Genomic DNA, 67,904 nt, shown 5'->3' with positions numbered 1-67,904 from the left:
AAACCTCGACACCCAATTTAATGGCACGCATGACTTTGGGCACGTACGAGTTCACTTCTGCCATGCTTCTGCCGGCGAAGATTGCGGTGTTGTAGTCGTTGCCTCCGAACTCTCCAACTATAAAAAGAGACCTGCTGAGGTAGGCCTTGCAGGCTGCAAGCAGTTTGATGGAGTCTTTTAGTTCTCACCGCGGATGTAGCTTGAATCAGAAACACGTTGACGCACCTTGGGTGGAGCTGCAAAGTGAAGGCATCATCTTCTCAAACGACCTGACTTGGCTGCTCAAGGAGGAATTGACCCAGAGTTTGCTACCGAGTCCCCGGCGGTTGAAGAAGCCGAAGTCCAGCGCAGTGGCGGCTGTGTAGGCGAAGTTCGCGCCTCGCCGGAAGTTTTTGCCCTTTGCTGCCGACGGCGGAAGCAATGGCAGCCCCACCTCCTCAGCTACCGAATCACGAATACACAAGTCGTTGTAGATAACTCTTGCATCATGGCGTGCAAATTCAGAGAGAGAGAGAGAGAGAGAGAGAGAGAGAGAGAGAGACCATCACGTACCAATGAAGTCGATGACCAGCCGGCCATTGGAGCAGCGGCCAGTGGGGCGGCGGAAGAAGGTCATGCCGTAGGGCAGGCCAGCGACGCGGACATTTCCGGTGTCGGAGAGCGAGTCGCCGAAGCTAAAGATGGCGTCGTAGTGCAGAGAACGGGAGGGACAGAAAGAGGATGAGAGAATGAGGAGGAACAAAGTTAAGAGCCCCATGGATGGAGGTGCGGAAGGCGAAGCCATGTGATGTTCTTCGAGCTTGTGCCGTGTCGCACTGCCTTTTATGACTCCACTTTGTTCTTTACTTGTGGGCTCTTCCTCCCTAGTGTTGCAGCAGTTGCATGTGAAAGGCTTGACGATCGAGTCGACCATGTCTGTGTGACCTTTAGGTGGTTGTCCAGTGAACATTAATAAGGAGGTTCACATGCTTTTACTGTGACACGAGGAGCAGAGAAGACTGCTACTATCAGCGACTGATTCGCTGTCATTTATATATCTTCTTTTGATGGCTATAGAACAGTGGATGAGACACTGTAGATTTGTAGGATTTTGCACAAGTGGACGAGACATTTATCTTCTACTTTGGCACTAACTTAATTCATGCTGCAAGTACATCTTTTTTCGTATATCATCTCCCACAAACATCTATTGTGACTATAATTTCAAGCATGGGGTGCCTCTCTTCCAGCATCGATGAACGTTTCTTCTCCAATCTGTTCGACGAAATGGCAGTCTTAATGAGGGTTGATGAAGCTCAAAATGGGTGGATTAACGTAGGGGCCATGCAGCCAACCGTGGGCGATGATGCGGTGCGCGGCTTCCGTCATATGGATCCCGTCCCAACTCACATGCGTGGTTGGGTCTGGACACACGCTCGACCCATTCTGATCGCACTTGGCGCGCAGATTGAAGTTGTACCTGCCCATTCCCGCAGCTCCACAACAGGTTCTCAAGGCTCCATCTTTGAATCCTGCGAAGTTACAGGGTTTGAAATCACCTTATCTGGTGCGGATCGTATTTTGATTGAAAACTACTTTCAAACGCAGCCATAATCTTGTCCGTCAAATCTATATCTTAAGTTTCGGATAGATGTATGGTCGAGATCCTTAAGGGAAGTAAGTACGACATGGCTGGTTGAGAAGAGGAGACTCACCATATTTGAGAGGATTCAAAGCGAAGTCGAAGACCTGGGCGTAGTAGTCGGCGTAGCGGATCGACACGGCCGGGTACTTGTGGCGGAGCCTGTTGAGCTGCCGGAGGAGAAGCGCGTTGTGGTACCAGGACAAGGCGTTGAACTTCCTCGCGCACCCTGACCTGGGGCCGTAATCTTCCGGATTGGAGGAGCTGTAAAGCGTGAGGTACAGCGGGAAGCAGCCCACCGGCAGCACCGACGGCACGATGAGATCCACCGCGCCGAGGCCGATTAATCTCTGTACATATCGACACAGGGATTCTTAGACCCACCGATTCAAGATACAGAACACTTCTTTCCCAACTCACCTCAACACCCTCCGCAATTGCCTGGGTGATTCGGGGCACGAAGGTGCTTCTCACTTCCGATACCGGCAGGCCGCCGAAGATCCCGGTGTTGTAGTCGTTCCCGCCAAACTCGCCGAAGACTACAAGAGATTTGCTCAAGAAAGCCTTGCAATCTGCATCCCAAACAATTTCATGGTGGGTTGATGAACACATGTATGATGATGACGATGAAATCGGGACACGACATCGCGTCACATGAGACCTTGCGGCGTGCCGCAGACGGAAGGAAGCAGCTTCTCGAACCGATCCACCTGTTGGTGGACGGAGGCGTTCACCCAGAGGCCCTTGCTGAGGCGTCGCTCGTGGTAGAACTCAAACGGAAGCGCCGGCGCCGCGATGAAGGCGAAGTTTACCCCCCGGTGGAAGCTCACGTTCCTGGCGGTGTTCGGCGGCAGGTGCGGCAGTCCGATCCCCTCAGCTACGACAAGCAGAGTGCAAGATTAGGAACAAGCAATTCGTACGTAGAAATAGCGGAAAAGGGTGGAGAGACAGACGAATACCGATGAAGTCGATGACAAGGCGGCCATCGGAGGCGCGGCCGGTGGCGCGGCCGAAATAGGTCATGCCGTAGGGCAGGCTGGAGATGACGACGTTGCCGGTGTCGGATAGCGAGTCGCCGAAGTTGAACAGGGCATTGTAGCGTTGGGAGAAGGAGATGTCGAAATATGAGGTGAGGACGAAGAAGAGTACTAGGAGCTCCATCGTTCGAGGGAGGCAGACGAAGGCAAGCGTTGACAGTTCTTTTTGCTTGTCCCACTTTGTAAGTTGAGACTGCCATCATATATTGGCTGCTTAACGTGACATTTACGCTTCAACAGTTGACATTTGCATTCCTTGCGTCACTCCCTTAATAAGACTCGTTTGACTACGTCTTCCGTTTTGTTTTATCGCCACTACAAGGTGTGATGCAAGTAACAATTTCTACGGTGGACGACGCTTGCAGATAGAGAGATACATCAGAGGATAGGCAACAATTCGGTACTAATAATGTCTAATTCACTCTGTCGTTGTTGCTGTCGTGGTGTACTGTACGATCAATTTATCGCGTCCATCAGGGCTCCGACTCTCGTGATGAGAGCTTTCTACGGACCTGATCGCGTAGCAACGGTGTTGCATCCAGACCGTATTCCGACTGCCCCACGTGTCGTGTCGTGCTTCTACTTCTCCCATGATGAGATTGGACGGCTCCCGCAGCTTCCCCATAAAACGAACCGACGGTAGTGATCATCCAATAATATGGTGGGGCCATCCCCATTGTACGGACGCCTCCAACCTTAAAGATCTACCTCCAATCAATATGACTGACTGGGTCAAGAAGGAACATGACAAAAGGGTGGGTGTCACTGAAGTCGCGAGGGATAGCGTCTTTGACGTTCTTGCTCTTCTGCTTCAGCCGAGCGGATCAGGGAGTACAGAGGGAGAGAGATGCGTCCGAAGCTGGTGCTCTTCGGCGACTCCATCACCGAGGAGTCCTTTGGGGAGGGCGGGTGGGGAGCCGCTCTCGCCCACCGCTTCTCCCGCAAGGTAAGCACAATCGCGACAACCTCGCTTTACTGGTCGATCGCCTCTGGTTTTGTTTTGGTCCATGGTTTCTGCGTGTGATCCGATGGCCGATCCATCGATCGGATGGGACGCAGGCGGACGTGGTGCTGCGCGGGTACAGTGGCTACAACACGCGGTGGGCGCTCAAAGTGGTGGGACGAGCCATGGAGGGGGTCTGCCCCGATGGCGTCGCCCCGCCGGCGGCGGCGACCGTCTTCTTCGGGGCCAACGACGCGACGCTCCCCGACCGCTGCAGCGGCTTCCAGCACGTGCCGTTACCCGAGTACCAGACCAACCTCCGCGCCATCTGCGCCTATCTCAGGGTATGTGCGTTGTCTCATCACGGCAAATACTAATGTTGGGCAGACACGGGGTTATCCTCTTCCCTTTGCTTGCCTTTGAGTTCGAGCGATCAAACAGCTGCATCCTCCTCCTCTTCCCGAGAACAGTAATGAAACTCCAATTGCTTGTTTTATTATTTGTATTAGTTTAGATTCCCATGCACACTTCAACCACTTACTCTGTGGGCATCATTCATTTTTAATAGGCTTTGTAGTATGTGTAATTTCAGATGTTTTGGGTTGATATGGCCATACAAAATGATCTACCATGCATCAGTTTGGCTCAAGCATTAAGAGAAGAAGAAAAGGCAAAGAAGTGGAATCCAGTCGTCAGAGCCCTGGAATTATTATTTTTATTTGTTTTGCTGACTCTTGTTTACATAAATTTTCCTACATCTGACAATCACTACCTGCAAGACTCAATCGACTCACAATTCCAAATGAATCAAACCTTTAAGAATCACCAAAGTAGCCATTTTTTTCTAGCCTTCTGTTTGGGTGTCACAAAATGCAATCATGATCGCTGTTTACCAAAAAGCCTAATAGAATCGAAGATACACAATGTCTAATGTTCTTACAAATTTCATAATCTCCTGGCTTTGGTAGGCTTGTTGATATTTCAATGAATCCACTTTTTCTAATTGTTTGGTCCTTTGGTCTGTGTTTGATACAGGAAAGGTGGTCATCAACTGTTATAATCCTCATTACGCCACCTCCAATTGATGAAGATGGGCGTCTCCAGTAAGTGGATTATTTCCTCCAAAGTGTTACCAGAAATTATCTTGTCAGCTATTGTTGCAATTTCTATTAGATGTGCTCCATTGGTCTCTTTGTTAAACTTGTCCCTGTGATATCCAGTGATAGAAAGGGAATGATCAACAAGGCGTGTCTGTGATTTCACATAATTAGCTATATCTAAGTTTTCAAGTGAAGATAGAACTGTGGTACCGTCTACTTGACTTAGTTTTGTGCCATTTAGGGATACTAGTGGAGACAACAGCTCAGGTCTGCCTGAGAGGACCAATGAGTCTGCTGGTGCTTATGCAAAGGCATGTGTAGCCGTTGCTAATGAATTGGGGCTCCCAGTGATAGATATCTGGTCAAAAATGCTGCAATTTCCAGACTGGAAGAAATCCTTTCTAAGGTAAACATGTTTCAAACTACAAGTTCATCTAAAGACATGCTCTCCTGTACAATTTGACCAATAATTTCCCTCTATTTTCCATTGATATTCTGCTTATGACATTCTCTCATGTTTCCACTTGTCCAGCATGTAATGTAGATTTGAGTTCCAATTTAGTTAGGGTTTATTTGCAGCGCAAGTGAAGTTTTGTGCAGCTTTTTTGGATGATGCTCTTGATCCTTAATAACTAGATCTGGTCAAAATCACAATATCCACTTGTTTGGATCTGCCTAAAAACATCATAGGCTGCTTCTCTGCTGGTCTGATTTTAAAAGTGATAAATCTAGAGAATCGGTGTCATGCCACAGCTATATATGATAGCTTCTTGTGATATCAGGGATGGCTTGCACTTCACTGCTAGTGGTAACAGTGTTTTGTTTGAGGAGGTGGTGAAGAAGCTTGGTGATGAAGGTCTGAGCCTGGAGGCCGTGCCTGTTGATCTGCCAGACCTTCTTGACATGGATCCCAATGATCCTTTGAAGTCATTTTGTGACTGAGGCTTGCTGTTGCTGCCGCCACCCATTTAAGCCTCTTTATCCATGCAACACAGTGAGTTGTGCCTGAGAATGAAGGATTTCACATGTATTATTAGCCAAGGGAAGCAACAATTGATATGATAATGTATCTTTTAATTGCTCTTGTGGATTATGAGATTAAGATGAAATTTGAATTGAGACTCTTTTATGATTTCTGGATGTATTTATTTTTTTGCCCATGCAAAACATGCATACACTTCCATGCTGTTGTTACAAATGCAGTCTTAGGTTGATTATTGCGAAATGTAGTGACTTTGGTCGAAACGTCATCTTCTCCGATAATTCATCAGGATTAATTATATATTATCTTATAATTAATTATCTTTAGTATCATAATTTTTATATTTAAAAGATTATATTAGGATCTTTATATTTATAAAAGTAAAATATTTAATCTCGTTTTTTTTCGTATATCGTCAATTTTTTTATGAAAAAATCATAACTCTTCTATTTATCACTGATTAAATATTTTATTTTATTAAGTATAAAGCCCGTTTCGCCACTTCACTTACCATCGTTGTTGGCTCTCCAGTATCCACTTGGACAGCTTCAAGCCCCAACGCATCCACCCAACTCCGCCAAACCTTCGCTTTTGAGCTTCGCTCCCGAGGCTAAACACGGGCGAACTCCACGAGAAAGAGGAGAGTATGGTGGAAGTTCAGATCTTGGCCACCACCCTCGTCTACCCTTCCTCGCCCTTCCCTTCCTGCCACCAACCCCTCCCCCTCTCCCACCTCGACACGGACCGCATCCTCCACCTTCCGTTCCGCACCCTCCGCCTCTACGCCCCTTCTCCCTCTCCCTCCGCCGCAGACCCTGCCGACATCGTCGCCGCCGCACTCTCCGCCGCCCTCCCTCTCTTCTTTCCCCTTGCTGCCTCCCTCTTCCGCCGCCCCTCCGACAACCGCCACGAGGTCAGGCCTCCCGCGACGGGCATCCCTTTCACCCGCGCCGCCTCGCCGCTCACCCTCGCCGAGCTAAGCGCCCGGCCCGGATCGCCCCTCCTCGACCGGTTCGCGCCCGATCCAGCCCCCGGCGAGGCGCTAGCCCACCCGCTCGCGATACAGGTCACTCGGCTCGCGTGCGGTGGGTTCGCCCTCGGCGCGTGCGTCCACCTCGCCCTCTGCGACGGCGCCGGGTTCACGCAGTTCCTAAGCGCGGTGGCGGGCTTCGCGCGCGGGGCTGAGCGGCCGGCCGTGGAGCCTGTTTGGGAGCGGGCCGAGCTGCTGGGGCCGAGGAGTCCGGCTCGGGTGGAGGTGCCTCTGTTCCGCCACGTCCTGGGGTTCGACGGCGACGTGGCCCGCTCCGGACCGTACGCCGTGGTGGAAGCGAGCATCGAGGGTCCGCTGGTGAGGGAGTGCTTCCATGTGAGCGAGGCGTGCATGGAGCGACTCAGGAACCGGCTCGCGGAGGATGCCGGTTCTAGCTGCACCACGTTCGAAGCTTTGAGTGCTTACATATGGCGCGCCAGGTACGTCCGCTTCTTCTTCTTCTTCTTCTTCTTCTTCAGAGGTTTCACTCTGTTGGAATGGTGCAAATGGGAACCTTCTGCTATGAGAATCCTGTTAATACAGGATCAAAGCTTCAGGAACTCCCCAGGACGAGGTCGTGAAATTGGTGTACTCCATGAACATAAGGAGGCTACTTAAACCGGCACCGGCACTTCCCGCGGGGTATTGGGGCAATGTCTGCGTCCCGGTGTACGTCCATCTGAGCGTCAGAGAACTAATGGAGCAACCACTGTGGGAGACGGCAAGGTCGATCAAGACGAGCAAGCAGAGTGTGATGGATGAGTACGTGAGGTCCTACATCGACTTCCAACAACTCCATTACGCCGAGGGGATCACAGCCGGGAAGCGGGTGAGCGCCTTCACGGATTGGAGGCATTTGGGCCACTCCGACATCGATTTCGGGTGGGGTGGTCCGGTGAGCGTGATGCCGCTCTCCTGGAGGTTGCTTGGCAGCTTAGAGCCTTGTTTTCTCTTGCCTAATGGCGCAGATGAGGTGGAGAAGAAGAATGGATTCAAGGTGCTGATTTCTTTGCCCGAGAAGGTGATGCAAAGCTTCAGAGCGGACATGAAGATATTTGCGAGCTAATTCCATTGGAGATATCATGCTGAGTGTAGTACTGTTATGATTTGATGTACTGACTATTTGATCATCCTGATTCAGCTCCTGTAGTCCCATTAAGTTCACTAGCACATTGAAGCTGGAAGAATCCAATTCAGTCATTCATGAATGCCATGGTAGATTCAAATCTAAATACTATATACTTAATCGACAAAGTAACAGTTCACGTCAACCACATATCATTTTATTATGTTTCATCTCAACATGTCAGGGTTGCTAGTAAGTTAGTGAGAAAAGCATACATGCAATTGTATCTGATTGCCAATACTCATTCTTACATCTGACAGGAAGATAAAAATAAAATTAGCCTGCTTATTTATTGATTAGCTTCCCAGCTTTAAGAATTTTAAGACAAGGAACAACTTCACTGGCCACATTATTGACAACTTCCATAAATTTTCCCTTGAATGAGAACATAAGAATACTGCAGACAGATTCAGAAAGCCATTGAGATATTTACAATTAATACTACAGTTCTATTTACTGCTTTGTCATCATAATGGAATTTGAGTAGCTGGAACCAAAGAATTCCCATTGGTAAAACCTGGGATCTATAGTTTAGAAATTTGCTCGATGAAAGAAGGCGGCCTCCGATAAACAACTGATGCAACACGAATTAGAATTCCAGCAGTCAGACCCCATATCACAAATTTCTTATTTCCTGCTATGTAATCAAAGTAATGAACCAGATAGTTGACTCCCATCCAGTCTCTTTCCTCTGACCTCCGGTTCTCATCCTGCAAATACAACGAGTAGGACCCTTAAAAACAAATATTTAAATCAAGAATGGTGTATTGACAACTACGACAAAATAATAAAATAAAATAAAGATACCTTCAAGAACATCTCCAGAGGCACATCGAATATTTCATCCACCTCAGAGGTGTTTGCGGCCGGTCTGAATGCCTGCTTGTTTGGAAGTATGCTGATTACAGGGGCGACTCTCAGAAGATGCTGTGATGTCCAAAGCAATTAAAAGGAGTTGGGTCACTAGTATGGCGAATACAGGGACGAGTCTCAAAAGATGCTGCAATGTCTAAGGCAATTAAAGGGAGTTTGGTTGCTGCAAGAAGCTGAAGTTACAGACACTTCTTCATGTTTAATAGATGAACCCAGGATAAAGTAACAAGCATGGACAACTTATTACTCCCTAAGATCCAAGCCACAACCTCTAGGCAATTGATTGCTTAGCGGGAGCACAAACTTGCATTTAGTTGATCTGATCTTATTCAAACACAAAAGTGCTAATACTTTGGCACATCTTTATATTTTTGTGGTACTTGCAGTCGAGATGTATATCATGTATCCTGTACATGATCCACTTGAAAAATGCACATCAAATAATTATCATTAATGGTATGTGTATTATGCTTGTTGATGGTACAAAGTGTATCAGAGAATAAAGCTTTGGAAAACCTCACTAGCAAAATAAGGATCCTATTCCAATCAGAAACATCAGCAATAGAATCTATTGCTTGAGGTAGCCACTTCTTTTTTTCCTCCAAAGCTCCTGAACTACATAGTGAATGATTGAATTTATGTAACATCGGGTGAGGAGATCATTCAAATGAGGAATAATGTTTATGTGTAGCTTTTGTCTCTTATATTATTGGACCCATGTATCATCCAATTGATTTGCCATCAACCAGTCAATTTAAGTAGATAAAGAAATAGATTATGTGCAGTATATAGTTCCCCTGCAACATCCTTCCCCCAACAACAGATTACTGAAGTAAGAACAACCCAGAAAGCTCAGCAACAAATGCAACTTATAAGTATTCAATTACTAAAGATTTAGGAGCTTACTATTTAGAGCCGCTTTCTTACTATTCACAACCTTATTACTATTCATAATCCCTTTAAAAATTAATAAAATAATATATCATTATTTACAACCGCTTTAATTTTGTTTTTGCCCTCATCTTTTTCTTTTCTTCCTTCTCCACAGCTCCTGCCTGCGCACCCTAAAGTATCATTTGCAAAGGCCCCGAACATAACATCTTCAAGGTTATTGCAACTGACTTAGAAAATTATTTCTTCTTAGTTATTACAGAATGTACGTAACCCTAGAAATATTAAATCATTATAACAAATGTTAAAAAGTATTTCTCACTTCCTCCTCTTCGATCTTCAATTTGTCTCATTTCATCATCCGTCTTTTTCTCATCATTTTATGACACCCTTGGCGAATAAGAGGATGAGGAGAAGAATAAGGAAAAAAAAAGAGATTATAGGCGAGGAGTGAAAAGATTTTATTATAATTAAGTTATAAATTAAGGAGATATATATGTCTATTGATGAACGGATACCTTAGGAATATTCAAATTTCTTAACGTAGGGTTGTAAATAACAAAAAAAAAGGGATTGTAAATAGTAATATTCACGATTTAAAGTATGCAGTCATAATAATTTTCAAGTGCTCCTACCCCCTGTTGCCTGCTCAATTTCAGCATCAGATCTGATAAGGGTAAAAATGGCTCGGCTGTCCTGCCCTACCAGGTGAACGCACTGCCCAAGGAAGCAAGCTTTAATGCCGACCTGATGGGAGCACGTCAACCGAGGCTCGCCCATACCCTGCGGCAGCTCGGTCCTCCACGCAGCCCTAGTGGCCATGTCAGACGCCACGCGGGGCACTGTCCTGCCCCTGCAAGCAGCCACATCAGGTAACATCAAACTCATCTATAAATACCCCCAAGTTCTAAATGAGAGGGGGCGCCTGGACTGGAGAGGAACTCACTCAGACACAAAACACTCAGAGGCTCTTCTTCTGCCTCATCCACAATCCCCTCCGCGTCCTTCTCTAATTTGATCGTCGGAGGGGTCGGGCCGAGCTCCCGGCCCGACCTGTGTGCAGGTGCGAGACGGTGTCGCCTCTTCCCGAAGCTGCGGCGGAGCTGCCTCCCGACCCGAACCGCCGACCCGACCTGCCGAACCGACCTCCCGACCCGAGCCACCGTGAGCGGTTGCCGGGAGACCAAAGGGGGCGTCGCCAGAGATCCCCGACATCCGGACCCCTAAACCAGCCGCGTCGGCCCCAAGGCCACGGCTAAAAAAGTTACTTTCCGTAACAGATTGGCGCTAGAAGGAGGGCCCGAATGTCGAGGGATCCTCAGATTGATCTCGACGCACTCCCTGCCAACACGGATCTGCTTTCGCCCGAGGGCGCTCCGAGCGTCCCCCCGCCGGTGTCATCCGAGGCCTTTTACGACCTCGCTCGTCAAGTCCGAGCTCTGATGGATATGGTGCAAACCATCATCCCGCTCGTCTCCCAACCGAGACCTCCACTTATGGCTCAACCGCTACGGCAACAAGAGCCGCCCGCTCGGGCCCACATGACTCAGCCCGAGGTATCATCTCCGGAATCAGCGAACTCCCTGCGAGCTCAGCTATGCTTTCTCAATCAGCGGCTCGACGAACTAGAGAAGGAGTTTCGTAACTCAAAAGGAGAGCTTGGGACGAACACACGCCGAGGATCTCCGTTCGCGCTAGAGATACAAGATCACGCGGTTCCCCCGAACTTCCAGCTCCCTTCTCTGGATGCATACGACGGCGCCACTGACCCAGCGGACCACGTCGCCGCTTTCTGTGCCCAACTGGCACTGTATGAACGTCTGACGCTTTAATGTGCAGGGCGTTTCCCACGACCTAAGGGGCCCAGCCCGCACATGGTATAGCGGCCTGAAGACCGAAACGATCAATTCCTTCGGGCAACTCGCCAAGGACTTCGCAGCCCACGCCCGGCCAAAGCCCTCTGCGGCACTGCTCCTCGGACTCAAACAAAGGGAGGACGAGCCCCTCTCACATTTCGTGGATCGCTTTGCCACGCAAATTCGGAGCTTACCGGACACTCACCCCTCTCTGTTTATATTTTGGCGTATATCACTTTATAACTATTGCATAAATGCATATATATTTTGATGTCCTTGGATTTGTGCAATGGGAATCGGATCGTGATGAGATCACGATAATGAGATCGATTCACTTTTAAACACATATCCTAAATAATCCCGGTCATAGGTTACTCGAGAGGGACATCGTGATAACCGGATAGACTGGTGTGCTGTATACCCGTCCATATGATGGATGCAGCTGGTCTCATAGTTGCTCGTGTAGGGACACTAGGGATACAGTACAGGTGCTCATTGGAGAATGAGTTCACTGATTGATCCGCTTACGGAATGCTGGATGGTTGATGATGCCTTATTGTCAGACAGCGATTCCGTAGTCCTAGTGGTGTATCTGGTCCTTAGACTTGAGACACCAAGGATGTCCTGTATGAGTGCTCCACTCTTTGATACCAGACTTATAGGTTTGGCTGTCCCAGATCTAGTACAACTGGTCATTGGGAGTGGTAGTCGACCTTACGAGGGCTATTGAGTGTCGATAGAGGATCATCCGCTCTCGGCGTCATGAGAGGAATATCCCATGTGTTCTTGCTCAGACAAATCCCTGGCCAGGGTCATTCGGGTTGAGAGAGAAAGAGTTCTCCGGGAGAATCCGATTAGAGCGAGACTCGAGTAGAAACCGTATGGGTCTGACAGCACCATGCTCGATATACGGTCTCTAGGATATTAGATGGATGAGGGACTATAGGTACATGGTAACTGAGGACAGACAGGTCCAATGGATTGGATTCCCCTGTATCGTCTGGGGACTATGGCGTAGTGGCCTAGTACGTCCGTAGTCGATAAGTCGAGTGAATTATTACAGAGATAATAATTCACTGAGTTAGAAGGAGTTCTGACAGGTATGACTCACGGCCAGCTCGATATTGGGCCTAGAGGGTCACACACATATGGTAGGCATTACGATGAGTAGAGGTTCGGATATGAGATATCCGACGGAGCCCTTGTCTTATTGGATGCAGATCCAATACCCACTAGGGAAGGGCCCATTAGGGTTTGACACGGGATCTCTATAAATAGGAGGGATTCACAGCCTCATAGGCTAGAGTCTTTGCTTGCCCTTCCTATTCTCCTCTCCCTCTCCACCTCAAAGTAGGCCTGGAGTTTTGAGGAGCGTCGTCGCAACCCTGCTGTGTGGATCACCACTAGAGAGGAGGACGCTTGACCTCCTTCACCCTCTCCTAAGGATCTGCAAGGAAACAGGGATATACGATCTCCCTAGGTAACACAATCTCTATACGCAGTTTTGTGTTTTGCGGATTTTTTGCGCACCAATCTTCGCACGACGACGAATATCTTTTTGGGAATCGGGGATTTTTGTTTTCTTGTTCTTCCGCTGCGCATATGATGTCGTCCCCCATGATTTCCCAACAGTGGTATCAGAGCCAGGTTGTTCGTGCGAACGATTGGTTTTGAACTGCGTGTGTTGCGTTTTGAAAAGCGAGGAAGGGCAGCAACAGTTGCTGCCCTCGATCTGCATGCCTGCAGCCACCTGCAGCGGCAACCGCAGCCGCAGCCAGGCAGCACAGCACCGGCCGGCGGTCTGCTTGCAGCAGGCTTGCTACCGACGGGGCTGGCAACCCACGGGCAGAGGCGCCGCAGGGCAGCGACGCGCGACGCTTGCCGTCGCTGCTCTCGCGGGCGAAACCCCCCCACAGGGGCGGCCGCCCGGCGGTACAGCACCGCCTGCGGAGGCAGCGGCGCCCGAAGGGGGCACCCACCCGCAGCGGCATCGCCGCCAGCGGGCGTGCCGCCTACAGGCGAGGGCAGTGCCCTCGCCCCGCCGCACAGGCCGCCGCCGGCAGGGTGGCGGCGACGGCAACAGCGAAAAGGGGAAAGGGTATTAGGGTTTTCTGGGCAAAAGACAGTTTTGCCCCTCGGAATTTGAGAAATTCCAGTTTCTGTCTTTTGTCCAAATTACAAAAATACCCTTAGGAATTGAGAAATTCCCTACATGTCCCTGATTTCAGAAAAATATTAATTAATTAAAAGGTTTAGTTGATTATTATTTTTATTATTATCTAGTAGTCCTACATGATGATGATTATTTATACATGTGATGTATGATGTGTGGACGGATGATCATGGACCGTGTGATGTGTGTACTTGTGATTATTATTATTGAGGTCTGCGAACCTCCATTATATTTCTCGTTTATTGTCGGGCCTGCGTGTCTATGATTAAGTTGTAATCATATGAGAAGGTGCAGCGGGAGCGTGGATGCGATAACGGGACCCACGAGACGGACAATCGTGATGCATGGAGATGCATCAAGATGTCAACGAAATCGACGAGGACGAGATGGACGATCACAGGGCATGGAGATGCACCGTTGCACACATAGATCTTGATGTGAGTGATTAGGCCTACTGGCTCGGGCCTAATCATATTAGGTTGTGGTCCATGATCATCTGGTGTGATTGCTTATACACATACTAGATATGTATATATATTTGCATGCGATGTAGATATATATTAAATATATATATGTGTGACATGTCATATTAGGAGACCAAATTATAGAAACATCTCTCGATAATATTAAGTCGGTAAACGTGAGGCAATTAGATTGACCCACGTGGCCTTCCATCGTTATGAGTAGGAACCGATTCCCGGTGTAGGTTGAGTTGGTCGAGTCCCTCGAGACTCACCTATATCGCGATTCGCTATCTTGCTTACGACATAGAGATGTCACCGGTGACCTGAGGGCATGGTATGCTTGGTCGAGTCCCTCGAGGGTATATCATCAAATCAGACTCATCTTGTAACGAAGGTGTTGACTTAACCGAGCATCATGGTTGGTCGAGTCCCTCGAGGCCATGGTGATTCGGAGGCCGAACAGGACGGGAATCACAAGGAGTTGTGATCGGCAAGAGTTGCCTACCTTTTAGGCTTAGTGTAATTGGTCGAGTCCCTCGAGGTTACACTAAGACGCTGATTGGATCCTGATCCCCACTAGAAGTCTGCCGGAGACTTCCGTTTCACGTGCTGAGGGTGTCGCGTGACTCGTTAGTAAAATAGTGGGAGCATATTAAGATAGAAGTCCATATCTTGATAGTTTATTTCTTGCAAAATCTGCATGTTATTCATTTCTGCTACATCTTTATTTTCAGAAAATGTCGCTTTCAAATCCCTTATGTGGCATACTTGATGTCAACCGCCTCACTGGTCCAAATTATACGGATTGGCTCCTTAACTTGAGAATTGTTCTCACAGCGGAGAAAATCGTGTACGTCCTTGATACAGTGATGCCTACGCCCGAAGAAGGGGCAAGCGAGGATGAGATCGCTCGCTACGTGAAGTACATTGATGACTCCACTCTTGCTCAGTGCTATATGTTGGGCTCTATGACTCCAGAGTTACAGAGACAATATAAAAAGATGGATGCCAGATCCATTCTCCTACATGTCCACAAATTGTTTGAGGAACAGGGAAGGACTCAACGATATGAGATATCCAAGAGCCTTTTCCGCGCTAGGATGACTGAGGGGACACCGGTTCAGAACCATATCCTAAAGATGATTGAGTGGATAGAGAAACTCACAGGTCTAGGAATGATCCTAGAGGATAACTTGTGTGTGGAAATTGTGCTTCAGTCCCTACCAGATTCCTTTTCACAGTTCATAATGAATTTTAATATGAACAAGCTTGAGGTGACTCTCCCAGAGCTCCTCAATATGTTGAGGGAGGCAGAGAGTACTATTAAGAAAGAGAAGCCAATTCTCTACACTGGTGAGACCAGAAAGAAAAGGAAAGTAGAAAGGTCCCTTAAGAAGGGAAAGGGCAAGGGCAAACAAGGTAAAGCAAACGTTGCTAAGAAAGACCCAACAAAGGACAAAGGCCAGTGCTTCCACTGTGGTAAAGATGGGCACTGGAAGAGAAACTGCAAAGAGTACCTTGCAGAAAGGGCGAAACAAAAGCTTGATGCAACCTGAGGGATTCGTGTCCAAGAACTGCCCAGATAAAGTGTGTAGGTTGCTTAAATCCATTTATGGACTAAAGCAAGCTTCCCGAAGTTGGAACATAAGATTTGATGAGTCAATCAGATCTTATGACTTCGTTAAGAACGAAGATGAGCCTTGTGTGTACAGGAAGGTAAGTGGGAGCGCTATCACCTTTTTTGTGTTATATGTGGATGACATCCTCATCATTGGGAATGACGTAGGAATGCTATCCACAGTAAAGACTTGGTTATCTAGACACTTCTCCATAAAGGACTTAGGGGAAGCATCCTATATCTTGGGGATTAGAATCTATAGAGATAGATCCAAGAGGATGCTTGGCTTGTCCCAGTCCAGGTACATAGAAACCATTGTCAAAAGGTTTGGCATGGAAAATTCCAAAGGGCAAACATGAATATGATACCTTATGCCTCAGCAATAGGGTCTATCATGTATGCCATGCTATGTACTAGGCCTGATATAGCACATGCTCTGAGTGTCACGAGCAGGTATCAGGCGGATCCAGGCTTGGAGCACTGGAAAGCAATAAAGTGTATCCTTAAGTACTTGAGAAGGACTAAGGATCTTTTACTAGTATATGGAGGTAATAGCCTTAAGGTTGAAGGCTTCACTGACTTAAGTTTTCAGTCTGATGTCGATGATAGCAAGTCGAATTCAGGGTATGTGTACACCTTGAATGGAGGAGCAGTGTGCTGGAAGAGTTCCAAGCAAGATACCACTACTAACTTGACCACAGAGGCGGAGTACATTGTTGCATCGGATGCAGCAAAGGAGGAAGTCTGGATGAAGAAGTTCATCACAGATTTGGGAGTCGATACAGATAGCGACAAGTCGACTTCCTTATATTGCGACAACTATGGGGTGATTACTCAAATAAGGGGACCCGGGTCTCATCAGAAGTGTTCTGAGGAGGTTCCAGCTTATAAGAGAGATCGTAACCCGAGGAGATATAGCAGTGGAAAGAGTTCCATCCGAAGATAACATTGCAGATCCACTGACAAAGCCGTTGTTTCAAATTGTCTTTGAGCGTCACAGGGGTCTGATGGGGATCAGACACATAGGTGATTGGCTTTAGGTCAAGTGGGAGATTACTAGTCATAGGTGCCCAGCAAGCCAATCACGTGAGTGATGGCACATGTGACTTGATACAGAATCTTTTTGCTTATTATATTTTGGCGTATATCACTTTATAACTATTGCATAAATGCATATATATTGTGATGTCCTTGAATTTGTGCAATGGGAATCGGATCGTGATGAGATCACGATAATGAGATCGATTCACCTTTAAACACATATCCTAAATAATCCCGGTCATAGGTTACTCGAGAGGGACATCGTGATAATCGGATAGACTGGTGTGTTGTATGCCCGTCCATATGATGGATGCAGCTGGTCTCATAGCTGCTCGTGTAGGGACACTAGGGATACAGTACAGGTGCTCATTGGAGAATGAGTTCACTGATTGATCCGCTTACGGAATGCTAGATGGTTGATGATGTCTTATTGTCAAACAGCGATTCCGTAGTCCTAGTGGTGTATCTGGTCCTTAGACTTGAGACACCAAGGATGTCCTGTATGAGTGCTCCACTCTTTGATACCAGACTTATAGGTTTGGCTGTCCCAGATCTAGTACAGTTGGTCATTGGGAGTGGTAGTCGACCTTACGAGGGCTATTGAGTGTCGATAGAGGATCATCCACTCTCGGCGTCATGAGAGGAATATCTCATGTGTTCTTGCTCAAACAAATCCCTGGCTAGGGTCATTCGGGTTGAGAGAGAAAGAGTTCTCCGGGAGAATCCGATTAGAGCGAGACTCGAGTAGAAACCATATGGGTCTGACAGCACCATGCTCGATATACGGTCTCTAGGATATTAGATGGATGAGGGACTATAGGTACATGGTAACTGAGGACAGACAGGTCCAATGGATTGGATTCCCCTGTATCGTCTGGGGACTACAGCGTAGTGGCCTAGTACGTCCGTAGTCGATGATGTTGGGAAATGATGGGGGGCGACATCATATGCGCAGCGGAAGAACAAGAAAACAAAAATCCTCGATTCCCAAAAAGATGTTCGTCGTCATGCGAAGATTTGTGCGCAAAAATCCGCAAAACACAAAACTGCGTATAGAGATTGTGTTACCTAGGGAGATCGTATATCCCTGTTTCCTTGCAGATCCTTAGGAGAGGGTGAAGGAGGTCAAGCGTCCTCCTCTCTAGCGGTGATCCACACAGCAGGGTTGCGACGACGCTCCTCAAAACTCCAGGCCTACTCTGAGGTGGAGAGGGAGAGGAGAATAGGAAGGGCAAGCAAAGACTCTAGCTTATGAGGCTGTGAATCCCTCCTATTTATAGAGATCCCGTGTCAAACCCTAATGGGTCCTTCCCTAGTGGGTATTGGATCTGCATCCAATAAGATAAGGGCTCCGTCGGATATCTCATATCCGAACCTCTACTCATCGCAATGCCTACCATATGTGTGTGACCCTCTAGGCCTAATATCGAGCTGGCCGTGAGTCATACCTGTTAGAACTCCTTCTAACTCAGTGAATTATTATCTCTGTAATAATTCACTCGACTCATCGACTACGGACGTACTAGGCCACTACGCCGTAGTCCCCAGACGATATAGGGGAATCCAATCCATTGGACCTGTCTGTCCTCAGTTACCATGTACCTATAGTCCCTCATCCATCTAATATCCCAGAGACCGTATATCGAGCATGGTGCTGTCAGACCCATACAGTTTCTACTCAAGTCTCACTCTAATCGGATTCTCCCGGAGAACTCTTTCTCTCTCAACCCGAATGACCCTGGCCAGGGATTTGTCTGAGCAAGAACACATGGGATATTCCTCTCATGACGCCGAGAGTGGATGATCCTCTGTCGACACTCAATAGCCCTCGTAAGGTCGACTACCACTCCCAATGACCAGCTGTACTAGATCTGGGACAGCCAAACCTATAAGTCTGGTATCAAAGAGTGGAGCACTCATACAGGACATCCTTGGTGTCTCAAGTCTAAGGACCAGATACACCACTAGGACTACGGAATCGCTGTCTGACAATAAGGCATCATCAACCATCCAGCATTCCGTAAGCGGATCAATCAGTGAACTCATTCTCCAATGAGCACCTGTACTGTATCCCTAGTGTCCCTACACGAGCAGCTATGAGACCAGCTGCATCCATCATATGGACGGGTATACAGCACACTAGTCTATCCGGTTATCATGATGTCCCTCTCGAGTAACCTATGACCGGAATTATTTAGGATATGTGTTTAAAGGTGAATCGATCTCATTATCGTGATCTCATCACGATCCGATTCCCATTGCACAAATCCAAGGACATCACAATATATATATGCATTTATGCAATAGTTATAAAGTGATATACGCTAAAATATAATAAGCAAAAAGATTCTGTATCAAGTCACACGTGCCATCACTCACGTGATTGGCTTGCTGGGCACCTATGACTAGCAATCTCCCACTTGACCTAAAGCCAATCACCTATGTGTCTGATCCCCATCAGACTCTTGTGACGCTCAAAGACAATCTGAGACAACGACTTTGTTAGTGGATCTGCAATGTTATCTTCGGATGGAACTCTTTCCACTGCTACATCTCCTCGGGTTACGATCTCTCTGATAAGTTGGAACCTCCTCATAACACTTCTGATGAAACTCGGGTTCCCTTATTTGAGTAATCGCCCCATAGTTGTCGCAATATAAGGAAGTCGACTTCTCGCTATTCGGAACGACTCCCAAATCTGTGATGAACATCTTCACCCAGACTCCCTCCTTTGCTGCATCTGATGCAGCAATGTACTCCGCTTCTGTGGTCGAGTCAGCAGTGGTATCTTGCTTGGAACTCTTCCAGCACACTGCTCCTCCATTCAAGGTGTACACATACCCTAAATTCGACTTGCTATCATCGACATCAGACTGAAAACTTGAGTCAGTGTAGCCTTTAACTTTAAGGCTATTACCTCCATATACTAGTAAAAGATCCTTAGTCCTTCTCAAGTACTTAAGAATACACTTTACTGCTTTCCAGTGCTCCAAGCCTGGATTCGCCTGATACCTGCTCGTGACACTCAGAGCATGCGCTATATCAGGCCTAGTACATAGCATGGCATACATGATAGACCCTATTGCTGAGGCATAAGGTATCATATTCATGTTTGCCCTTTGGAATTTTCCATGCCAAACCTTTTGACAATGGTTTCTATGTACCTGGACTGGGACAAGCCAAGCATCCTCTTGGATCTATCTCTATAGATTCTAATCCCCAAGATATAAGATGCTTCCCCTAAGTCCTTCATGGAGAAGTGTCTAGATAACCAAGTCTTTACTGTGGATAGCATTCCTATGTCATTCCCAATGATGAGGATGTCATCCACATATAACACCAAAAAGGTGATAGCGCTCCCACTTACCTTTCTGTATACACAAGGCTCATCTTCGTTCTTAACGAAGTCATAAGATCTGATTGCCTCATCAAATCTTATGTTCCAACTTCGGGAAGCTTGCTTTAGTCCATAAATGGATCTAAGCAACCTACACACCTTATCTGGGCAGTTCTTGGACACGAATCCCTCAGGTTGCATCATATACACCTCCTCCTCGAGGTTCCCGTTGAGGAATGCGGTTTTCACATCCATCTGCCAGATCTCATAATCATAGTGTGCTGCAATAGCCAATAGAATTCTGATGGATTTTAGCATTGCTACGGGTGAGAAAGTTTCGTCATAGTCAACACTTTGCCTTTGACGATATCCCTTAGCCACTAGCCTTGCTTTATAGGTCTCTACCTTTCCATCTACTCTGATCTTTTTCTTAAAGATCCACTTGCAACCGATGGGTACAATACCTTCGGGCGCATCAACTAGGTTCCAAACCTTATTGGAGTACATAGAATCTATCTCAGAATTCATGGCTTCTTTTCACTTCCCGGAGTCTATACTCATAATAGCCTCCTCGTAGGTCTAAGGATCAATATCCTCTACATCCTCTGCTCTAATATGTCCAACATATCTCTCAGGAGGATGGGATACTCTATCAGACCTGCGTAAAGTTGATACTTGTGTATTAGGTACCTGAACAGACTCGGGCTGTAGAGTGGTGCTTGAGCTTGGTTCTCCAACCTCGCTCAATTCTATCATTCTCCCACTGTCTCCGTCAAGAATGTGTTCCTTCTCAAGGAACACTGCTCTCTTAGCTACAAAGACCTTTTGGTCCTCGAGATGATAGAAATAATACCCACAAATTTGCATCGCTCTGTCCTTGATTCTAACTTATCGGGGTTGTGTCTTCTAACATGGGCAGGGCAGCCCCAAATCTTAACAACCTTAAGATCAGGCTTCTTCCCTTTCCATATCTCATATGGTGTAGACACTACCGACTTAGTTGGAACTCTGTTCAGAAGGTAAGCTGCGGTTTCTAGGGCATATCCCCAGAATGAGATGGGTAGGTCAGCGAAACTCATCATGGACCGTACCATATCTAATAATGTACGATTTCTCCTTTCAGAGACACCATTGAGCTGAGGTGTATAAGGAGGTGTCCATTGGGACAATATCCCATGGTCCTTGAGGAACTGAGTAAACTCTGTACTTAAGTATTCACCTCCTCGATCTGATCGAAGAGTTTTGATACTCTTTCCAGTCTGGTTCTCCATCTCATTCTTATACTCTCTGAATTTCTCAAAGGCCTCGGACTTGTACTTCATTAAGTACACATATCCATACCTTGAGAAATCATCAGTAAATGTAATAAAGTAGGAGTAACCTCCAATGGCATGAGTTGACATGGGTCCACATACATCACTATGTATGAGTTCCAACAACTCATTGGCTCTCTCTCTAGTTCTACTAAATGGAGATTTGGTCAGTTTTCCACGAATGCAAGGCTCACAAGTTGCATATGACACATAGTCGAATGGATCTAGATATCCATCATTTAGCAACTTTTGAATCCTTCTTTCATGGATGTGACCTAGCCTACAATGCCATATGTATGCACTATTCAACTCATCTCGTTTCCTTTTGGACATATTTACATTCATGATATGTGGAGTGGTGTCTAACATAAATAAACCATTATGCAATGTTCCTTTCGTGATGATCTTATCATCTAATAATATCGAACAACCATTGTTCTCAAAAACAAATTTATATCCACTAACTGTTAAACATGAAATGGAGATAATGTTTTTGATAATAGAAGGAACAAAATAACATGCATCTAATGCAATAAAAGCTCCACTAGGCAGGGCGACCTCGCCAACAGCTAATACAGCAACTTTTGCTCCATTACCCATCTTGAGGTCCATCTCGCCTCTCTCTAGTCTCCTAGGCCTTGCCAGAACCTACAACGAATTGCATATATGATAAGCACTACCGGTATCCAATACCCATGTGTTATCATAAGAGTCTGACAAATGGAGACTGATCATGAATATACCTGAAGCTTCATCAAGCTTTTGTTTCGCCCTTTCTGCAAGGTACTCTTTGCAGTTTCTCTTCCAATGCCCATCTTTACCACAGTGGAAGCACTGGCCTTTGTCCTTTGCTGGGTCTTTCTTAGCAACTTTTGCTTTACCTGGTCTGTCTTTGCCCTTTCCCTTCTTAAGGGACCTTTCTGCTTTCCTTTTCTTTCTGGTCTCACCAGTGTAGAGAACTGGTTTCTCTTTCTTAATAGTACTCTCTGCCTCCATATTGAGGAGCTCTGGGAGAGTCACCTCAAGCTTGTTCATATTAAAATTCATTATGAACTGTGAAAAGGAATCTGGTAGGGACTGAAGCACAATGTCCACACACAAGTTATCCTCTAGGACCATTCCTAGACCTGTGAGTTTCTCTATCCACTCAATCATCTTTAGGACATGGTTCTGAACCAGTGTCCCCTTAGTCATCCTAGCGCGGAAAAGGCTCTTGGATATCTCATATCGTTGAGTCCTTCCCTGTTCCTCAAACAATTTGCGGACATGTAGGAGAATGGATCTGGCATCCATCTTTTTATGTTGTCTCTGTAACTCTGGAGTCATAGAGCCCAACATATAGCACTGAGCAAGAGTGGAGTCATCAATGTACTTCACGTAGCGAGCGATCTCATCCTCGCTTGCCCCTTCTTCGGGCGTAGGCATCACTGTATCAAGGACGTACACGATTTTCTCCGCTGTGAGAACAATTCTCAAGCTACGGAGCCAATCCGTATAATTTGGACCAGTGAGGCGGTTGACATCAAGTATGCCACGTAAGGGATTTGAAAGCGACATTTTCTGAAAATAAAGATGTAGCAGAAATGAATAACATGCAGATTTTGCAAGAAATAAACTATCAAGATATGGACTTCTATCTTAATATGCTCCCACTATTTTACTAACGAGTCACGCGACACCCTCAGCACGTGAAACGGAAGTCTCCGGCAGACTTCTAGTGGGGATCAGGATCCAATCAGCGTCTTAGTGTAACCTCGAGGGACTCGACCAATCACACTAAGCCTAAAAGGTAGGCAACTCTTGCCGATCACAACTCCTTGTGATTCCCGTCCTGTTCGGCCTCCGAATCACCATGGCCTCGAGGGACTCGACCAACCATGATGCTCGGTTAAGTCAACACCTTCGTTACAAGATGAGTCTGATTTGATGATATACCCTCGAGGGACTCGACCAAGCATACCATGCCCTCAGGTCACCGGTGACATCTCTATGTCGTAAGCAAGATAGCGAATCGCGATATAGGTGAGTCTCGAGGGACTCGACCAACTCAACCTACACCGGGAATCGGTTCCTACTCATAACGATGGAAGGCCACGTGGGTCAATCTAATTGCCTCACGTTTACCGACTTAATATTATCGAGAGATGTTTCTATAATTTGGTCTCCTAATATGACATGTCACACATATACATATTTAATATATATCTACATCGCATGCAAATATATATACTTATCTAGTATGTGTATAAGCAATCACACCAGATGATCATGGACCACAACCTAATATGATTAGGCCCGAGCCAGTAGGCCTAATCACTCACATCAAGATCTATGTGTGTAACGGTGCATCTCCATGCCCTGTGATCGTCCATCTCGTCCTCGTCGATTCCGTCGACATCTTGATGCATCTCCATGCATCACGATCGTCCGTCTCGTGGGTCCCGCTATCGCATCCACGCTCCCGCTGCGCGTCCTCATGTGATTACAACTTAATCATAGGCACGCAGGCCCGACAATAAACGAGAAATATAATGGAGGCTCGCAGACCTCAATAATAATAATCACAAGTACACACATCACACGGTCCATGATCATCCGTCCACACATCATACATCACATGTATAAATAATCATCATTATGTAGGACTACTAGATAATAATAAAAATAATAATAAACTAAACCTTTTAATTAATTAATATTTTTCTGAAATCAGGGACATGTAGGGAATTTCTCAATTCCTAAGGGTATTTTCGTAATTTGGATAAAAGACAGAAACTGGAATTTCTCAAATTCCGAGGGGTAAAACTGTCTTTTTCCCAGAAAACCCTAATGCCCTACTATCCTTTGCTGCTGCCGCCGCCACCCTGCTGGCGGTGGCCTATGCGGCGAGGCGAGGGCACTGCCCTCGCCTGCAAGCGGCACGCCCGCTGGCGGTGCTGCCGCTGTAGGTGGGCTCCCCCGCGGGCGCCGCTGCCTCCGCAGGCGGTGCTGTCCCGCCAGGCGGCCGCCACTGGGGGGGGGGGTTCGGCCGCGGGAGCAGCGGCGGCAGGCGTCGCTGCCCTGCGGCGGCAGGCGCCGCTTCCTTGCGGCGGCAGACGCCGCTGCCCTGCGGCGACAGGCGCCTCTGCCCGTGGGCTGCCAGCCCCGCCAGCAGCAAGGCTGCTGCAAGCAGGCTGTCAGCCGGCTACTGCAGACGCAGCCCCTGTGCTGCCCGCCTTCGGCTGCGCTTCATGCACATAGATCGAGGGCAGCAACTGTTACTGCCCTTTCTCACTTTTGCGTCAACGATTTTGACGTCAAAATTCTTCCTAAACACAACTCACGCAGTTCAAAACCAATCATTCGCACGAACAACCTGGCTCTGATACCACTGTTGGGAAATGATGGGGGGCGACATCATATGCGCAGCGGAAGAACAAGAAAACAAAAATCCCCGATTCCCAAAAAGATGTTCGTCGTCGTGCGAAGATTGGTGCGCAAAAATCCGCAAAACACAAAACTGCGTATAGAGATTGTGTTACCTAGGGAGATCGTATATCCTTGTTTCCTTGCAGATCCTTAGGAGAGGGTGAAGGAGGTCAAGCATCCTCCTCTCTAGCGGTGATCCACACAGCAGAGTTGCGACGACGCTCCTCAAAACTCCAGGCCTACTCTGAGGTGGAGAGGGAGAGGAGAATAGGAAGGGCGAGCAAAGACTCTAGCCTATGAGGCTGTGAATCCCTCCTATTTATAGAGATCCCGTGTCAAACCCTAATGGGTCCTTCCCTAGTGGGTATTGGATCTGCATCCAATAAGACAAGGGCTCCGTCGGATATCTCATATCCGAACCTCTACTCATCGCAATGCCTACTATATGTGTGTGACCCTCTAGGCCCAATATCGAGCTGGCCGTGAGTCATACCTGTTAGAACTCCTTCTAACTCAGTGAATTATTATCTCTGTAATAATTCACTCGACTCATCGACTACGGACGTACTAGGCCACTACGCCGTAGTCCCCAGACGATACAGGGGAATCCAATCCATTGGACCTGTCTGTCCTCAGTTACCATGTACCTACTGTCAGACCCATATGGTTTCTACTCAAGTCTCGCTCTAATCGGATTCTCCCGGAGAACTCTTTCTCTCTCAACCCAAATGACCCTGGCCAGGGATTTGTCTGAGCAAGAACACATGGGATATTCCTCTCATGACGCCGAGAGTGGATGATCCTCTATCGACACTCAATAGCCCTCGTAAGGTCGACTACCACTCCCAATGACCAGCTGTACTAGATCTGGGACAGCCAAACCTATAAGTCTGGTATCAAAGAGTGGAGCACTCATACAGGACATCCTTGGTGTCTCAAGTCTAAGGACCAGATACACCACTAGGACTACGGAATCGCTGTCTGACAATAAGGCATCATCAACCATCCAGCATTCCGTAAGCGGATCAATCAGTGAACTCATTCTCCAATGAGCACCGGTACTGTATCCCTAGTGTCCCTACACGGGCAGCTATGAGACCAGCTACATCCATCATATGGACGGGTATACAGTACACTAGTCTATCCGGTTATCACGATGTCCCTCTCGCGTAACCTATGACCGGGATTATTTAGGATATGTGTTTAAAGGTGAATCGATCTCATTATCGTGATCTCATCACGATCCGATTCCCATTGCACAAATCCAAGGACATCACAATATATATATGCATTTATGCAATAGTTATAAAGTGATATACGCCAAAATATAATAAGCAAAAAGATTCTGTATCAAGTCACACGTGCCATCACTCACGTGATTGGCTTGCTGGGCACCTATGACTAGCAGATGAGTCGAGTGAATTATTACAGAGATAATAATTCACTGAGTTAGAAGGAGTTCTGACATGTATGACTCACGGCCAGCTCGATATTGGGCCTAGAGGGTCACACACATATGGTAGGCATTGCGATGAGTAGAGGTTCGGATATGAGATATCCGACGGAGCCCTTGTCTTATTGGATGCAGATCCAATACCCACTAGGGAAGGACCCATTAGGGTTTGACACGGGATCTCTATAAATAGGAGGGATTCACAGCCTCATAGGCTAGAGTCTTTGCTTGCCCTTCCTATTCTCCTCTCCCTCTCCACCTCAGAGTAGGTCTGGAGTTTTGAGGAGCGTCGTCACAACCCTACTGTGTGGATCACCGCTAGAGAGGAGGATGCTTGACCTCCTTCACCCTCTCCTAAGGATCTGTAAGGAAACAGGGATATACGATCTCCCTAGGTAACACAATCTCTATACGCAGTTTTGTGTTTTGCGAATTTTTTGCGCACCAATCTTCGCACGACGACGAACATCTTTTTGGGAATCGGGGATTTTTGTTTTCTTGTTCTTCCGCTACGCATATGATGTCGCCCCCCATAATTTCCCAACAGATAGAGCAACACACTTCTGTAACTTAGACTGCCAAGAGACTACTCCTCCTGCAAATATCATCAAGAATCCCGAAGTGAACTTCCTGGAATCAGTATCACCTGCCATGTCTGCATCTGTGTACCCTTCTAACACAGGTTCATCATCACCAAAACATAAACACAACCTGGAAGTACCTCTTAGATATCTTAATATCCATTTCACTACTGCCCAATGTTCCTTTCCAGGATTTGAGAGAAATCGGCTAACTCCAACTGCATGAGCTATATCTGGCCTAGTACAAACCATAGCATATATCAAACTGCCTACTGCAGATGAGTAAGGCACTCTGGATATTTCTTCTTTTTCTTTCTCACTTGTAGGACATTGTTTTGAACTCAGCTTGAAATGACCTGCAAGTGGAGAACAAACTGCTTTGGCTTTACTCATGTTGAATCTTTCAAGAACCTTTTCAATGTAAGTCTCCTGAGATAGCCAAATCTTCCTTTTCTTCCTATCACGAAGAATCTTCATGCCAAGTATTTGTCTCATGGCAAAAGACTTACTTAGCTCTCCTTTAAGCTTTTCAATTTTTCCAACATCATGGCCAACAATCAACATATCATCAACATATAGCAGTAAAATAATAAAATCATCATCTGAAAATTTCTTCATAAACACACAATGATCAGATGTGGTTCTATCATACCCTTGGCTCATCATAAAGGAATCAAACTTATTGTACCACTGTCTAGGTGCATGTTTGAGTCTATATAAGCTTTTCCTAAGCTTACATACCAGATTTTCTTTTCCCTTGACTTTGAAACTTTCTGGTTGCTCCATGTAAACTTCTTCTTCTAAGTCACCATAAAGAAATGCTGTTTTTACATCAAGTTGCTCAACTTCTAAATTCAAGCGGGCAGCCAAACCAAGAACAACTCGGATAGAGGACATTTTCACAACCGGAGAAAATATTTCTTCAAAGTCAATACCTTTCTTCTAACTGAATCCTTTCACAACTAGTCGTGCCTTGTATCTTTGTTGTGAGCTATTATTTTCAGTCTTCAATTTATAAACCCACTTATTCTTAAGAGCTTTCTTCTCTTTCGGCAGCTTTACCAAGTCATAGGTGTGGTTCTCAAGCAAGGATCTCATCTCTTCTTGCATGGCTTTAACCCACTCACTCTTATTCTCATGTAGAATAGCTTCTTGGTAAGTTTCTGGTTCTCCCCCGACAGTAAGCATAACATACTCATGTGGAGGATATCTGGTAGAGGGTTGTCGCTCTCTAGTGGATCTTCTGAATGGAATCTCAACTGGTGGTGGAGGTGCCTGTTCAGTTGGTTCAGCATCATCAATTGTAGGTGTATCATCACTAGTATTATCACCACAATCTTCTTGTTCATCTCCCCCATGATCATCATGAACTATAGGTGAAGGAACTGGACCCAAACTCCAAGGAATATAAACAAAGGTTTCTGGCTTCTCAACATTATCACCATCATCAAACAATTGGTCTTCAAAAAACACAACATCTCTGCTTCTAATAATCTTCTTGTTCACTGGATCCCATAATCTGTACCCAAACTCTTCATGACCATATCCCAAGAAGATACATGTTTTTGCCTTATTATCAAGCTTGGACCTCTCATCTTTGGGAATATTAACAAATGCTTTATACCCAAAGACTCTCAAATGATTATAAGATATATCTTTTCCTCTCCATACTCTCTCTGGAATATCACCTTGCAGAGGAACTGATGGAGAAAGATTTATCAGGTCAACTGTAGTTCTCATAGCCTCCCCCCAAAATGACTTTGGTAACTTGGCGTGAGAAAGCATACACCTAATCCTTTCTTCAATGGTTCTGTTCATCCTTTCTGCCACACCGTTCTGCTGAGGAGTTTTAGGAACTGTTTTCTCAAGCCTGATACCATGGAACCTGCAATAATTCTCAAAAGGACCCCTGTACTCGCCACCATTATCTGATCGAACACACTTTAGCTTTCTGCCAGTTTCTCTTTCAATATTGACATGAAACTCCTTAAAAGCATCGAGTACCTGGTCTTTAGATTTCAAAGCAAATGCCCAAACTTTTCTAGAATGGTCATCAATAAAAGTAATAAAATAAAGAGCACCTCCAAGAGTTCTAGTTTGCATAGTACAAACATCAGTATGAACTAAATCAATAACATCAGATCTTCTAGATGATGGATATGTCTGAAATGCAACTCTATGTGTTTTTCCAACTAAGCAATGATCACAAGATTTAAGAGATGTACCTTGCAACTCTGGTAAGAACTGCTTTCTAGCAAGAGTTTGAAGTCTCTTCTCGTTGATATGTTCAAGCCTCTTATGCCAAAGATCTATACTTTCACCTTTTCGAATTGCATTAATCTCTCCTTTGTGTAGCTTAGCTTCCATGACATAAAAAGAGTTAATCTTCTTTCCTTTTGCCACAATTAGAGAACCTTTAGTGAGTTTCCATTTACTTTCACTAAAATAATGTGCAAAGCCCTCATCATCAAGTCTACCTGTAGATATCAAGTTAAGACGAATATCTGGAACATGCCTTACATCTTTGAGTATCAATTTGCTCCCAATACTGGTCTCCAAACAAATATCTCCAATACCCACAATCTTAGATGTACCATTGTTTCCCATTCTGACATTACCAAAATTACCAGCACTGTAAGATCTAAAGAAATCACCATGAGAAGTAACATGAAATGAAGCACTAGAGTCAATTACCCAATTACTGTCCTGAGCTACAAGGCTAACACAACCTTCATCACAGACAATAGTGATATTACCTTCAGCAGCAACTGTATCGATCTCTTTCTCATTTTTCTTCATTTCATTCTGTTCTCACTTCCAAAACCTACACTCTTTCTTCATGTGACCTGACCTATTACAGTGAAAACATTTGATATCTCTTCTAGACTTGGATCTTCCTCTATAACCATATGGATTTCTGCTATGACTTCTTCCACGTCTTTCTTGTTTTTCAGTAACAAATTCACCAGAAGAAGATTCACCCTGTTCTTTCATTCTTGCATCTTTATTTAGCAAACTGTCTTTAACCATATCTATGGTTAGAGTCCCCTCTGGCGTGGAGTTACAAATAGTCACCACATACGTTTCCCAACTTTCTGGTAAAGAGCTGAGAAGTAATAATTCCTGCATCTCATCATCTATATTCATTTTCATAGTAACCAACTTGTTTGCAAGACTCTGAAATAGGCTTATGTGCTCAACAATGTTACCACCATCTTTATACTTCAAATTTACAAGCCTTCTGAGGAGAGAAATTCTATTTCCCACTGTCTTTTTCGCAAAGAGATTTTCTAACCTTTGTCAAACAACATCAAGCTCTGATTTCATCTGAAATATGCTCATGCAAGTTTATATCCATCCATCTTCTAATATAGGCAATAGCTTTTCTATGTTGAACTTCCCATTCTTCATCGTCCATAATAGAAGGTTTATCTTTAACCTTGATAGGCTTATACAAATCTTTGCAATAGAGCAAATCTTCCATTAGACGCCTCCAAGTGGAATAATTTGATGAGTTCAATTTAATCATACCATCTGACTGCTCCATTTCAATCACACAAGAAAACTAGCACCAAACAACTTGATGCTCTGATACCACTTGTTGGGAAGAAACCTGTTAATGCGGAATAATTCTTTTCCCTCTTTGTGTATCAAAATAGGTTCCTCATCAAAATACCAACTTGATATCAAAATGCTAATATCAATCAGCACAACATAAACAATAGAACAATAAATCAATCACACAGTGAGACCAAATCTTTTTAACGTGGAAAACCCAATGTGGGAAAAACCACGGGACCGTAGTCCACCTCAAACTTCCACTATCAAGAATAATGATAACAGATTTACAGTAGGTCTTCTCTAGAATAACTAGAGGATCAGAATAACATCAAGAACATAGACTCAAAAATAACATATCATCAGCATATAGGTGGATCTCATCCAAAGAGAATTCTAAGTCTCACAAAGTGGATATCGCAGGAAAGTACCTTAGAGAGGGTAAACTGCAGATCAACACCGTTAGGATTGTAGAGTTTGCTGCAAAGATTCTCCACATAAAATTTGGGCCGAAACTGACAACGTTTGACCACCGATCGTTAAATAGAAAAACTCAGAAACCTTACTTTCCCTCTCTATTTCTCTCTTCTCTTTTCTCTGCACGCTGTCGCACGGTGCATCGCACGGTGCACGCTCTTTCTCTAATCTCACCCTAATTTCGTTCTCTCTTATCTCCAATTAGTTGATTTGGGCTTATGCCCAAATTATCCAAGCCCAGACTGGACCATTTATTTTGAATTGTGACTCTTTTATGATTTCTGGATGTAATTTTTTTTTTTTTTGCCCATGCAAAACATGCATACACTTCCATGCTGTTGTTACAAATGCAGTCTTAGGTTGATTATTGCGGAAATGTAGTGACTTTGGTAAACGTCATCTCCTCCGATAATTCGTCAGGATTAATTACATATTATCTTTGATAGGGGTAAAAAATTGACCTGACATAGCACCCCGGATTTGACGTAATATACCCCCCACGTCGAACACCCTGTGCGGCATATTGCCCCAGAACGAACGTTAATGACGACACGACATGCGCCCACACCCACCGTACCCAGACCCCCTCGGCTGACCGACGCTCCCCTCACCCTGTCGAAGCTCGGCTCTCCACGCAACGCCCGCGACGACGACAGACGCCATCAGAGGTACGGCCCTCCTCCTGCAGGATGGCCCATCAGGTAACATCAAACCCCCTGTATAAATACCCCCCCGGCTCCCAACCGAAAAGAGGGGGGGGGGGATCGATCTCTCAATACTATACTTCTCCCCATTGACTTGATCGTCGGATGGGTCGGGCCGAGCTACCGACCCGACCTATGTGCAGGCACCCGACCGCTGTTAAGCCTGCTCGACAAGGCGGAGTTTCCTAGCGAGATCCCCCGCATCCGCCGCCCCGGGACTTCAAAGGGAGTCACGTCTAATCCGAGTCATTTGGAGCCCTGAACCAACCACGTCGACCCCGAAGTCACGACTAAAAAGTTATTTACCGTAACAATCTTATAATTAATTATCTTTAGTATCGTAATTTTTATATTTAAAAGATTATATTAGGATCTTTATATTTATGAAAGTAAAATATTTAATTTTGTTTCTTTTCCTATATCGTTAATTTTTTTAATAAAAAAATCATAACTCTTCTATTTATCACTGATTAAATATTTTATTTTATTAAGTATAAAGCCCGTTTCGCCACTTCACCTACCATCGATCGTTATTGGCACTCCAGTATCCACTTGGAATGCTTCAAGCCCCAACGCATCCACCCAACTCCGCCAAACCTTCGCTTTTGAGCTTCGCTCCCGAGGCTAAGCGAACTCCACGAGAAAGAGGAGAGTATGGTGGAAATTCAGATCTTGGGCACCACCCTCGTCTACCCTTCCTCGCCCTTCCCTTCCTGCCACCAACCCCTCCCCCTTTCCCACCTCGACACGGACCGCATCCTCCACCTTCCGTTCCGCACCCTCCGCCTCTACGCCCCTTCTCCCTCTCCCTCCGCCGCAGACCCTGCCGACATCGTCGCCGCCGCACTCTCCGCCACCCTCCCTCTCTTCTTTCCCCTTGCTGCCTCCCTCTTCCGCCGCCCCTCCGACAATCGCCACGAGGTCAGGCCTCCCGCCACGGGCATCCCTTTCACCCGCGCCGCCTCGCCGCTCACCCTCGCCGAGCTAAGCGCCCGGCCCGGATCGCCCCTCCTCGACCGGTTCGCGCCCGACCCGGCCCCCGCCGAGGCGCTAGCCCACCCGCTCGCGATACAGGTCACTCGGCTCGCGTGCGGCGGGTTCGCCCTCGGCGCGTGCGTCCACCTCGCCCTCTGCGACGGCGCCGGGTTCACCCAGTTCCTAAGCGCGGTGGCGGGCTTCGCGCGCGGGGCTGAGCGACCGGCGGTGGAGCCTGTCTGGGAGCGGGCCGAGCTGCTGGGACCGAGGAGTCCGGCTCGGGTGGAGGTGCCCCTGTTCCGCCACGTCCTGGGGTTCGACGGCGACGTGGCCCGCTCCGGACCGTACGACGTGGTGGAAGCGAGCATCGAGGGTCCGCTGGTGAGGGAGTGCTTCCATATGAGCGAGGCGTGCATGGAGCGACTCAGGAACAGGCTCGCGGAGGAGGCCGGTTCTAGCTGCACCACGTTCGAAGCTTTGAGTGCTTACATATGGCGCGCCAGGTACGTCCGTTTCTTCTTCTTCTTCTTCTTCTTCTTCAGAGGTTTCACTCTGTTGGAATGGTGCAAATGGGAACCTTCTGCTATGAGAATCCTGTTAATACAGGATCAAAGCTTCAGGAACTCCCCAGGACGAGGTCGTGAAATTGGTGTACTCCATGAACATAAGGAGACTACTTAAACCGGCACCGGCACTTCCCGCGGGGTATTGGGGCAATGTCTGCGTCCCCGTGTACGTCCAGCTGAGCGCCAGAGAACTAATGGAGCAACCGCTGTGGGAGACGGCAAGGTCGATCAAGACGAGCAAGCAGAGTGTGACGGATGAGTACGTGAGGTCCTACATCGACTTCCAACAACTCCATTACGCCGAGGGGATCACAGCCGGGAAGCGGGTGAGCGCCTTCACGGATTGGAGGCATTTGGGCCACTCCGACATCGATTTCGGGTGGGGTGGTCCGGTGAGCGTGATGCCGCTCTCCTGGAGGTTGCTTGGCAGCTTAGAGCCTTGTTTTCTCTTGCCTGATGGCACAGTGGAAAAGAAGAATGGATTCAAGGTGCTGATTTCTTTGCCTGAGAAGGTGATGCAAAGCTTCAGAGCGGACATGAAGATATTTGCGAGCTAATTCCATTGGAGACATCATGCTGAGTGTAGTACTGTTATGATTTGATGTACTGACTATTTGATCATCCTGATTCAGCTCCTGTAGTCCTATTAAGTTCACTAGCACATTGAAGCTGGAAGAATCCAATTCAGTCATTCATGAATGCCATGGTAGATTCAAATCTAAATTCTATATACTTAATCGACAAAGTAACAGTTCACATCAACCACGTATCATTTTATTATGTTTCATCTCAACATGTCAGGATTGCTAATAAGTTAGTGAGAAAAGCATACATGCAATGTATCTGATTGCCAATACTCTTTCTTACATCTGACAGGAAGATAAAAATAAAATTAGCCTGCTTATTTATTGATTAGCTTCCCAGCTTTAAGAATTTTAAGACAAGGAACAACTTCACTGGCCACATTATTGATAATTTCCATCAATTTCCCCTTGAATGAGAACATAAGAATACTGCAGACAGATTCAGAAAGCCATTGAGAAATTTACAATTAATACTACAGTTCTATTTACTGCTTTGTCATCATAATGGAATTTGAGTAGCTGGAACCAAAGAATTCCCATTGGTAAAACCTGGGATCTATAGTTTAGAAATTTGCACGATGAAAGAAGGCGGCCTCCGATAAACAACTGATGCAACACGAATTAGAATTCCAGCAGTCAGACCCCATATCACAAATTTCTTATTTCCTGCTATGTAATCAAAGTAATGAACCAGATAGTTGACTCCCATCCAGTCTCTTTCCTCTGACCTCCGGTTCTCATCCTGCAAATATAATGAGTAGGACCCTTAAAAACAAATATTTAAATCAAGAATGGTGTATTGACAACTATGACAAAATAATAAAATAAAATAAAGATACCTTCAAGAACATCTCCAGAGGCACATCGAATATTTCATCCACCTCAGAGGTGTTTGCAGCCGGTCTGAATGCCTGCTTGTTTGGAAGTATGCTGATTACAGGGGCGACTCTCAGAAGATGCTGTGATGTCCAAAGCAATTAAAAGGAGTTGGGTCACTAGTATAGCGAATACAGGGACTAGTCTCAAAAGATGCTGCAATGTCTAAGTCAATTAAAGGGAGTTTGGTTGCTGCAAGAAGCTGAAGTTACAGACACTTCTTCATGTTTAATAGATGAACCCGGGATAAAGTAACAAGCATGGACAACTTATTACTCCCTAAGATCCAAGCCACAACCTCTAGGCAATTGATTGCTTCAGCATGAGCACAAACTTGCATTTAGTTGATCTGATCTTATTCAAACACAAAAGTGCTAATACTTTGGCACATCTTTATATTTTTGTGGTACTTGCAGTCGAGATGTATATCACCTATCCTGTACATGATCCACTTTAAAAATGCACATCAAATAATTATCATTAATGGCATGTGTATTATGCTTGTTGATGGTACAAAGTGTCTCAGAGAATAAAGCTTTGGAAAACCTCACTAGCAAAATAAGGATCCTATTCCAATCAGAAACATCAGCAATAGAATCTATTGCTTGAGGTAGCCACTTCTTTTTTTCCTCCAAAGCTCCTGAACTACATAGTGAATGATTGAATTTATGTAACATCGGGTGAGGAGATCATTCAAATGAGGAATAATGTTTATGTGTAGCTTTTGTCTCTTATATTATTGGACCCATGTATCATCCAATTGATTTGTCATCAACCAGTCAATTTAAGTAGATAAAGAAATAGATTATGTGCAGTATATAGTTCCCCTGCAACATCCTTCCCCCAACAACAGATTACTCAAGTAAGAACAACCCAGAAAGCTCAGCAACAAATGCAACTTATAAGTATTCAATTACTAAAGATTTAGGAGCTTACTATTTAGAGCCGCTTTCTTACTATTCACAACCTTATTACTATTCATAATCCCTTTAAAAATTAATAAAATAATATATTATTATTTACAACCGCTTTAATTTTGTTTTTGCCCTCATCTTTTACTTTTCTTCCTTCTCCACAGCTCCTGCCTGCGCACCCTAAAGGATCGTTTGCAAAGGCCCAGAACATAACATCTTCAAGGTTATTGCAACTGACTTAGAAAATTATTTCTTCTTAGTTATTACAGAACGTACGTAACCCTAGAAATATTAAATCATTATAACAAACGTTAAAAAGTATTTCTCACTTCCTCCTCTTCGATCTTCAATTTGTCTCATTTCATCATCCGTCTTTTTCTCATCATTTTATGACATCCTTGGCGATTAAGAGGATGAGGAGAAGAATAAGGAAAAAAAAAAAGAGATTATAGGCAAGGAGTGAAAAGATTTTATTATAATTAAGTTATAAATTAAGGAGATATATATGTCTATTGATGAACGGATACCTTAGGAATATTCAAATTTCTTACCGTAGGGTTGTAAATAACAAAAAAAAGGGATTGCAAATAGTAATATTCACGATTTAAAGTATGCAGTCATAATAATTTTCAAGTGCTCCTACCCCCTGTTGTCTGCTCAATTTCAGCATCAGATCAGTATGTATTTGAAACTATGTAGACTGAATTGATGATAAATTGAGCAAATTTGCTTATTAACAGTTGAAGAATATGACAATTATCTTTGAGATTCGTACGACTATTGATACCTTAGATAAGAAAGGTTCGAGGACGGCGACGATGGTGACAAGGGACGGATCAAGCCCAATCTCTTCTTTGGCTTCCCTCAATGCCGTCTCCCGGTCGTCCGCATCGCCCTCGTCCGCCTTGCCCCCTGGAAGCGAGACTTCACCTGCACCCACATCCCAAAATTGGGCGAAAAGGTCACACCTTCCATCCCCAGGCTGAAGGTCCCCCTATTTAATGGAATCAAACAGGGTTTATAAAGGGATAATAGAAGCACCGGAGTGAGTGGAAAGGTTGGAGGAGCGCTTGGTGAGGATGACGCGAAATTCGCCGCGGTCGCCCTCGAAGAGGCAAACGAGGACCGCGGCCCGCTTGGGGGCGAGCTTCTCCGTAGGGCCGCTGCCGGTGAGGTGCGCGGCGGCGGCAGACTCCGGTAGAGCCATGGCGGAGAAGACCTTGCCGCGGTCATCGACCACGGTCTCGTCGGCATCGGAGGACAGGGGAGAGGGCCGGTAGAGGCGGAGCTGCTGGGCAAGGCGCAGGAGCCGGTGGCTGCTGCGGCCCGACGCGGCGAGGTTGGAGAGGGCGTTCTGGTTTGGGCCGGGGGATGCCGCCATGGCCGAAGGTCTCGTCAGCGCCGACCTCCAATTCATGCCGTTTCATATCACGGTGGTATTCCACAGGGAACGAGAACCGGGATGTGTCGAGCAGAGATGCAATGAACCGGACCTGACCCGCCAATAAACACATCGTTGGTTTTGAACCCGGTCCATTAGCTAGTGGGTCGGATTGTGGTGAAAGTGATCCAATTAAATTAGATTTAGATTGGACGATCATTGGATCCGATTAAATTACAGTTGACGACGGTGGCTTTGGGAGAAGAGAAGGGGAAAGGACGGACGTAAGGCGGTTTGGCAATGGAGTATTAAGGAGTCAGTGGAACAGCAAAAGGTGTCGAGACTCACTGACGAAAGCTCCAAAGGAAACGACAGAGACACAGAGAAACATAGATCGAGTGAGGAACGTTGCGCTTTTTTCTTAGCTCTACAACGACTCACTGAGAACTCGGCAGTCTAAGGCTGCTGATGTTGTTGGGGTTTTGTCTGGGAGATGGGTGCGATCGTAAGGATCCTTTAGCTGTAGCGCTTACCCTCTCTCACCTCCTCCTCCCTCTCCCTCACTGTCTCTCCCTACCGTCTTCCCAAAGCTGGCATCGACAGGTTGGGTTCTTCTTTCGTATATTAGGTGCAGGCCCACCCGAAGCTTTCTCTATCTGCTTCCCTCCAACGAAAACCCAAACCCTCTTCTTCCGCCGGTTGTGCTTCTCCTCTTGAAACAGTCTCAGGTCGAAGATCTCTACTTTGTCCTCGGCCGTGCTGTTGATCACCTTGCAAGATCCGAGCTTAAGTAGCAGTGATAATTCCCTGTGCTCCTTGTGTTCCTTTTAGATGTTTTAATCTCAGAGAGGATTGTGTTGGTGGTGGTTTAAGAGCTGAGGTAATGGGTGTTTTGGATACATGGAGTTGGACGTTCAGAACTTTTGGAAGAAGCGGCAGGAGAAGCACAAGAAGCGGGCGGCAAAAGGAATCTGAGGTCAACAAAATCTACTACTAGCCGTAAGTCCGTAGGATCGAAGGCTGGAACAGGAATGTAAGACTAAGGAGAAGGAATTAGTATCTTCCGCATTCAATTAGATTCATCATATGCACCACCAGCTTGTGTTTTCCTCCTTCGTCTTCAGCTGCCACGGCTTCGTCGTCCGAGTACGTCCGCCTTCCTGAGAGGGATGGGGAAGGGTCATAGCCATCACGGCCTCAGTTACAACCAGCTCAGTCTCCACGACCATCAACAAAGGCCGCAGAACCGTTCGTTGAACGACTGGGTGCGGGGCGGCTCGGTCGGGGAGATCGTAGAGGTGCATGCCGGCCACATCGTGCGGTCCACCGGCCGCAAGGACCGCCACAGCAAGGTGTGCACCGCCAAGGGCCTTCGGGACCGCCGCGTCCGCCTCTCCGCCCACACTGCAATCCAGTTCTACGACGTCCAAGACCGCCTTGGCTACGACCGTCCTAGCAAGGCCGTCGACTGGCTCATTAAGAACGCCAAGGCCGCCATCGACAAGCTCGCCGAGCTCCCTCCCTGGACCCCCTCTGCTTCCAACCTCACCGCCCCCCACACTGCATCTTCCTCCTGCCGTCCTCCGCCGTCCGATCAATTCCCCTCCACCGAGCAGAACATGACGGAGTTTAGCGGGGAGCCATTTGCAGTTGGGGCTCCGCTTTTGGACTCCGAAATTCTTGCCGATGTCATCAAGTTCTTCTGCCCCATGGTGGCTTCTGCTACTGCGGCTCCATTTGCTACCCCTTCCATCAGATTAGACAGCTACTTGTCAGACCTTCCATCACGAACCAGTAGCCAAGCTCAAGACCTCCGCCTCTCCCTCCAATCCTTCCAAGACCCAGTCTTTCACACTCTGGAATCCGGCCACCAGCACCACCACCACGCCCAATGCCTCCGGAGCCCAAATGCTGCCACGTCCGATGCTCATTTCTTGAGCTCCGCCAATTTGGCATTCAACGCAGCCTCTGTCTCAACCGGTTTGGCCGAACAGAACCAGCGGATTGTCCCATGGAATGTGGTGGAATCGAGTGGCGGAGGTGGAGAAGAAGCGTTCGGTTCGGCGGTGCCACTGCACTCGGTGCTCGGCCAAAGCCAGCTTTTCTTTCAGAGGGGGCCCCTTCAGTCCGGTAACTCGCCCGTGGTTCATGCCCGGGAGGACACTGTCGACGCCGGAGCTGATCACCGGGTGCAAACAAAGGTTCATCCACGCACGTCACCCATAGGATTCACGTCCGTTGCCAGTGTCTCAGGGTTCCACATCCCTGCACGAATCCAAGGGGAAGAGAAACACGACAGCATCACCGACAAGCCTCCCTCTGCTTCCTCTGCTCCTCGCCAGTGATGGATTTGAAGATGAGTGCCTCTTTTGGTGATCTTCATTCATTGCTTTACCATTTCGTGTTCTTCTCGACCATAGATCGCACACCAACAGACTAGTACAACTTTTATGTCCCGTTTCTGGTTGAAATCTCAAGAAAGGATTTCGTCAAGCACATTCTCTATGACTCCCTGACAGATAAGATGGAAGTGGATGATCAACGCTACCGATTCTTAGATGCGCATATGGCTTCGTAGAAGAAGCCCCCAGCTCGGTTCCTCATTTCTCACTATCATCAACAAGACAACAACCAGTTGAAGATCGAAACCAACTTTGTAAGCTATGATTGCTTCCTATATTTTATTTGTTGTTCAGATGTACATCTTCCATGTATCTATCGAAGTACGTGTAGGTTGGATGTGCAACTAAAACTCCGCTGCGTGCCTGCAGAATAATCATGGAAATGGCAAACAGCCGTAGAAATATACCTTCATAGCACACTGTTTAGCTACTTTCCAAATTGTATCATCTCTCTCATAAGATATATATACTTTATGTTCTTTTCTAGGCGAAGGCTTAGCTCGACCTATATGTATCTATCCCTTTCCTTCTAATTCCTAAATATAAAGCACGAATCAACGGAGATTCCTATGTGGATTAGAAGAAGAAAGGGTTACCGTTCTTATCGCACCGAGTCGAGTCAACTCTATGTGGAAAGATAGAAATGCCTCCACGGATGCCATCACTCGCAGATAAACAGCAAGGTGAGTTCTCCACGGCGAAGCGATCCTTATGGCAGACCAAACAGCCTGCTGCAATCTGAAAGCCACCATCGAGCTCATCGGCCTCTCCTTCAGCGGCTTCGTCGTCCTCTTTGTAGTCTTCGTCTACGTCCGGTACCGTCTCCTGCCTCAGCTTCCTCCCGCAGGCCCTGCCCATGACCGACGACCCAAGGCTGGCCTCGATCCCTCCGCCGTCGCCGCTCTCCCTTCCTTCGCCTATCGCCATGGTGACGGCGACGGCAAGGGCAAGTGGACGTCGCTGGACTGCGCCGTGTGCCTGAGCACGGTGGAGGAAGGGGAGACGCTGCGGATGCTGCCGGCTTGCCAGCACACGTTTCATGCGGAGTGCATCGACCGGTGGCTGCTCTCCAGCTCCACGTGCCCGGTCTGCCGGACCGAGGCCGAGTCCAGCGAGAGGAGTGTTGCGACTTCGTCTGCCTCCTCAGCGACGACCATCGGAGAGACGTCGTCATCGTCGTCGTTTCCAGGGATGTGGTCGGGAAGAAGGCCACTGCAAGGGGATGGAATTCGAGACTTGGAAAATAATCTGTAAACATCTTGCAATTATTTCCTATTTGTTGTTGCGTATTGCAAAAAAAAGGAAAATTAATAGCACAATTCCAGTCTTGATGTTCTAATAAACAAAGAGTTCTATACCATCCATGCCTTCTTTCCTTTTCGTTTTGTGTTTCGTCAACGAGGGTTGTGCAGTGTATCGATAACTCACACTGCGACAAGAACAAAGTGTTTCAACAAAGTAAAATACTTAAAAAAACAAAAACAAACAACTATAACATGACATAAATTCTTCATTTGCTTTATATAATAAATGCATACCGATTTGCGCAAGCTTAGGGATCGAAAAGTTCATCATTAAGCCTGTTGTGTAATGGCCCAAAACGCTTTACATAGCTAAAACAAGCTTATAAAAAAGCAGGTTAACAATATCAGGATTAACTAACCAACATAAAATATGCCCCTATAATCCAAATAAAAAAATAATAATGATGAAGAAGAAGATAAAAAGAAAATGAGAGGGAAAATATTCATCCGAGGAATCGGTCAATAGTTGAGCCAACTACACACACATCGACCTAAAATATAAAATTCGAAAGGTATATTTTTTTATTAAAATATTTTTATTTAGAATATTGTTCTTCTTCTCATTAATTCAACTATAAAAGCCTATCAGACCATTATAATTAAGATTAGCTATTGTTTTACTCGAAAATTTTAATTTTTATTTCATGACTGACTTCCATTGTTGGATTAATTACGTCCTCAACTCCATCCATCCTTATTTTTTTTTAAGGTCAACTAAACATTGATCCAAAATATAAATTTTTGAAAAGAATATTTTTTCTATTAGAATAATTTATTCATGCCGTAGAATATTTCTTCTTGTTAAATCAACTATAAAAGCCTATAAAACCATAATAATTAAGGTCAACTATTGTTTTGCTCAAAATTTTAATTTTTATTTCATGATTGACTTGGATTGTGGAAGAAACTATGTAGAAAGCTCTATCTAACCTTGATTTTATTTTAGGTCAACTAAACATTGATCCAAAATATCAAATTTAAAAGAAATATTTTTCTATGAGAATATTTCATTCATATTGTAAAATATTTCTTCTCGTTAAATCAACTATAAAAGCCTATGAAACCATAATAATTAAGGTCAACTATTGTTTTGCTCAAAAATTTTAAATTTCAATTCATGATTGACTTCGATCGTCGACGGAACAACATCGAGAACTCCATCCAACCTTGGTTTTACTAGTCGACCAACATTCGATCGAACATCTAAGACATTCTCGACTTTACTTATGTTTTTCGCATACACAAGTCGAATTAAGTTAGGTTAATTCAGATATTATTGACATCTTATATATCATTTTAATAATAGAAAGAGAACTCATGAGACATCCACTCTCATGATATTAAGGAAATTGATAAATACGTTTCGTTTTATATCAATTAAGGGGTAAAAAATATATCAAGATTTTACAAAAAGGTAAAACTATGCAGATTCATCCAAAATGGATAATTTGTTACGAATCTCAATGCTTGAAAATATAACTAACTATAAATTAGCTATTGAAATATAATTTTAAATTATTTATAATTTGATATATAGTTTTCTGTCATCAAAGATATACTCGAAGAGGTTGCACTTATTATTATGGACAAACTTGATTCTGCGTCCGTATAAACAGAAGTATAAACAGAAGACATGCTGTTAGAGCTAGCCCCAGGAAATTCATCAGATTTACGTGGTTCGGTCAATTGACTTGACCTAAAAGGGACAGTTACAAATGCCTTAGGAAGATGTTCCTAGGCCATAAAACACCGAAAATTACTGAACAAGAAAAGCTTAAAGCAAATAATTAGGTTTTCTTGTGGTGCCACTTGTGGTGTATCTGGCTTCAAAGCCCAGGCCCTTATTTATAGGTTAAACAGGATATACCAAACTTGATTTTCCCGATGTGGGACTATGAGACTTGCCAAACTAACAAATCTCCACCTTAGCATGTCCCAACAAAACTTGCTCCACCTTCTTCACAAATGTCCCAATGGGCAATCACCAATAATGAACACCAATCAAATCCAAGCATTGTTTGAACTTGTAAACCGGAAGAGGCTTCGTAAGCATATCAGTTGGATTGTCCTTCGTATGAATTTTCTAAACAAGGATCTTTCCCTCAGCAATGGTATCCCATTTGCATCCAACAATTTTCTTATCCGAAGGTGGCTTTACAAGATCCCAAGTTCTATTCTGATGGAGAAATTTAATTTTTTCATTTATCGCGATCAATCACTTAGCGGAATTATCATAAGAAACTACATCTGAGTAGGAAGTAGGCTCACCAACTTCACATGTTTCTTCTGCAATAGACAAAGCATATGCAACCAAATTTACATATTTTTGTGGTGGTCGAATATCTCTCTGTGGTCTATCCTTGGCTATGGAATATTGCTCTTCCTCTATATCATCTTTGTTAGTAGACTTGGGACCATCTACCGGCATTCTTTGAATAGAAGAGTTAGACTGAAAAAAATTAAAACTACTAATCTCAAGCTCCACCTACTTCTGCGCACTATCATTTGTACAACTAGTAGAATCCTCTTTAGAAGATAACATAGATAATTCATCAAAAGTAACATCTCTACTGATTATAAATTTTGGGGATTTGGGATCAGAACACCATAATCTGTATCTTTTCACCCTAGAAGCATACCCAAGGAAAATGCACTTTTTAGCTCGAGGCTCTAATTTTCCTTCATTTACATGCATGTATGCTGGACACTCAAAAATTTTTAAATCAGAGTAATCAGCAGGAGTACCTGACCAAACTTCCTCCGGAGTTTTAAAGTTAAGTGCTGCAAAAGGAGTGCGGTTGACAACGTAACAGGCCATATTAATTGCCTCTGCCCAAAAGTCCTTTGTTAACCCTGCATTTGAGATCATACACCTTGCTCTCTCCAAGAGTGTTTTGTTCATACGTTCGGCCACACCATTTTGCTGAGGCGTCATCCTAATAGTACGATACCGAACAATTCCTTCATTTTTACAAAATTAATCAAAGTCACCTTCATAAAATTCTATGCCATTATCTGTTCGAAGCCGCTTAATCTGTTTACCTGTTTGCTTCTCAAACAAAGCCTTCCATTGTTTAAAGGTTAGAAAGATATTATTTTTATGCTTCAAAAAATAAACCCAAACTTTTTTAGAATAATCGTCAATGAAAGTCAACATATACCTAGCACCACCCTTAGATTGGATATGAACTGGACCCCAAAGGTCTGAATGAATATAGTCAAGAGTACCTTTTATTTTGTGAACTACCGGAGAATTAAAGCAGACTCTTTTCTGCTTTCCAAAAATGCAGTGTTCACAAAAATCCAGTGGCCCAGTACTCTGTTCGCAAAGTAGACCCCTTTTGCTCAACATGTTCAAATATTTTTCACTCATATGACCCAAACGCATATGTCATAATTTGGTGATGTCAGAATCAAACAATGATGATGATGAGACTGCAACTGAGCCTGTGACAGTAGTTCCCTGCAAAATATATAAGCTACCAGACCTACAAGCTTTTTATAACAACAAGGGCACTTCTAGAAACTTTCATAACTCCACCTTTAGTTGTGTATTTACACCCAATGGCCTCTAGGGTGCCTAAAGAGATTAGATTCTTTTTTAAATCAGGAACATATCTAACATTAATGAGCGTCCTCATAATACCATCATGCATTTTAATTCGGATTGTTCCTCTACCAACAATATCATATGCTGTATTATTGCCCATCAAAACAATTCCACCATTACAAGATTTATATGTGGAAAACAAATCTCTATTGTGACACATGTGATAAGAACAACCTGAATCTAAAATCTATTCATTTTTAGACATCGTCCTGTCATTAGTAACAAAGAAAATATTTCTATCATTCTCATTAGTTGCTACACTAGTTTTAGTGGACTCAGCAGTTTTCTCAACAATTTTTTCCTTTTGCTTTAATTTATTTTCAATTTAAAGCAATCAGCCTTAATGTGTCCCATTTTATGACAATATCTACATTCCAAATTTATATGTCTGGATTTAAATCTAGATTTAGATATGCTACTATCAAATTCTCTTTTATCTATTCTCCCCCCTAACAACCAGACCTTCAACCTGATTCTCTCTACCTTCCCCAGTGATATCTCTGTCTATCTGCTCTTTAAATTTTAGTGCAGATTTAATTTCCTGATATGAAATTATTTCTTTTCCATAAATCATAGTATCACGGAAATGCTTAAAAAATTTGTGAAGAGAACACAAAAGTAACACATCTATATTCTCCAAATCCATAACCAAGGAATCAAATTTATTAAGATGTGAGAGTATAGATGTACCTTCAGTCATCCGAAGCATATACAAACTCTGCTTTAAGTAGAGACGATTCTCTATTATCATCTTCATATACAAGCTTACAAACTCTGCTTTAAGTAGAGATGATTCTCTACTATCATCTTCATATACAAGGCTTTAAGCTTGTCCCACATACTCTTAGCCGTAGTCTCCGTAGCTACCTCCTGAAAAACCTCGTTAGAGAGGTTTAAATAATGCTGGATCGGGCCTTCTTATCCATATCCACAAAATCTTTTTTTGATGTACCATCTAGAATGTTCTCAGTCCCCTGTAGTGCCAAATTAACTCCGTCTTGAATCAGAATAGTCTCCATCTTGAGTTACCACATGCCGAAGTTGACATTTCTATCGAATTTCTCGACAACGATCTTTGTTATTGTCATTGTTGCCAAAAGATCCCGAAACCAGGCTCTGATACCAGTTTGTTAGAGCTAGTCCCAGGAAATTTACCAAAGGGTAATTTTGATAACCCAACAAAGACAATAAAGCGGAAGAATAAAAGAAACGACGAGAACACCAGATTTACGTGGTTCGATCAATTGACTTGACCTACATCCACGGACGAAAGAGGAGCAAATCATTACGACAATTACAAATGCCTTTGGAAGATATTCCTAGGCCATAAAACACCGAAAATTATTGAACAAGAAAAACCTAAAGCAAACAATTAGGTTTTCTTATGGTGACACTTGAGTGTATCTGACTTCAAAACTCAAGCCCTTATTTATAGGTTAAACAAGATAAGACTTGCCAAACTAACACATGCAATGTGGATAATATAGTTCAAATAATCTCCACGGCTCCACCACCATCCCGTAAAGGTTGAAGCATCACACGACAATGCGAAACTTGTTTCTTTAGAGGTCATACACACTAGTAGACGAGGGGTTATAGGTTTATTATATCTACAACCACACAGACAAAGCAATGAGAGATACATTTAAGTTTTGATCCTGAGAAACACAAGATAAAATTCTCTAATTATCAACCTTCACAGAAAGAGGTACATCGTCCAGTGAAACAGCTGGTGAAGAGTTTGCCATGCCATGAGATGGAGACTGAGAATAGAGTGGCGAGAGGAGGGAGGATGCAGATGATAGCTTACTTGCATACGTTGGTTGGCTCTAAGATGACTCAGGGATCGGATGTCACACTCAAAGTTGTGTAGTACAAGTGATTTAGAGATTTAAAGTCCTATCATGATTAACTTTCTCTAGTCTTTTTGTTACTGAATGAGTGGTAGATAGTTCAGCCGCCGTTGTTTACCTCATCAAAAATATTCATGTGGATAAGAACAAGTTATATTATTTGTGTGCAGAGGAATAAAAAAATTTTGAAAATAAAAGAGAAATCTATACATCAACAAAAGATATTCATGTGGATAAGAACAAGTTATATTATTAGTGTGTGGGAGGGATAAAAAAAATTTAAAAATAAAAAATCTAGACATAAATAATATATCAGAAAATCGATAAAAGATTAATGTGGTTCGATACTTTTCGTCAATATCCAATCAAATTTTTTATCATATGAGCTCAGAGTTTTTCTCACTTAAACATAATTCTAATTTTGTACACTTTTCTTATACAGCACAGCTCGTAGAAGAATTTATATTTTTTTATCCTTTCTAAAAATACTAGATAATATTCTCAAAGTATTTCTCACCTCTTGTATAGTCGGTAAAACTAAGAAATCTAATTATCAGGATTTCTTTTCTTGATCATGTTTATTCTTTTTTCACTACAACTTATTGATTTTAAGTCCACCTAAGACACTAACTCTAGACATCATAAAATACTTATTATTTATAATAATTAGTTAATAATAAAATATAATAATCTTTCTTATCTTTATTCTAAAAAAAAGTCAAGATTTTTCATTATAAGAGAATAATCAAATAAAGGTAATATAAAAAATTCCCCTAAATTAATTTAAATTCATGATCAAAATTTCTTACACACCTTCTCAGCTAAATCTTGAAAATAATTTTTCTTAATTTTTATAATTTTACCTACCAAAATTACATGTATATTCAAAATATTTTTTCGAATCCTCCTACAAAAATTTTAGAATACATAAGATATTTATATAATAAAAATTAAATATTAAAATTCCTTGTCCTTCCGGTAACATTGTTTTTAAGTAAATTCATTTCTTATTATGATTAACATAATATTCGTCAACGATAACAAAATATTATCCCAATACTTACAAGAGGATTCTTATCCGAAATCTCTCCCGGGCCCACAGTGGAGCCAACGAGTATAACACAATCTAAACCCGTACGGATCTGACTAAAGGACACGTCTATTCTATTTATCCTCCAATCTGTACTGCCCGAACGAGAGGAGCGCAAGGAAAGCGAAACCATTACCGTCCCCACCACCGACGCTCCGACGAGAAAAGAATGAGCGACACACACAGCGCATCCATCTCGTCTTCTCTTGCTTTCATTGCATTCACCAATAACGAAACGACGGCTGCATGCGCGTATAACAACCGTCCGATCCTCCGCGGTTCATTCAATATACACCTAAATAAAGTAATTGAAGGAAGTCAATGGACTTTTTCGTAAAATTTACACATCAAAGTTGATAGCGAAAGAATTGTGGGCTTCTTTGCAAAAGTTACTTCTGTTAGTTTACTAAGAGCGGCCTCATCTTCTCGATCAGCTCGCCTTAACCTTTGTGGGCTGATGGCGCACCGGCACCGACCTGTCGACTTCCCTCCTCTCCTCCTTGCCTTCGTCTTCTCCCTCCTCGTCCTTCTCCTCTCCGGCCGATGCGTCGACGGCCGCGCGATTTCGCCGCCGTCCGATGGGGACGCGATGGAGCTGCCGGCCTCCGATGGGATCTCCGGCTACGCCGCTGCTGGGTACAAGCACAGCCCCTTGCTCGTCCTCCCCCGAGGGAGCGCTGCGGAGGCGTGTGAGCCCTCGTACGGGTTCCTCCCCTGCACCACCACGGTGGCGGGGAACCTGTTCCTCGTGCTGGTGTACGGGTTCTTGATGTATAAGGCGGCGACGTGCCTCTCGGCCGGGAGCGAGATGCTGCTTGAGATCTTGGGCCCTGGGATCGTGGGGGGCCTCTTCCTCCCGATTCTTGGGGCTCTCCCCGACGCCTTGCTCATTCTTGGTAGATCATTTCTTGCTTTTTCTGTTCCTCTGGTCGTCATCTCTCTGATGTGGGTTGGACTCGCGTGAAACTTCATGGGATCTGTTTCTTGTTATGCCAATTTTCCTATTTATGATATGATTTCGTTTGGTTTTGTCGTTGTGCTGTGTGAGTTTGTATTTTCCTTTCTTGCTTGATTTTATCGTGTTGGCGAAAATTTTGGAAGCTCGTATTAGAATCTCTATGTTGTGTGAAGGATTACGATCAGGAAATTGGTCGAATAGTTACTAGTAAAGGGGGTCGTCAATGGGCAAGCGCAATCGTGACGAGTACTTCATCCTTTCATGTGGGAATGGTCAAGAATACACCTAGGGTGTGACTGGACTGTCTCCTCCGGAGCCCAAGAACGTGAAGGAGTGATGGAAACGGAGACATCCTGTTAAGAAGAATAAAAAAAAAATGAAATAGGAAAAATGGTGGTGGAAAATTCTCTGAAGTCAAAGGAAAAATTTTCATCCCCATTGCAAAGACACTTTTACAATTATAATATTTGATATATGACTAAAACTTTAAGAGGCATTCAGTTTCTTTAGTCTTAGGTTATGAGGTGGTTTCAGCCGATTGTAGCTAAATTCTGGCGATGAAAGTTACTGTTGCTTTTTCTTGAATAGAAACTGTGCATCATGAGATGATAATTTACAAGTAAGAGAAATATGAGTTTATCGAAACTAGCTAATTTGGCGAATGATACTTTTGTTCAATGTTACAGTTGATGTACTTTTGCTGATACAACTTTACTAACAAACTATGCAGTTTCTGGTCTGTCTGGGAGCAAAGAAGTTGCACAGAATCAGGTCTTGATTGGAATGGGTTTGCTTGCTGGATCAACTGTTATGCTTATAACATTGCTTTGGGGTTCTTGTGTTGTTGTTGGAAAATGTGATCTTTTAGAGAATTCAACTTCGGTAGATTCACAAGATACAAATGGTTTCAGTCTATTTGGTATGCTGTTTATTGAACTTCCCCAGAATTATGTATTTTGGCTTTGTGCAAATTAACTTTAGTTATAAGATCTGCTATAAGAACACTTTCATTCTGGTTTAGGTCTATTTGGTATCTACCCCTTTTCGATCTTTTCTGCAGAATTATTTATGTTATTTTTAGGCAAAGTCCTCTTCATTTTTCTCTCTGAAATAGCTCTTGTTTTTAGTTGTAAGCTCTGGCACGTGTGTGTGTATCTGACTATCTATACACATACACACACACATTTCATTCTGCTTGCCTTCTCAGAGTCTGCAATTGAAGAAAATGTGACAGGGACTTGTTGCTTTGATTTTCCTGATTAGTGTGGGTTTGATTAGTAAGATTAGCTGATAAAAATAGAAATAACTGTGGTGTGGCATAAGAAGGTCAAGAGCTGCTTAAATTTTAGAGACTGATAATGTTAATGCAACAATATACTTCAACCTCCAATTTGAATATGATAAATCTACTACCTTCATTCTAGCTTCTAAGTCCTTTTTAGCCCAACCATTTCTTGTTGTCCCTTATAAAAAAACTTGGAACATTATGTATGAATTAGTTCTTACTTGAAGCGCCGTCTTGTCACGGCCTTAGCTGGAATTGCCTAAGGCGTGAGGCACCCTTACGGCCGAGACGCGAACTTAGCTTACGTTGCCTAAGTCGCAGAGCACCCTTGCGGCAAAGACGCGAACTTAGCTTGCGTTGCCTAAGTCGCGCTTCGCCCTTGCGATTTGCATCCGCAAAGATCAGCCCACTTGTAACCTCTCACAGGTCCCGAAGGACCTGTAAAAAGAGAAAGTTGGTTAGTTCGAAGAACGAGCGACGGACAAGTCTCGACGTCTCGCGAAAAGGGGAAGCTTTACAAGCAATTCAGCAAGCACCTTGTGTGCACAAGAGAAAAGAGGGAGAGGGGGAAAACAAGGGCTTTAGAAGGTTGAACGAACAGCTGCAAGCCCACAAACAGCTATTCACCAAGTCCCGGGCGCGACAACAAGTTCCCGTCAAGGCAACGTGCGAACTTGCGAAAGAGTGTTCAACGCCCGGTACTATACCGAAGCCCCATCCAGCCCTGTGCCACCCGGGGGGTTCCAAGGGGTTGAGATGGCTGACGTTTTGGTGAGCGGAGGCGGATTCCAGAAATCAGCCTGCGGCACACGAAAACGGAGTTGTTTTGGGCTGTTTTGCTCAGTTCGGTGAGCGGTTGCTTTGTAACGGTGCAGCTTGTTCGAACTTACATTTTTACAAGCAAAATGATCCAAAACCAAGACAAAACATGTTGCCAAGCAGCTGTACATGTAGGTGTGAGCGATGAACGGTTCGTTGAACGGAGTTGTTGCGGGTGTGCGACGACCGTTCGTGACAGTCTGGTTTTCTCTTGGAGTATATAATCAAAATCCTGCTTCATAGAATCAGATTTTATATAAAGCAGAAGGGAGGTAAGTCATTCATGATTCCCGTATTTCAGGTCTTATGCTTGACGCAGTCTAGGTTTGGGTTTGTCATGTCAGAATGATTCCTAGAATGGCTAGATTGAGCTTGAAAACTCTAGATATCAGTTTGATCACATAGTATTTGATGGTTTTGCTTCTATCGAGCTAAAACATATCAAATTTTTTTATCAGAATCATGATCACAATTATGATCTCAATTTGGAAAGCTTGAAAGGGAAAGAGATTGGCTCAATTACAATAAAACCAATTTGATCTCTATTTACTATATTTTTAAATTAGATTGCAAATTAGTTACTTTCTTTAATTGTTACTCTTGGAGGGCAATCTAAATAATTGTCTTGGGGCTTAAGTATTAAGCTTATAGATTGAAACTATGGCATTGTCATTAGAATACTAGGATTTGATCACTTAAATAACATGAAATTATTTTGTTCTTCTTTGCTTCATGAATTGTGCCACTTCTCTCCCTCTGGTGCACAGCTGCCTGAATGCTGATGCAGTATATATTATGTTACCATGAAATATATTTAATAATTAGAGGAAAATATTAATTATTAATTAGTGAGTTGAAGCATCATATTATAATTTAATAGGGGAAAAGATGTTTGCTTAGGAGATCTAAAGATGCGACACTTAGAATAAGTAAAATGATTACCTTTGTGGTATAAGGAGGTATCACTAAGAAGGTGGTATAAGGAGAGGTAGGATGACACATGAAAGACTTTAATTGAAACTATAAATAAAGATTTAAATATTCATAACTTAATTAATGATATAGCTCTTTATAGACCTCAATGATAGTAAACGATCCATGTAACCGACCCTAAATAGTTGGGACTTTATGCCTGTGTTCTTGTTATTATTGAAATTGTTTCTGGAAAAGGAGAAATTTTAAAAACCGATACAAATAAGTCATACCTAATTTTACTAAAAATGACAAACCTGGACAACCAAGAATCATAATTTTTTGTTATCACATCTCTTTCTTTCTCCTCTTTCTTTTTGAAAATTTATTCCTCCTTGTAAGCTAACAAGATGAAGTCATTTTTGGGAGTGTAGGACACTGCTTTTGCTTTGTTAGAAGAAAATGAATTCAATAAGCTTCTACTAAATTTAGTGCATGAGGTTTCTGCCATAGTGACACAGCCTTACCCCTATGAATATGGATGCTATTGTGACTTAGACCTTGATTACCCAAGTTGCAAAGGAACAACTTTGCTATTATACCAAGGCCTGCCCTTAGTGAAATTCTACTAATGATGCTATTACTGTGGGAGCAAAAATGTTAGAATATATCGATTGTCATCCTTAATATGCTCAAAAAATTTATAGGCCTTATTAATGTCCCCTAATTGTTAACTTACATACCTTGCAAATAAGGAATATTAGATATAATTTTTTATTCTCACACATTTTTTACATCATTCTGAAATCACCTAATAAATGAAAGAGGTTTTATTCATTGCTAGTGTCTGACAAATGAATGCTATTTTTCTTAGGACCATAAATGTCAATGCTGACCTTCAAGTGATATGGTTTGATTCAAAGTTCGCAATACCGTACCGTACCAATATTTCGACCTGGGCTTGGTACCGGTACGGTACGGTATACCGAGTGGTACACCCAGGTGTACCAAGTACTGTAGCACTGTTACAGTGCTACAGTGCACTACTACAGTGATACAGTACTGCTACAGTACTATAGTACTGTCGGACCGGTACGTACTGCCCATACTGGGCGGTACGGCTCGGTACGACAGACCCTGGTTTGATTAATGTTCCATTAGTTCATTTATAAAATTTATTGGAGTTTTATGAAAAAATATTGACCTCTCTTTTTTTTCTTTTTTGTGTACCTTGGCTTAAGGTAAGAAAAACAGCTAAAGTTTTCTCAAACCTTCTTGGACTTGGACTCATGCTCAATTGATGTGAATTTTCTCGAGTGGTCTCTAACCAAGATCCAGCATCACTGAATTGTTTTTATTTGAACTTAATATAGATATCATATTGTGCATTATGAAAATATCTTTGCTTTTTGCTAGATATGGATAGAGCAGTCTGTTCGATCTATTTCAAATTCTTCATTGGTCATTCCTGGGCATAATTTTTCAGACGTGATATAGTAATGTTTCTCGCAAAGCTGTTCCAATTGATGCCTTACAAGAGATGTTCTTACTTCTTACACATTTGTCATAGGAAATGTATAAAATGATCTTGCATATTCTGGTTACTCAATCTAGTATAAGATTCTTAATTTTGCTCTTTGGTTAAGTTGTGATTATGTGATTTCTTTTATTTTTGAAGCATCCGGGATTACAACTGATTCACAAACAAGCCATGCTGCAAAGATCATGGTTATATCTATCATTCCATTTATCATTGTGCAACTGCCAAGAGTTTTCAAGTTTCTTTCTGGACGTGTAGCAGTCTTGATTGCTCTCATTGTTGCAATTGCACTCTTGGTGTCTTATTGCTTGTATCAGGTAACTTGCTAGTGTTGTTGCCAAGTTTTTTTAAGTCAAAGCTAATTAGCTTATTTATCTTCTAGCATTGGTTTGGATATTTTGGATGTTTAACTTTGCTTAGCCATCGGTTATGTTGGATGTTTTACTCACAAGCTGTTGTTATTTTACCCAAAATCTTGTAATTTATTATCACAATTAGCCATTATAATCCTTTTTCGGGCAATAATATCTCTATCACATTTAGCCATCTATTTTCTATCTTTTAGGTACATATTTATATTCTCTTTTTCAAACGCACATTGTTATATTTATGGTGCTAATCATTTAGACTAATAAATTGATGGTTCAAATGTGAAAAGGTATATTCTAAAACTACACTTTAAAACATCTTTGTCGATATTTGATCCTGACATAAGTGTCCCAACTCTTATAGTGCTTATGTTGTTCTAAAGAATGACAAATTTTCTTTTAGTTTCTTTTTCCATTTAATCCATAGTTATTAAGACCAGACCAAATAGCAATATCATCTAGCCTTAGGTCACTGGTCAAACTAGTAAGTTAATCAGTTGGATTGCATGTTATAAAAATAAAAAAAATGAGAAGTACAAAAAGTTTAGAAAAAAGAAAACTTAAAAACTTTAAGAGTTATGCCTTTAACTTGGTATAAGATAACATCTAAGTGCTTGATTCCAAAGTCTCCAGACCCTTTAGATTGTTTAGGTTGATATACTATCTAATATACTAGTTCCGTGGTAGTCTAAGCAGGTGTCAAAACCAATATTGGTCTGTGATTCTAAAGCTTGATTGTTTTATCAAATAGGAATACCTTGCAGCATTAGCAATGCCAATTAAGTTGAATAGCTGCACAAGAATGCAATCGTGAGAGATAGTCATGGGAATAAATTATATTAGATCGTTTAATTTTCAATGCTTAAGAAAATCTTTAGACTATTTTTCTTGCTCATCTCAGCTTTTTTATAAAGTGGTTTTAGTTGTCATAGTTTAAGCCATCCAAATTTGACAGCAAGCACCGCATGTATGTTAATGAGTTAAATAGCTGCACAAGAATATCATCATGAAAGGTAGGCATCGGAATACAAATATTTTTTTCATATGTTCTTTGCATGCTTAAGGACATTTTTTAACCTTCCTTTTTGCTCATCTCTGTTTTGATATGATGGTCTTAATGTATCCGGTTCATTTTGATTGAAAAATAAACATGGATTCACATTTGCATACCCACTTATGGAACTTTTCTAAGTGATATCAACACTGTATGCATTTTGATGAACCAGGTCCTTCAGCCATGGATTCACAGGAGAAAACTGGAATTTGCCGAGCATATGCTTATGATATTAGGAATTCTAGGACATCCTCAGACGGCAGCCCTAGGACGGCTTATTGATGATGATGGAAGACCTAATAAACCTGTCATTGAAAAGTTGGTCTTTTATCTAATCTTTGTTACCTTTTCTAAAATTTCATCTTTGTACTATCGTTTTTTATATGTTCCAATGCAGGCTGTTTCATAAAATAGATCAGGATAAAAATCAATTAATATCACCTTCAGAGTTAAGAGCATTTATCATAGGGCTTAAGATCCATGAGGTAAATTTGGATAACGATGTTGTCGTAGACAAAATAATGAAAGAATTTGATACATCACATGATGGCAACATTCAAGAAGAGGAGTTTATTAAGGGCATCTCAAAATGGATTACTAAGGTTAATCATCGTTCTTCTGCATCTCACTCAAACGACATTGTTGATTATTACATGGTAAGTTGCTTCCTTTTTATGCATAATATGACTTAGTTGCAACCTGGGGGGTGGGTCATAAGTGACAACTTCTTTATGCCATGCAGGAAGCAAGGGAGCAACGCAATATGCTTATTGATCAGATTGATGAGGCTGCAGTAGAAAATATCAAAAATCCAGCATCAACCTGCGTTACATCAATCCTGCTTTTGATTCTCGGAACTTCCATCGCTGCTGTTTTTGCTGACCCTCTTGTGGATGCTGTTGATAATTTCTCAATTGCTACAAAGATACCTTCCTTTTTCATATCTTTCATTGCAATGCCATTGGCTACCAACTCTAGTGAAGCTGTATCAGCAATTATTTTTGCCAGCCGAAAGACGCAAAGAACTGCCTCACTAACTTTTTCCGAGGTTTGTCTTCAGGCTTTTTGTTTAAACTTGTGCAATTCTCCATTCATCTAAGCTACTTTCATGTGAACTTTGTTGAAGTTGGTTGGATATTAGTTGGTATAGTGACCATGCTGCAGGTAGTAGTGGGTAGTTAAATAATCAATTAATTAACGTATTTTTGTTCAGCTTTGGGTCCTCATTTGGCATTTTTTTAAAAAAGTTCGTACAAGATTATTATATCTTTTATGATTAATCTGTTTGTGGTATGTGGTCAGCGAATTTTCAACTTCAACCACTAATGTTGAAGTTGAAAATTGTGAAAGGTGTCTGCTACGCTTATTCTACAATCAACAGTTTTGACAAAAAAAATTATTCTGGACTACCTACCTACTCCTCACTCTGCTCTTTTGTGCTGCAGATATATGGTGGGGTGACGATGAACAACACCCTATGCTTGGCCGTCTTCTTGGCTCTTGTTTACGTGAGACACTTGACATGGGACTTCTCGGCGGAAGTGCTGGTCATTCTCATAGTATGCGTTGTGATGGGCATCTTCACGAGCCTCCGCACCACATTCCCACTTTGGACTTGCTTTGTTGCGTTCTTGCTGTATCCGCTCGCTCTGGTTCTTGTTTATGTGCTGGACTTCATCTTGGGATGGTCATAGATCAATTACCCTGGTGGTGGAGCACCAGATGTTTCATTTTGTACTACTAAAATCTTGTTTTAAGAAAAAAAATACTCTTTCTGGTGAGAATGCTTGGATTTCAAAACAGTGTGTGGATCAAAGCTTAGAAACAAGAAGAAATAAAACGACTTTTTTCATAAATACTTGTTCCAAACTATTAATTACAAACCTTGTTTCATAGGTATCCGTTATCGCATGAGAAATTTATACCGTTATTTCCTAGTGACCTACAGGTAAATATATAAAGGCGCTTTTACATATCTATTATCATTTAAAAGTTTAAATAGCAATTTTTTTTTTTTTGCTCACCCATATTTAGATATTTCATATATATCACAACTTTTACTTACAGACTCATGGTTCGAGTTTGTAAAAGTATTAAAATTTCATTGATGATAAGACTTCAATTTTTAGAGAGGCAAATACCAAAGTCATGAACTATGGAGGGATGCATGCATGCGTATGCAATTTTTCCATGAACAATAGGCAGGGAGTCGTGAACTATGTCAGAAGATCAATGAAGGGGTAAATCCTTACTTCTTCCTAGCCCCAAAAAAATTGCACCAGTTCACATATTTTTCATATTATTTCACCAGAAGTTTATGTACTGAACTATCATCAAGCTGGAGGAGAACAAAAAAAACAAAAAAAAAAGACTATCCGGCTATATTTCTAGATTCCATGACAAATAAAATTTGAAATGGATCATACCTTGAAAAGGGCTGTGGGCTTTAGACTAAACCTACCTTGAAAGTTAGCAAACAGTAAGATAAGATTCTCCTGCTGATAAGCTAATTTCCCTTCTAGAAAACACATTAACTTTATAACATGTAAATTTAGGATGTAAAGAGATCATGAAGAGAACTCACAAACCATCAAAACAATAATGCTCGACACACAGTCTTCAGTATTCTAACTGAATCCAAATCAGAATTAAGTGAATCCCCATACATATTTCCTGAGCACCTACTGCTAATTCAAGATAACAAACACTACCTACAGTGGAAGCCGCAGCTTTATGCTGTTCATCAAGGTTAAGAGGTACTCTATCAATACTGGATTATAGTAAATTAGGATTCTCATTAGCACAAATAGCTAACTTAGTGATTGTAACCCTTAACAATCTACCAAAATGTAACTGCATGGAAGACTTAGATAGACCGACAGTTTAAGACACCAAACTCAACAATTTACACTAAGATTATATAGGAACCTCAAACAGAAGATTTATCTAACCTCTGAAAGAAGCATAAATTGCTCGCTGGCCCAGCAATCTTTAGGATCAAGAGGAAAAAATTATATGGAGCATCTGAACCAACTATTTTTTTTAATTGTTAACAGCAACATCAAAGTGTCAAATAGAAAAACAAACCTATGCTTGCTACTTAATCATCGGCTAAAAAAATGTTATTTTAACATTTGAAAAGGACAAAGCTGGAAACCTTGAGAGATAAGGCTGTAATCAACACTTAAAAACACCACAGATGAAAATTCACCTGCTTACATATTCTTGGTGGAGACTAACGATTTATTGCTAAGAAAAATCATGTCATCAAGCAAAAAATTCATAGCACTTCAAAGAACAAAGGAAGAAAGTACAACCTGGCGAAGACAACTTATTCTGAAATCACTGATCAGTAATGTTCTTACTAATCCTAGCTAGAACTCTTCTACTTTGCATATTTTTCGCTTCTGCATTTAGAATTTTTTTTTTTCATCCTATTATGGGTAGCAAATAATATACATGGTTAACAAAGACAAATACTGGAGAACAAATAGCAATGCAACAACAACAAGAAGTCATAGTGTGTCACCTACTTAGGGTAGAGAATATGGATCTTTTAGTCATTGAGCTGTGTCTAAGAAAAGAATGTTGAAACTGAAGTGTTACTGTGATAGGACAAACACAGGTGACATGTGTACATACATGAGGCATGTGCTATGAGATAAAGCTGAAAAAAAAGTCAAAAGCAAAAATTCAGTAAACTTACATGTACTTGTCAAAATAGCATTCAAGCAGGACTAAAAAATTTATCGAACAAGCATCTTGATCTATTTATATGGAAGATAATTTGCACTCTCTAGTGACACTTGATATTTCTATTCATGTAAACATCTTAATTCCGAGCCCCATCAGATCAGACTAACCTGTATCTTGTGAAGGTACTAAGCTAGACGTGACAATGTCACTAATCCATGACTGCAGGTGCTGGATTAGAGAATGAAGAAGCCTCACCATCTCTGTGAGAGCTCTCCTATATAAATTGAATCTTGTGCTACATTTGGCATGCGAGAGCCAGGGTGAGTTTTAGGACAAGTATCATTGCATATTTACTAGACATATCCCACCGAATCAATTCATTTCAACAAGAGAGATGATCGATTGTGCTCTGTATGTTAGTGAAATTATTACTTTGCTTCCTACTAATTATAGGTAAAGCTATAGCAGGGACAGAGGATAAACTGAACTGTTTGTATGGGAAATGTTAAGAACCTGCTTGGGCCATTGAATAAGTGCAGCTTCAGAATGTATGACACCATGACCCCTTGAATCTGGATCCATCATGTGCACCTGTTCATAACAATTGAATGCTACCTGTTTGCTACTGACAGCTTTGATGATCTTTATGCTGGACTTCCTTTTCTTTATGTTTTGGCACTGACAAAGACAAGTTTACTCCAGCATTCTTAATTCATCATTCCTAAAGTCGATAATTTCATTGCCCAGAGTTCCTTACAATTTCTTTCGTATTATTGATACTAACTTTATGCCATCTCTCAAATATCATTGTAGGTGCATAACCCTAAATTCCCTTTCCTAGAGGCATTTATCACGACGAGCTCGGCTCCGAATTGAATCTGGGACCGAGTTGTGAGCTTAGCTCTGAATAGAATCTGGGGACCGAGGTGTGAGTTCAGCTCCGAATTGAATCTGGGGATCGAGTTGTGAGCTCGGCTTCGAAAAGAATCTGGGGATCGAGGTGTGAGCTCGGCTCCGAATAGAATCTGGGGACCGAGTTGTGAGCTCAGCTCTGAATTGAATCTGGGGACCGAGTTGTGAGCTCGGCTCCAAATTGAATCTAGGGACCGAGTTGTGAGCTCGGCTCCGAATTGAATCTGGGGACCGAGTTGTGAGCTCAGCTCCGAATTGAATCTGGGGACCGAGTTGTAAGCTCGTCTCCAAATAGAATCTGGGGACCGAGTTGTGAGCTTGGCTCCGAATTGAATCTGGGGACCGAGGTGTGAGCTCGGCTCCGAATTGAATATGAGGATCGAGTTGTGAGCTCGACTCCGAATTGAATCTGGGGATCGAGATGTGAACTCGGCTCCGAATTGAATCTGGGGACCGAGTTGTGAGCGCGGGTCCGAATTGAATATGGGGATCGAGTTGTGAGCTTGGCTTCGAATTGAATCTAGAGACCGAGTTGTGAGCTCGGCTTCGAATTGAATCTGGGGACCGAGGTGTGAGCTCGGCTCTGAATTGAATCTGGTGACCGAGTTGTGAGCACGGTTCCGAATTGAATTTGGAGACCGAGTTGTGAGCTTGGCTCTGAATTAAATCTAGGGACCAAGGTGTGAGCTCGCCTCCGAATTGAATCTGGGGATCGAGTTGTGAGCTCGACTCCAAATAGAATCTGGGGACCGAGTTGTGAGCTCAGTTCCAAATAGAATCTGGGGATCGATTTTGTGAGCTCGGCTCCGAATAGAATTTGGGGACCGAGGTGTGAGCTCGGCTCCGAATTGAATCTGGGGACTGAGTTGTGAGCTCAGTTCCGAATTGAGTGCTGACGGGTCGTTAGTTGGGAGCGATCTGGAGAGGCTCGACTCTGAATTGAATATGGAGACCGAGTTGTGAGCTCGACTCCAAATTGAATATGGGGAGTGAGTTGTGAGCTCGGTTCCGAATAGAATCTGGGGACCGATTTTATGAGTTCGGCTTCGAATTGAATCTGGGGACCGAGATGTGAGCTCGGCTCCGAATAGAATCTGGGGACCGAGGTGTGACCTCGGCTCCGAATTGAATTTGGGGACCGAGTTGTGAGCTCGGCTCCGAATTGAATCTGGGGACTGAGTTGTAAGCTCGGTTCCGAATTGAGTGCTGATGGGTCGCCAGTTGGGAGCGATCTGGAGAGGCTCGAGCAAGAGCTGGGCCGACGAGCCGTAGGTCGGGAACCGATTTGGGGAGGCTCAGGCAAGAGCTGGGCCGGCGAGCTACAGGTCGGGAACTGATCTGGAGAGGCTCGGGCAAGTGCTGGGCCGACGAGCCGTAGGTCGGGAACCGATCTGGAGAGGCTCGGGCAAGAGCTGGGCCAGCGAGCCGTAGGTCGGGAATCGATCTAGAGAGCCTGTGGACCTCTTGTCGCGAGTGGCTTTTCGACGGGAGATTTTGGATGACGAGACGTCTTTTGATGGGTCCCCTAGGACGTGGAGTTGCTTCTCGGGGTTCCTCGAGATAGCGCCCAAGGTGACCCTTTCGGATGAAGTCCTCACTTTGATTCTGGAGGTCATGGCAATCTTTTGTGTCGTGGTCGTAGTCCCAGTGAAACATGCTCAGAGGGAGAGGCGGAGGCCTTGGGAGTAGTAGCTCTTATCAGTCAGGCCTCTAGCGGGGTTGCTGAAGTTGTTCCACGGGTTTGTCCCACCCTTGGCCTCTTACTGTTCATGCACTTTTTCGCCACTAGAGCTTCGACGGCGATGTACCGGTCGGCGTGCTGGAGCATCTCGAGGATGGCTACTGGCGGCCTCTCGATTAGTGACCAGAAGAACCTTGAAAGCTTCACGCCCGTCAGAAATGCCTGCATGATAAGAGAGGGGTGAGCGTCCGGGAATCCTCGGATCTCAGTGGCAAAGCGTGCCACGAACTGAGAGAGCGACTCGTCTTCGTGCTAGGATAGCGCGAGCAAGGTGGCCATGGAAGGCCTAAGTCATGCGCTGGCGAGGAAGTTCTGCCCACACTCCTCGGCGAGTAGGTCGAAGGATGAGACCGAGGATTGGCCTAGCCGACTAAACCATGCTCGTGCCGGTCCCCTTAGAGTGGTCGGAAATGCCTGGCACATCAATGCATTAGAGGTGCCAGAGAGGGCCATCTGAGCCCTGACTGCGGAGACGTGCTTCGTGGGATCGGAGATGCCGTCGGCAGCTTGAAGTTGAGAGGTACCGGCTTGTCCTGTACTTCCTGAGTGAAAGGGGACCCGCTTGAGCCGCCTTCGCTGGACTCGTCCCGTGATTTTCGAAACTCACGCTAGAACGCGTCCAAACGTTGGTTGACCCGGGACAATTGGGCCCTAAGCGAGTCGTTTGTCGAGTCGGATGATACGATGTCATGCTCAAAGTGGGGTAGTACGACTCGACAGGGTGCGGGTATGCTCTGCTTGGGCGGACCTTTTGGGTCCGTCGTTTGGTCTCGGGCTTCTCCCGTCCCGACCTGCTCCCTACTCGGCCTCTGTCGGGCCGGGTCAATCTAGGGAGCTGCTAGCTGCACGATAGGGGAATAAGCGGGACGAGCATCTGCATCATCCCTGCCATCGCTTGTACTTGCTTGGTCAGGCTAAGGAACGCCTCAGGCGACACGGCCGAGGGTCTCGTGGTAAGTTCGAGTCGTTGAACGGGCACCAGTAATGATCTAGAGTCGAGGTCGGGATCCCCCCATCTTAAAGGACGGGGAGGGGCTGATATCCGGGACAGACAAAAGAGAGCTCCCGCCGGATGCTCCTACGACATAGCTCTCCTTCTAGCGTCAAAATGTTAGTGAACAAATATATTATGGCTGATGAGTCAGCACGGCCTGGTCCACGAGTCAATATCAGGAGTCTTTTGTCGGCTGAGTTGGATGCCGAGGTTGATCGGGCCCTCACGACGGGGTACTGATCAGCGTTCCTTGGTATGTTGATCCAGGCGCTATATATGTCGTGCTACGTCTCTCCTTCTCCGGGGTGGTTGGTAGCTCGTCTTCGTGAGATGATCGTGTTTTCATGCAAAAATGACCCTCCGACGAGCAAATCAATGGAGTGATCGATTGAATTTTCTCCCCTCCTTTTCTTGAATCAGGTTGGGGGTATTTATACCTGCGTGCAAGAATTGGTCGGGCCCTGGTCCGACATGGTCGTTGACTCTGGGGGCGAAACAACCTCTCTGATGAGGTGAGATCTTCGGGGGTACTTGAGCGGCGTCATACAACACTACCCTAATAGCAGATGACACCACCCCCCGCCTTTGAGGTGGTCAGGCTACACAGTCACACCGTTGGAGCTTGACGTGACATACACCATGCGGTTCTGGAGGCGTACGGTATTGCATCGGCCTGCAACGTTTGTCGGTGGTTCACATAGGGCCAAAATACGCCCTACCACTGGTGATTAATCACTAAAGTATCCTCATGGGGTGAATCTCAAGAATTCCTTCACCGGGAAGACAAAAGAACGTCAAAAGATTAATAATCACTAAACCTTCGTTCCGAATCTCCAAGTAGAAGTCAAGAAATGAAAATTCTAAAGAACTACTGAACCATGACAGATCAGGGAAAAAGGAAAAGATCAAGAAGCTTAAAGGGACGGTATCTTGTTCTTACAGGGATCAAGATCTTGCTCCCTCGATCCGGTTGGCTACGTACATGCCGTCGGCGGGATTCTCTCTGACGAAGCGCCCCGGCTGGCACTCGGGGGCCCTCGGTCCCCGGAGCAACGACACGAAGGAGGTCCTCGCCGTCCGGTCAGAGGTGACCTCGGCGGGTTCCAAGGCGGACCCCAAAAGAGGGCGTCGAAGGAGACGAAGGTTTCTATCCATTACAATCTATACATGACTCTCTGGAACAAAATGATCGAAGTTACAAATAACCGACGTATCAATCGATGACAAATCGGGTCCTTTCAAGGTGGTTGGTTTTCTCTTTTCATCTTGAATGGTTCTACAGTACCGTCTTCGTTGAGACGATGACAACTCGCGAGGTACAATCACTCTCTCTCACAGGACCTGCGACAATAAACCCTCGTCTGCGAGATTCCTTCACTGCTCATCGTTAAAAGACATCACGACCCTTCAATGCGAGCCAACTAACTACACCCGTCCTTGAGCGCGCTCCATTCCAGACGACGACGACTTCCTTCAATGCGCACTTGCCTGCCAACTTTCCACTCCTTCGAATAACGTCACCCTGTGACCGTCGCAACCGCCTCAGAAATGATTTCGATGCTCTCGTTTCATTAATACGCGAATTCGCATGGCAATCTTGATTGTCACATTTTTATTGTTTCATAAAAGGCCATTGTACTTAATACTTTAAAATGTGTCCAATTTCAGCTCTGTTTACCGATATTTGTAAATCTTCATCTTCTAATTGCCTTCTTATAATATTTATTATACACGGACTGATCCAATGATGAATTATCCGTAGTAAATCGGTAATTGTGAGTGTGATCGATTTGATTTGATTTGATAGCTTACCATCCATACACCAAAATCGATTCGAGAGATAGCTGATCGAACGATGAAGATTGGTAGGAGGAACATATTAAATTGTACTTATTTGAGAGAGAGAATTTGTATGATCAGTACATATTTATGTTATTTCCTTATTTTAATTGAAATGAATCGAACATAACAGCCACTATAACAATTGTAACGGTGTCGAATGTGGCGGTGGGCCGTTATGCAGGATGTGACGGTTCTCGGCCTTTCACTCCGGTGCACAGTTTCCCCAACTACTCGACTTTAAGAGCTCCCGGGGTAATTCCGTAACTTCACTGGCCCTCGCGGCTTCTATTAAATGGGGCCTGGTGCTTGACCCCCTTCATCCCCAGACTCAGTCTCCGACGACTCGGCGCGGCGGGAGGACCATCGGAGGGATGTCGACGCAGGCGCTGATCGAGAGCCAACGCGAGGGCGCGGAGGTGTCCTACGGCGCCGACATCTGCAAGGAGCAGTCGATGACTCTGCTGGAGGGGATCCACCTGCCCAAGGGCCTGCTTCCGCTGGCGGCCATTGAGGAGGTCGGCTACAACCGGGCCACTGGGTTCGTGTGGCTGAAGCAGAAGAAGTCCACCACCCACGTGTTCAAGGCGATCGGCAAGACGGTGTCGTACGCGTCGGAGGTGACGGCCTTCGTGGAGGACCGCCGTATGAAGCGGATGACGGGCGTCAAGAGCCGGGAGTTCCTCATCTGGATATCCATCTCGGACATGTACATCGACGATCCCGAGTCGAAGCGGATCACCTTCAAGACCCCTGCCGGCATCGGCCGTTCCTTCCCCGTTTCCGCTTTCCAGGCCGAGGAGGAGGAGGAGGAGAAACCCGAGGCAAAGGAAGGAGACGGCAAGTGATGTAGAAATCTACGGAGGCGGTCTCGCTTGTTTTCCCTCTCGAACTTCGTCGTTTCCCTCTCTTTCCTTCGTATTCACACAATAAATGAAATTAATGGTAGTTAGATCTGTGATGATGTGCGGAAGGGATAAAGGTGATGAAGATGTTGCTATATTTGTCCTCTATTAAACATTAAGCTTACGCGCGTACTTAATGATGAAGGTGGATTTGGGAATGGTGCAGGGATAATTAATCCTTTTAAATTACATATTTATCCTCTCCCTCACACGAGCTAAGTTGATTTTTATATTTATAAAAATAAATTATTTAATTTGGTTTCTTCATTCATGAAAATATCTTGATGATAAATTAAAATGAGACACAATTAATCCGTGCTCAGTGAAAAGGAATAAAATTAAATATTTTATTTTTACAAATATAAGAATATTAATATAATTTTAAAATATAAAATATTAAAAATAATTAATTACAAAACTAGTATTTAATTAGCCCTCTTCACACTCACGCACTCGATCTTCCTGTTTATGTGTTCCTCCAAGTCGAGGAATCTGAGAAGCTGCTGCGGCACCTTCACGCTACTGAGCACCTAAAACAAAGTGATTCGTCGAAACACCTAATCCATGAATCTGGTGGAAGAGTGCTACAGCACAAGGTTTGATGATGCCTTGTGGTCGGACCATCACTACTTGCGGACGGTGGAGCCCATCATTAGACATGCGTGGGTGGAAAAGTGCTACAGCACAAGGTTTGATGATGCCTGTGGAGCCCACCATTAGGCAGTCGTCGTTTCTGAGACGGGCAGCGTCGTTTCGTGACTCAGCTGTTTCCGAGTTGTGTATGTGCGACTTCGACTAGCGTCACATGTGACTGCCAACTGGACGGTACCAAAACGTCCTCCGGTGGGACCAAAATATTTTCGGTCATCGTGAACCTTACGCTTGAGTAGTTGTGGTGGTGATAATTATGATGATGATTGATAGGGAGTTCGAGTGGAATATTATCTGTGATGGTCACGACACCACTCGCTCTCTAAGGAGGCAGCCATCGTTGAACTGGGCTAACAATTCAATTGGATTAACAGGGGCTCGTGGAATGGCCGGTCGATAGAGCAACCGATGGTCTGGTGAACCCAGCTCGATGCTGGAGCACACCGACAGCTGTCGGAGTACTCTCGCGAGTTGAGCGGCGAGACGCAGAAGCACTGCCCTCGAGTTTTATCACTGGCAACAAATTATTGTCGGTGTGCTCTCGCGAGTTGAGCGGCGAGACGCAGAAGAGATATAGGGCAGCAAATTAGAGAGATCAGCGAGCAGCAAATGCGTGCAGTGAACGGCGGCAGCACTCGGCAAGAGAGAGAGAAAAGACATAGAGAAGAGAGAGTGTTTACGAGTTTTCTGACGATCGGTGGCCAAACGTTATCAGTTTTGATTCAAATTTTATATGAAGAATTCTTACAATAAATTCTACGATCCTAACGGTGTTGATCTACAGTTTATCTTCTCTAAGAAATTTTTCTGTTATATTTATTTTATGAGATCTAAATTTTTTTTTAAAAAAATCTATTCTATACGATGATATGCTAAAATTAATATTTATGTTTTTGATGTTATTATGATCCACTAGTTATTTAAAAAAATCTTACTATGTGATTAATTAATTATTTTATTATTTATATTATACCGGTTGATATTGACGAGGAATCTAGGAAAAAAATTATTTCGATTTTTTTTTCCAACAAGATCAGAATTACAAACATCATACTTATGGTACCTCTTTGCTGCGCGAGTCTTGGAATTTGGAGTGTAACAGTGTACTTACTGCTCAAGCATCTCGCGAGTCGGCAAGATCCTGTAGCCACTGAAGCTCCGGTGATGGGCTGACGGCGCTCATGAACTCCTCGTCTGCCTCGAACGCACTCATAAAAGGCGGCTCCAGGCAAATCTCCAAGTCCATGCTTCCCCCGCCCTCCCACCCCGGATAGAAGGTCACCTTGCCATCGAACTTGTGCGCCGTCCCGCTCCGCACCGCCACCGCCTTTCCCAACCCGAAGTTGCACCCGTAGACGTCGAACCTCGGCGAGCTCCCCATCATCACGCTGAATTTGTCGAACATGTTCATCTTGTACACGACCGGCGCTGCCATCCATGCCTCCACCTTCTCCCGGATGGCCGTGTCGGTATGCCCCGCCACCGTCTCGTGGATGAGGCGCGCGGCCCAGCCGAGGCCGTGGGCCAGCAGCTCGCCCGCGGTGGCCGCGGCCGGTAAGGGGTAGATGGAGTTGCCGAAGTAGTCGGGTGACATCGGCGGCTGTAGCCGCGCGCGGTTCTGGGTGGCCACTCTGCAGTGGGTCGTCTGCTCGGCCGGGAGGCCTCGGGCGCGTGTGATGCACCTCCACAGCAGCGACGCGACGGACTGGAAAGAGGAGATGGAGCTCATGCCGCATTCCAGATTGGCTCTGGCCTTGAGGCGGGCGATGGACTCGGCCGACAAGTGGAAGATCCGTTCCCGATACAGAGGCGGCTGCGTCGACCTGTCGATGAACTCGTCGGGACGCGTGAAAGGAAGCTTGATGGGAAGGCCCCCGGAGCCATCGATGAACCACCGGTCGTGCACCGGAGGATGTGACATCTCGGCCGCAGCTCCGTCGGCTCGAGCTATCTCCGCCCACGCGTTGAAGAACTGCCAGTAGGAAGTGCCGTCGCCGACGACGTGATTGAAGGAGCACCCAACAAAGAAGCCGTCCGCCAGCTCCGTCAGCTGCACCGCGAGCAGGGGCTCTGAGTGGCCGTCGTAGTTGATGACTCCGTCGAGGCGGAAGAAAGACCGGACGAAGGAGGGCACGTCGCTCGAGGGCGCAAGCACGTCTGCGACGGTGATGCCATCGGCGACGACGTGGGTGAGCTCCGCACCTTGGCCATCGCAGTCGATGGACACGTAGATGCCCGTCACGTTGCCCTGCTCGTCAACAGCTTCCTCGGTAACGAGGCGGCCGGCGAGGGGGTAGAAGTGGAGCAGAGCAGTGGAGAGGGAGGTCTTGAGGCGGTCGACGACGTCAGCGATGGTGAGGCGAGACAGGAGGTGGGTGGAGAAGAGGTGGCCCTTCTGGATGTAGGAGGCGTTGAACATTGATAGGTCCCAAACCGCGAGGTGGCACCATGTGCGGGGGCGAGGCGGCGGCTTGACGATGCAGGTGGAGACATGGCGGAACAGGGGCGAAGAGGAAGACATTGCCGATCTCTCTTGCTTGGCTGCAGGAAATTTTAGTGACTCGTCTTCCAATTGAACCTCTCTTACAGACGCAACCAAGTCTGCAAATACAGACAGAGGTTGTGAAGTATGGGAGTGTTAGAAATGGTCGACCACCGAACTCTGACGGGCAACGGCGAAGACTTGGTCATATAATAGGAACGACAAAACTCATCGATGTTAAATGAAATGTTGTTCCACATTTGCGTTCCAGAGTTGGTGGGTCAAAAGTTGTCAGAATCCAGCCTTGCTCGGCAAGCAATGTTTTCTTATATTTGATGATTCCGACCCAAAGCCATATAATATAATATAGATGTAGAAAGTGTGCAGTCAAACAATAGTTCAACTTTGCTTATTTTATAATATACATAATTTTGGTATGAGTTGTGACGATTGATGTTTTCATCAGTGTAATATGATTCGAACGAGTATGCATAAATTTATCCAAAGATGCTTTAAGTAGAAACATCGGATGTACTATCTATATAAATATTGATGTCACGAAATTTTTTTTTGATCCGATCCCTTCCATATCAAAATTAGTAACTCG

General features: G+C 44.3%; 11 protein-coding genes and 2 long non-coding RNA genes across 13 annotated transcripts in view; 7 read left to right on the top strand and 6 right to left on the bottom strand.

Annotated features, from left to right (window-relative positions):
• The window catches only part of LOC135617189 (GDSL esterase/lipase At5g45910-like), a 2,130-nt gene extending 1,179 nt beyond the window's left edge, over nt 1-951 (bottom strand). The window contains exons 1-3 of the mRNA XM_065117177.1: nt 553-951; nt 226-441; nt 5-153 (exon numbers count right to left, since the gene is read on the bottom strand). Of these exons, the coding sequence (XP_064973249.1) occupies nt 5-153; nt 226-441; nt 553-949 (762 nt within the window). The 5' untranslated portion in view covers nt 950-951. The remainder of the gene's footprint in view (nt 1-4; nt 154-225; nt 442-552) is intronic.
• A 95-nt stretch (nt 952-1,046) lies between these two features.
• On the bottom strand, nt 1,047-2,817 carry LOC103991631 (GDSL esterase/lipase At1g28600). The gene is made up of 5 exons (XM_009411137.3): nt 2,581-2,817; nt 2,283-2,498; nt 2,042-2,193; nt 1,695-1,971; nt 1,047-1,511 (listed from the first exon to the last, which is right to left on the bottom strand). The coding sequence occupies exons 1-5, from the start codon at nt 2,780-2,782 to the stop codon at nt 1,276-1,278; spliced, it is 1,083 nt and encodes a 360-aa protein (XP_009409412.2). The 5' UTR covers nt 2,783-2,817; the 3' UTR covers nt 1,047-1,275.
• Nucleotides 2,818-3,429: 612 nt separating this feature from the next.
• LOC135617191 (GDSL esterase/lipase At5g45920-like) lies at nt 3,430-5,833 on the top strand. Its single transcript, XM_065117180.1, has 5 exons — nt 3,430-3,604; nt 3,718-3,945; nt 4,637-4,704; nt 4,943-5,107; nt 5,484-5,833. The coding sequence occupies exons 1-5, from the start codon at nt 3,506-3,508 to the stop codon at nt 5,641-5,643; spliced, it is 720 nt and encodes a 239-aa protein (XP_064973252.1). The 5' UTR covers nt 3,430-3,505; the 3' UTR covers nt 5,644-5,833.
• A 361-nt stretch (nt 5,834-6,194) lies between these two features.
• On the top strand, nt 6,195-7,921 carry LOC135617187 (3'-N-debenzoyl-2'-deoxytaxol N-benzoyltransferase-like). The gene is made up of 2 exons (XM_065117176.1): nt 6,195-7,153; nt 7,257-7,921. Exons 1-2 carry the CDS (start codon nt 6,330-6,332, stop codon nt 7,777-7,779), a joined length of 1,347 nt encoding a protein of 448 aa, XP_064973248.1. The 5' UTR covers nt 6,195-6,329; the 3' UTR covers nt 7,780-7,921.
• Nucleotides 7,922-8,106: 185 nt separating this feature from the next.
• LOC135617188 (uncharacterized) lies at nt 8,107-9,861 on the bottom strand. The gene is made up of 2 exons (XR_010488633.1): nt 8,647-9,861; nt 8,107-8,549 (listed from the first exon to the last, which is right to left on the bottom strand). It is a non-coding gene; the product is annotated as an uncharacterized LOC135617188 (long non-coding RNA).
• Nucleotides 9,862-32,126: 22,265 nt separating this feature from the next.
• On the top strand, nt 32,127-33,826 carry LOC135617185 (3'-N-debenzoyl-2'-deoxytaxol N-benzoyltransferase-like). The gene is made up of 2 exons (XM_065117172.1): nt 32,127-33,064; nt 33,168-33,826. Exons 1-2 carry the CDS (start codon nt 32,241-32,243, stop codon nt 33,682-33,684), a joined length of 1,341 nt encoding a protein of 446 aa, XP_064973244.1. The 5' UTR covers nt 32,127-32,240; the 3' UTR covers nt 33,685-33,826.
• Nucleotides 33,827-34,008: 182 nt separating this feature from the next.
• Nucleotides 34,009-36,984, bottom strand: LOC135586066 (nudix hydrolase 15, mitochondrial-like). Its single transcript, XM_065117175.1, has 4 exons — nt 36,543-36,984; nt 36,289-36,431; nt 34,551-34,670; nt 34,009-34,453 (listed from the first exon to the last, which is right to left on the bottom strand). The coding sequence occupies exons 1-4, from the start codon at nt 36,916-36,918 to the stop codon at nt 34,268-34,270; spliced, it is 825 nt and encodes a 274-aa protein (XP_064973247.1). The 5' UTR covers nt 36,919-36,984; the 3' UTR covers nt 34,009-34,267.
• Nucleotides 36,985-37,114: 130 nt separating this feature from the next.
• LOC135617186 (transcription factor PCF5-like) lies at nt 37,115-40,642 on the top strand. Its single transcript, XM_065117174.1, has one exon. It carries the CDS (start codon nt 38,052-38,054, stop codon nt 39,225-39,227), a length of 1,176 nt encoding a protein of 391 aa, XP_064973246.1. The 5' UTR covers nt 37,115-38,051; the 3' UTR covers nt 39,228-40,642.
• On the top strand, nt 39,996-40,538 carry LOC135618082 (RING-H2 finger protein ATL39-like). The gene has a single exon (XM_065118986.1). The coding sequence runs from the start codon at nt 39,996-39,998 to the stop codon at nt 40,536-40,538; it is 543 nt and encodes a 180-aa protein (XP_064975058.1).
• Nucleotides 40,643-47,575: 6,933 nt separating the features above from the next.
• Nucleotides 47,576-55,861, top strand: LOC135617183 (sodium/calcium exchanger NCL2-like). Its single transcript, XM_065117171.1, has 7 exons — nt 47,576-48,037; nt 48,830-49,018; nt 52,794-52,972; nt 54,250-54,395; nt 54,475-54,733; nt 54,820-55,125; nt 55,523-55,861. Exons 1-7 carry the CDS (start codon nt 47,599-47,601, stop codon nt 55,769-55,771), a joined length of 1,767 nt encoding a protein of 588 aa, XP_064973243.1. The 5' UTR covers nt 47,576-47,598; the 3' UTR covers nt 55,772-55,861.
• LOC135617184 (uncharacterized) lies at nt 55,373-62,753 on the bottom strand. The gene is made up of 2 exons (XR_010488632.1): nt 62,361-62,753; nt 55,373-55,781 (listed from the first exon to the last, which is right to left on the bottom strand). It is a non-coding gene; the product is annotated as an uncharacterized LOC135617184 (long non-coding RNA).
• Nucleotides 62,754-63,559: 806 nt separating this feature from the next.
• LOC103991625 (uncharacterized) lies at nt 63,560-64,308 on the top strand. The gene has a single exon (XM_009411131.3). The coding sequence runs from the start codon at nt 63,634-63,636 to the stop codon at nt 64,105-64,107; it is 474 nt and encodes a 157-aa protein (XP_009409406.2). The 5' UTR covers nt 63,560-63,633; the 3' UTR covers nt 64,108-64,308.
• A 1,502-nt stretch (nt 64,309-65,810) lies between these two features.
• LOC103991624 (uncharacterized acetyltransferase At3g50280) lies at nt 65,811-67,624 on the bottom strand. The gene has a single exon (XM_009411129.3). It carries the CDS (start codon nt 67,334-67,336, stop codon nt 65,930-65,932), a length of 1,407 nt encoding a protein of 468 aa, XP_009409404.2. The 5' UTR covers nt 67,337-67,624; the 3' UTR covers nt 65,811-65,929.
• Between the last annotated feature and the right edge of the window lie 280 nt (nt 67,625-67,904).

This window comes from Musa acuminata, chromosome BXJ2-7 (assembly GCF_036884655.1).
Source record: "Musa acuminata AAA Group cultivar baxijiao chromosome BXJ2-7, Cavendish_Baxijiao_AAA, whole genome shotgun sequence".
NCBI lineage: Eukaryota > Viridiplantae > Streptophyta > Magnoliopsida > Zingiberales > Musaceae > Musa > Musa acuminata.
The sequence above is the reverse complement of the archived record's forward strand: the minus strand, read 5'-3'. Positions and strand labels throughout refer to the sequence as shown.

Coding starts and splice junctions, on each gene's coding strand:
- LOC135586066 (XM_065117175.1), bottom strand. CDS start 36,918: ATGAATTGGAGGTCGGCGCTGACGAGACCTTCGGCCATGGCGGCATCC. Junction 34,671..36,288: donor TCGAACCTTTCTTATCTAAG/GTATCAATAGTC, acceptor TGGACATCACAG/CATCTTCTGAGAGTCGCCCC. Junction 34,454..34,550: donor CTCTGGAGATGTTCTTGAAG/GTATCTTTATTT, acceptor TTATATTTGCAG/GATGAGAACCGGAGGTCAGA.
- LOC135617186 (XM_065117174.1), top strand. CDS start 38,052: ATGGGGAAGGGTCATAGCCATCACGGCCTCAGTTACAACCAGCTCAGT.
- LOC103991624 (XM_009411129.3), bottom strand. CDS start 67,336: ATGTCTTCCTCTTCGCCCCTGTTCCGCCATGTCTCCACCTGCATCGTC.
- LOC135617187 (XM_065117176.1), top strand. CDS start 6,330: ATGGTGGAAGTTCAGATCTTGGCCACCACCCTCGTCTACCCTTCCTCG. Junction 7,154..7,256: donor GCTTACATATGGCGCGCCAG/GTACGTCCGCTT, acceptor CTGTTAATACAG/GATCAAAGCTTCAGGAACTC.
- LOC103991625 (XM_009411131.3), top strand. CDS start 63,634: ATGTCGACGCAGGCGCTGATCGAGAGCCAACGCGAGGGCGCGGAGGTG.
- LOC135618082 (XM_065118986.1), top strand. CDS start 39,996: ATGGCAGACCAAACAGCCTGCTGCAATCTGAAAGCCACCATCGAGCTC.
- LOC135617185 (XM_065117172.1), top strand. CDS start 32,241: ATGGTGGAAATTCAGATCTTGGGCACCACCCTCGTCTACCCTTCCTCG. Junction 33,065..33,167: donor GCTTACATATGGCGCGCCAG/GTACGTCCGTTT, acceptor CTGTTAATACAG/GATCAAAGCTTCAGGAACTC.
- LOC103991631 (XM_009411137.3), bottom strand. CDS start 2,782: ATGGAGCTCCTAGTACTCTTCTTCGTCCTCACCTCATATTTCGACATC. Junction 2,499..2,580: donor CCTTGTCATCGACTTCATCG/GTATTCGTCTGT, acceptor TGCTTGTCGTAG/CTGAGGGGATCGGACTGCCG. Junction 1,972..2,041: donor CAATTGCGGAGGGTGTTGAG/GTGAGTTGGGAA, acceptor CGATATGTACAG/AGATTAATCGGCCTCGGCGC.
- LOC135617183 (XM_065117171.1), top strand. CDS start 47,599: ATGGCGCACCGGCACCGACCTGTCGACTTCCCTCCTCTCCTCCTTGCC. Junction 48,038..48,829: donor CGACGCCTTGCTCATTCTTG/GTAGATCATTTC, acceptor CAAACTATGCAG/TTTCTGGTCTGTCTGGGAGC. Junction 55,126..55,522: donor CCTCACTAACTTTTTCCGAG/GTTTGTCTTCAG, acceptor TTTGTGCTGCAG/ATATATGGTGGGGTGACGAT.
- LOC135617191 (XM_065117180.1), top strand. CDS start 3,506: ATGCGTCCGAAGCTGGTGCTCTTCGGCGACTCCATCACCGAGGAGTCC. Junction 3,605..3,717: donor CCCACCGCTTCTCCCGCAAG/GTAAGCACAATC, acceptor GATGGGACGCAG/GCGGACGTGGTGCTGCGCGG. Junction 3,946..4,636: donor CCATCTGCGCCTATCTCAGG/GTATGTGCGTTG, acceptor TGTTTGATACAG/GAAAGGTGGTCATCAACTGT.